The following is a 72089-nucleotide window of genomic DNA, read 5'->3' on the forward strand; positions in this document are numbered from 1 at the left end:
TGAGAGCACAAGCAAACGTGACAGTTAGCATTCCCCACATGCCGGAAATACGTTTTTTTTTTTAAACTGTTAAATCAGTGGGTTTATAGTTCCGCTTTGATAGGCAGTGCCATGACCTGCAGAAAACTAACAATAGTTACATTTTTCTATCTTTTGTAAAATTTACAAATCATCAGGATCTATAGGTAACCATGCATTTAACCCTTTGATAATAAAAAATAGCCCCATTTGTTTTTGAACAAATAATTGCTTCCAGAATAATACAATGTAGGAAATTATACAGTAAAAAAACAACAACCTAGAAAAAAAAAATAGCACGATTACATTACACTAGTTTAACATAATAACTATTTCTTCAAGTACTGCAAAAGTAGAAATTAGTTTCTATAAAATCTTAAAAATCTAAGCCGTTTTTGAATGATTTTAATTGGTTACAAAGCCAGGAAAGTAAATTAAAGCCGCTTCACGGGTAAAGCTCTTAACTGCCCTATCCCGTAGTAATGACTTTCAGCCCTACTTAGCATGAATGTGCTCAAAAAGCCACTGATTACGGAATCAAAGCTGTCATTCTGTAACTTGGCAGATATAAACCAGCTTTTATTAGCATAAATGAAAGATTGCTTTGAACAGCTCTCAATCATATGATTCACCAAATCAAGGTAATGCTTCCAGAGGCTGTAGGGCAGGCGGCATTCAAGCTAATCCGGGGGGAAATGGAATTGGAGCACAATGGCTGTCAACACAATAACTTGCAATGATCTCCCTGGCACATTCAACAAAAAATACCCACTCAATGTTAAAAGTCCTGTCAATAAAGTACAAGGAAAATACCATTACCATTTTTATGGCAGTAGTAGGATAGCAGATCTAGAGGTAGTTATGTACTGGAATAATTTCTGAAGTGAAAAGCGCAAGTGGCAATCAGTAATGTGTCTCAGCACAGAATGCAGGCAGGAAAGAAATTAAAGTGGCATGTACCCATGCCTTATGATAAATGTAACAAATGTTATATTCAACATGCTAGCATTTTTATTACAGCCTACTTTCCTAATATCTGTAGATTAGTGGACAACTCATCCAACTATAGCCATTATATCACTGTCGCTGACTTAGTTTCAGTTTGAAATGCTGTTTTTAGTTTTAGCCGTATTTTAGTCATCTAAATTGTTTTAGTCTGAAGCCTCATACACACGATCGGACTTCCATCTGACTTTTCCGAAGGGGCGTTGGCTGTGAACTTGGTATGCATACACACGGCAGAACATTTTCAGCCAACATTCACCAAATCACGTTGTTTTTCAGCTCTTTACCGCCACCCTTTGGGCAACTTCTGCTATTGTTGTCTGATGTTTAGCATTGGTTCTGAGCATGCGTGTTTGTACTTTGGATTTTAGTCTGATGGACTTGTGTACACACGATCGGATGATCCGACATAACACATTTGTTGTCGGAAAGTTTAAGAGCAGGCACAGGGAACATTTGTCCGTGGACTTTCTGACAATTGTCCGATGGAGCATACAGACGGTCGGATTGTCCGATAAAACCAGTCCGTCGGACCGTTGTTGTTGGAAAGTCCGATCGTGTGTATGAGGCTTTAGTCATATTTTAGTTGACTAAAATCTCCAGTACCCCGCCTGAACTTTCGCTTTAACACTGCCAAATATATTTTTTTTAGGTTACTCTCAAATCATGTGCAGACCAGAGCTAAATATAAGCTTGTTGTGAATAGAACAATGCTCCGTTTCAACGCAACTTTGCAAGAACTTCACTAACTGCAGTAAATCATTTTTTTTTAACCACTTAAGCCCCGGACCATATTGCTGCCTTAAAGACCCAAGGGGTTTTTACAGTTCGGGACTGCGTCGCTTTAACAGACAATTGCGCGGTCGTGCGACGTGGCTCCCAAACAAAATTGGCGTCCTTTTTCCCCCACAAATAGAGCTTTCTTTTGGTGGTATTTGATCACCTCTGCGGTTTTTATTTTTTGCGCTATAAACAAAAATAGAGCGACAATTTTGAAAAAAATGCAATATTTTTTACTTTTTGCTGTAATAAATATCCCCCAAAAACATATATACATTTTTTTTTCCCTCAGTTTAGGCCGATACGTATTCTTCTACCTATTTTTGGTAAAAAAAAAAAAACGCAATAATCGTTTATCGGTTGGTTTGCGCAAAATTTATAGCGTTTACAGAATAGGGGATAGTTTTTTTGCATTTTTATTTTTTTTACTACTAATGGCGGCGATCAGCGATTTTTTTCGTGACTGCGACATTATGGCGGACACTTCGGACAATTTTGACACATTTTTGGGACAATTGTCATTTTCACAGCAAAAAATGCATTTAAATTGCATTCTTTATTGTGAAAATGACAGTTGCAGTTTGGGAGTTAACCACAGGGGGCGCTGTAACATTTAGTGTGACCTGTGTGTGTGTTTACTACTGTAGGGGGGTGTGGCTGTAGGAATGACGTCATCGATCGTGTCTTCCCTATAAAGGGAATGACGCGATCGATGCGCCGACACAGTGAAGCACGCGGAAGCCGCGTGTACACGCGGCTCTCCCCGTTCTTCAGCTCCGGGGAGCGATCGCGACTATAAACAAATAGCCGCGCCGTCGTCCCGTATCGCTCCCCGAGCGGACCCGACCTCCGCATGTACCGGGGGGGTCCCGATCGGACCCCCCACCCACGTCTAGCAGAGGACGTACAGGTACGTGATTGTGCCTGTCCGTGCCATTCTGCTGACGTATATGTACATGAGGAGGTCGGGAAGTGGTTAAACTATTATGATTTAATGTAAGATTCCAACACTTAAATTAAAAACAATAGGGAGGCTTCCATTAGGCTCTTCCATTTGATTTGGATATATACCGTATATTAAAACATTTTTAATTCTATTCAAGACTTTACACTATATCTACAACATCCTCATAATCTGGTTTAATGTAGGCCAGAATGACATAGGAAACACAAGATTTATGAAACTTGGAAAACAAAACAATATAAATGCACAGCAAAAATGTAACATTAAAAATCTGAAAGGCTCAGTTTGTGTTTTAAGGTTGTGCAAAGGTTAAGGTATATAGCTTGGTCAGTGCCCCACCATAGCCATCTAACCCGACAACGAAGGGGCATTACCACAATGATGAGGTCATTATGCTGAAATTTCCTCTAGCCAGCAAGTACCCAGTGTTATACTGACAATGAACAGTGCAACAGAATACATTTCACACTGCTTCCTGAGCAGGGAATTCAAATATGAAGACAGACTTGATGTACTTATACTAGCTGCATCTTCCAACCATCTACAGTTAGATTTGTTTCTAGAACAGAGCAGAGTGTGAATAACAATTTTTTTTATAAAAAAGCAGATTAACAAAGCACACATCCTTACATTTTCTAAATTTTTTCTTTTTTATAAATTCTGTTTTAAAGGAAAAAACACAATCCACAGTGAGAATGAGTGTTTAAAGTACCAGTACATATAGTGAGATGCAGTCATACATACATTCTAGCAATGAAAAGGTCCATTGTGTACCGGTATATACAAGACTTGTGACACCAAGATGAAAATCTTCACAAATCCTTGCATAGAATGTGTCCACTCCAAGCGGAATACTGTTTGTTCTAGTGCAATTCTTCTTTTTTTAGTCATACGGTCGTTCAATTACTTTTATCCTGTATGTGCGCCAAGTTGGCATTTGATTTTAACCTCTTTGCTAAAAACAAAGACAGCACAAATCATTACAGGCTCTTTTGGGAAAGCCAAAGACATACAACGTGTTAGCGAAAAAATTAAGAAACCAGTTAAAAAGGATAATCGTATTAAACATTAATTTCAATTAGTCAATAAATGTATCTAAATGCAATACGTAGAATATGTAGTGCACGGTATACCATGGTCACCAAATATACATCTAGATCAGGAGTGTCCAACCTTTTGACCTACCAGGGCCACATTGGAAGAAGAGAAATGGTCTTTGGCCACACATAAAACACACTAAGGCCTCTTGCACACTGCAGCTTGAAAAAGCTCAGTACAGCTTATTTTTTTTACTGAGCTAAAATAAAGACCATTAATTGTAAAATGCCTATGCACACAGACGTGTAAATAAAAAAGATAGAAAGATCTGCATTTTTGGTCAGTAATGTTTGCCTCATGCACGCATTCGCGCAAATTTTTTGTGCAAATTCGAACAGATTTGTCTATTGACATTGTTAATGTGAGAACAAGCTCTTTTATGCGGACAAATGTGCGCAAAAATACATAGAAATATAATTAAAAAAGCATCTGAAAAAGTAGATGCTCAAACAGCGCCTGCAGAAGAATTCCTATTCAAGGATTATCGTGTTGAGGCTGGTACAAACCAGCTGAATATAAGTCGGTTCAACAGAAACCATCCGAAATTCAGCCAGTGTGTACAGCAGCCTGTCAGACAGAAGCTAGCCTACTGTTTGGATGATGTCAAACGGGCATGCTGGAAAACAAGCAGCCAATTGGCATCCAATTTGTCCTTGCAATGGCTGCGAGTGCTGACCAGTGTATTTTGCCAGGGTCGCCCCCCCCCCCCCTGTCAGAACACAATAGGTCAGCGGGGAGATCACTGTATGTGACTTTTATACTCTGTGGCATTGAAGTTGTATCAAAAACAGACCAAAGTAGTGCAGGAAAAGGTACCTTTTCTAAAATCAGACAGACTTGGTTAGTACAGTGAGTTCCTTGGAGGTCTTAAGTTTTATTTTCCATCCAGCCCGCAGGGTTGAATAAAAAAAAAAAAAAAATACTACTTGTGTGTACCAGACTTTAGGCTAGCCATAGACATTTCACTAGTGACAATTGAACAGCACAACAGCTCTTTGGAGTTGCTTTTAACGTATGGTAAAATCTAACACTAGGCAATCACTAATCAAAAATATATGCTTTGTACTTCCATATGATAAGGATTCAAATCATTATTCCTTTTATATCTTTATCAAGTGCGTATTGGGCTTATTTTTTGCAAACTTTTAAAGCCAACAATTCAGTTTAGTGTCAGCTTTTCAAAAACAAAAATAAAAAAAAAAAGCTTTTCAGCTTTTCCTACTTTTCCAACTATTCCCACTTTAACTTTTTCTTACGGATTTAAGCTACTCATCCAGTTAGCTTTAGCAATTCAGCTATTCAGCATTCCCATGCATTTTCTGCACGTTATTAAAGTGGAGTTCCACCCATAAATATAACATTACATCAGTAGTTTTAAAAAAATGTCATTAGTCCTTTACGAAATTTTTTTTTTTTTTAGATGCCTTCAAAGTGTTGTTGCTAGGCAGAATAGTTAATCTTCCCACTTCCTGCACCCAGGTGCTTAATGCTTCCTGACCTACACCGCACAGACTCCTGGGAATGTAGTGGGTGTAACTTTCCAGGAGTCTGTGCATTCCCCAGTCTCAAAGAATCATGTGACTTGGACAGCACAGGTGCTGAAACCTGATCTGACACTGCTTGTGCAGCACTGAGGATGTGCGAGATCTGCAAGGCTGAAATCCAGGAAGTCATACAGTCTGGCTTCATGATGCACACACTTAAGATGGTCCCAGTCAATTTCTATTTTATAAAGTATCTAAATGCTGTAACAACCTAACAAAACGGACCTTAGTTTACAGACTAACTTTACTAGAATACATTAAGCTTGTGTATTACAGGGGTATTTATATTTAAAAAGTGAAATTGTGGCCGGAACTCCGCTTTAATAAAAAAAACACACAACACATATTTTCAGGTATAATAAATGGAACATAATATTGTATTCCATCAGATATGCTTGTAAGCACGGCATGATGAGCATCCCATGGGGGAGATTTACTAAAACTGGTGCACACAGAATCTGGTGCAATCATCTTCTAACTTCAGCTTGCTCAATTAAGCTTTGACAATAAAACCTGGAAGCTGATCGCTTACTATGCACCAGATTCTGTTTACACCAATTTTAGTAAATCTCCCCTATGGTGTCTAACAAGTCTACTTTCTTTTTATGAAGTAGTAAGCAGAAAATTGGAACAATGTAGTATACGCAAACTGACAGTTCCATCACAAAGTGCCAACGAATGTTAAGGTCAACATATATAGAAATCATATTCTGTAAAGTAGATAAAAAAAAACAAAAAAAAAAAAACAAACACACACACACACACACAGCATAAAAAAGTAGTGACTAAGGATTTATATGATTTTGGCTCGGTTCACACTAATGCGATATAGGACTCCACTTGTGAGACCCCAAGTCATATGACATGTGAAATTCAATGCTTCCCTATGAGAGCCATCTTAACCGATACTACACAAGTCTGTCCAACTTTAGAAAAAGGTTCCTGCACTACTTTTGTCTGACTTTAAGCCCTGGTTCACACTGGGCTGCGGGAGTGAAGCCGTGCGAGTTCAGCTGAACTCGCACGATTTCACTCCCGTCGGCAGTCCCGATTTCGGCCGCGATTTAAGAGACATCTGTGCAGGTTTCTGCACAGATGTCTATGTAAATCGCGGCCCGAAATCGCAAAAAGTAGTACAAGAACTACTTTTTGAAATCGGTGCAGCGCCACAGATGCGGCGTCGCACCGATTAGGACGGCGCCATTGCCGACAATTGGCGGCATTTGAGATGCGATTTCACATGTGAAATCGCATCTCAAATCGAATGAAATCGCACCCAGTGTGAACCTGGGCTGATACGACTTTAAAGCGGAGCTCCACTCACTTTTTATTGCAGCAAACAGTAACAAAATCACACACACTGACACTTGCAAACATATTTTTTTGGAGAATTACCTTGCCCGATGTCCGGTTTCATTGCAAAGATGAGGTTATAAAATAAAAAAAAATAAAAAAACGGGGCGGCCGTTTTCATCTTGCTTGTGAGCACTTGAAGCCCACAAGCATTTACTTCCTGCTCCCTGCGATGCTGAGCTACCAGCATTCCTTGCGTGTTCCCGCGCATGCTCAGTTGTAATGGCGCAGGAATACAGTTGTACTGTTGAACGCAGTTGTAAATCCCACGAGAACTCACGGTGGGCCTCCGCAATGACCTATCATTGTTCCCAGGAGATATTGCGGCAGAGAGGAAATGACGAAATATCCGCAGAATACCCACCCATATCCGCAGAATACAAAGACAGGAAACACAGAGGATGTTGTTCAGCTAATGTTGTAAAATAGGGTGGAGCTCCGCTTTAATGTCACAGAGTATAAAAAGTCACAACTTTTTAACCTATTTATACTTGATATAAGGAGATTTGGAATAAAAAGTACAATTTTTGTATTTGCAAGAGGTACAAAACTATGTAGGGATAAAGTCCCTTAAAAGACACGTCTAATTTTTACAAATTAAATTCACGCCACAGATAAAATAGACAACTACAAATTTGCAGTAGTCAGCAATTACCATAGGGGTTATAGGATTAAGTGAAATGTTTATGTTTTTAATGTTTAAATGTCTATGCGTTAAATTACTTAGTGTCGGGCCTGACACTCAAACAAGTGCAAAGGCTTGCTTTTCAATAAAGATGCCAAACGTTTTAACGCTATCTGGAGTTTTACTTGTACCTTTATGAAGAGAACTGGTATATCCCTGTGAAGTGGAGACACCTAAACTCCATGTATGCTTGAAGGAAGTGATTGATGCGATCACATTGCAGATTGGATTTAATTGTATATGGTGGTGTTTCAGCAGAAAGTGGTTTCATTGACTTTTAGGCCTCATGCACACTGGACGTTAAAATAACATTATAAAAAACGCCAGTAGCTTTGCAGGGAGTTATTCAACTTTTTGCAATAGCGTTTTTTTGCAAGAAATGTTTGATTTTTTTTTTATCCAATGGATCAAAAATGTTAAAAACGCTGGCAAGTGACTTTTTGAGCGTTAGAGCGTTTTTACAGCTGAACCCACTAGGTTTTTTTTTATTTTTTACTGCTCAAAAACGCCACTGCCCAAAACTGCTGATAACAGCCTATGTGTGCATGGACACATAGGATAACATGGAGAGTTTTTGGCAGTAGACATTTTTTTTCTACAGTCAATAAACAGCTGCTGTAAAAACGTCCAGTGTGCATGAGGCCTTAGGGGTGAGTCACTTAACCCTTGAAAGTGATGGACACTGGGTGCGTTTTATTTGCACAGACTTTGCACTTTAATGGTGCACTATGAATTAACCACTGCACCGATTAAAATTTTTGGTAATTTTTTACTTTATTTTTATTAATGAATTTTGGAATGATTATTTTTTTGTGAATATATCACTTATTATTAATTATCACTTTGACGTTTTCGATTTTTTTTTTAATGATTTGAGAATTAGATTGGATAGAATTTTTTCTTTCCATTTAACCCAGCGGGCTGAAAAAACAAAAAAACAAAAAAAAAAAACACAAGATAGATCGTCGTACCAACACAGGCTCTCGCTCAGCTCTCACGTCACACACACACAGTCCCGCCTCCGCCACTGGCATTGGACCAGTGTCCTGTCTATCACAGCAGCTGGTCCAATGCTGATGGCGGAGGCGGGACTGTGTGACTGCCAGTGCGAGAGAGAGAGCCGAACAGAAGATGATGGCTCTGATTTCATGCACTGTCCAGGTTGCATGGAGGCTAAAAAGGGGCATTGATAAGGCTGCATGATTAGATGGGCATTGATAAGGCTGCATAATGAGATGGGCATTGATCAGGCTGCATAATGAGATGGGCATTGATCAGGCTGCATAATGAGATGGGCATTGATCAGGCTGCATAATGAGATGGGCATTGATCAGGCTGCATAATGAGAGGGGCATTGATCAGGCTGCAGATGGGCACTGACCCTTATTTTAATTCAAAGTTGTTTAGTTAAAAACGTTTTTTCCTGAAACCTCCCTCTTAAAATGTAGGTGTGTGTTATACGCCGATAAATACGGTAATTAAAAAGTCGAATATAATACAATTGTATATAAAAATATAAATAATTTTTAAAAACTGTAATTTTTGGCCTAGTGCATCCTTCATTTTTGGAACCAAATTTTCCATTCAGCGCACACACACACACCCCTCTGTGTTTGAACTTTGGTGTGCATACCCTAATGCAATAGGTTGCACACACCTATGGGCAGGATGCAGGTGGACAGGGCTAAACACTGTACCAAGTGGTACTGGCACGGTTCTGCCGGAAGGAATGCACTGTACCTAAAAGTCCCAGTGTGCAAGAGGCCTTTGATTTTGCGACTCACATCTTATCCTCTGTCACTCAAGTTTTATCCTATACTTACCATAATATTAAATTATTTTGTTATTCTAGATTGCATCAAGGTAAAAAAAACTTGAGCCGTTAGAACCACTTTAACTTGCTGAATCGTGGCAGTCAATGATCCCATTAACAATGCTAACTTTCCGCATTCCTTCGTGCATTGAGCCTGCTAAGGTGAACATGATATCATATAGCTGCTCAACATATAACACAACTATTTCTGGACAGTCAGGAGAGGGTGTCACAGAAAGAGGATCTATGTGAAGACCACATTCCTCTACTTTTTTTGCCCTAATAATGCTATTGAACCAGTTTGTCCTCACTAATGACCAACATGGTTGATAGAGGAGATATAAACATGAACAAAATTGGTTATACTATTGCTGACCTCTTTCTGAAAATGCTAAATGCCTGGCTGTATGTAGAGCCACTGGCTTATTACTAAAATCACTAACATAGAATAATAATAAAGTGCTAAATGAAGACAGTACCACTGTAGGGAGAGTGCACAGAGTAAACAGAGATCAGAGGTACATCTTTTGTAAACCTACTCTATGGGAAAAAAAAAGGCATTATTATGCCCTAAATTTATGTGGTCATAGTCTCACTTGTCACAAGTGGCATTCCAGTTTCACAATACTTCGTTCCAACCAAATATTTACTTATGCTTTACATAAGTATTGTTTGGCAAAGAGGTTTCAGTCCAAAAAGATTATATGGGATTTTTTTGAACAATGAAAAGAAAGGGCATTATTTATCTTCCAAATGTACTTGAAGACATGTAGAACTAGCTTATACAAGTGATTTATAGAAAAAGAGCAGATACAAAACTCCTCAAATGATAGCTTTGTTTCTGCTTGCCACACATATTATATAGCTAGATGTGATACTTACGCAATATCAGCTTACGCTTCCTTTGATCAGAATGAAGGTAGGTGCTTAAGTAGAAAATAGCAGGCAGGAATAGGATGAATATTGAAACTGCAACCACTGGAATAGTGTCCGTGCAGGGCAACGTGCAATTGAATACTCTACTCCAAAGATTACGAGTGCTGTTCATCTGGATTAACAACCACAACAACATATTAATCAGTTTTAACAAACTTAAATGAAAACACACGTAAACCAAAAGTGCTGGTAAATAATTAACTTTGAGCACTATTAAATACACATTTGCAACACAAAAAGCAGGATTAATTGTATACGGGAAGTAGGCTGAGGTTTAATCACTTCCACACGCATATTGGTACACCCTCTATTGACCAGAGCAATTTTTACTTTTCTACTATGGACCTCTGTTTATTCGGCAATAATTCTTCGGCCACTTGATTGGCCGGTATGTGGTGATGTCACTCCCCCGCATGCACACAGGAGTCACTTTAGCCACGGCATGCAGTAAATGCGGTCTGAGCTGCGTATGTGAGGCCCAGATCGCATTACTGCTGACAGACGGAGGGAACTTTATGACAGAATAGACTTCTAGGGTCTCTTCCGTCATAAAAACCCTGCACGGTAGTGGATTTTGGCATGCAGGCATTTACCACTTGCCGACCTCAATTCGTTTTTACACATTGCGTTTGCAAGTGGTTTACTGGGATTATGGCTGAATATATCATATATATCTTGGAGGACCGGAGCAACGTCATGATGTCACCTCCAGTCCAGGCTGGAATAAAATAAAAAATGAAAGCAAAAGATCCAAACATTAAGAGATTTGGGATCTTTTTGACCTGAGATCTTTCCATAAAAAAGGACCTGTCACCCTTATTTCTATCGCAAGGGATATTTACATTCTTTGCCATAGGAAAAAAAAAAGGTGATAAAAAAGAAAAAGTTGTAATTCTAAACAAGTAACCTGTAAAGGGTATTTAAAGCGTTGCCTGTAGAGATTTTATAAGAACCATAACTTGTCAATGTTCCACAAGCGTGCGCAATTTAACAAAAAGCGTGACATGCAAGGTATCCATTCATTATTATTATACAGGATTTATATAGCGCCAACAGTTTGCGCAGCATTTTACAACATTGGGGTAGACATTACAATACAATTTGATACAGGAGAAATTGGAGGGCCCTGCACTTGAGAGCTTACAGGAGGGAGGGTCAAGTGATACGAAGGGTAATAACCCGATGAAGAGAAGAAAATAAAAGTGCAGTTAGGTGGAGGCAGGGTAGGCTTCTCCGAGGAGAAAAGTTTTCAGGGATCGCCTAAAAGTAGATAGATTTGCAGATAGTCTGACAGATCGGGGTAGGGTATTCTAGAGGATGGGAGAGGCTTGGAAGAAGTCCTGGAGGCGAATATTGGAGGAGGTGATGAGGGAGCTAAAGAGCAGGAGTTCTTGGGAGGAACGAAGAGGACGATTAGGTTGGTATTAAGAGACTAGGCTAGTGATGTAGCTGGGGGCAGAGTTGTGGATGGCTTTGTAACTTATTGTTAGTATTTTGAATTTAATTAGTTGGGCGAGTGGCAGCCAATTGAGGGATTAGCAGAGAGGGGTAGCAGACGCTAAGCGGTTTGTAAGGTGGATGAGTCTGGCAGCAGCATTCGTGGACTGAAGGGGGGGGTGGGGAATAGTCTATTTAAGCACTTCAGATCCGCGCTATTGATAAAAGACGTCTGCAGTGCCTGAAGTGCTGGGTGGACGTCCGTCTTTGGACGTCATTTAAAGTGCATTACCCGCGCGCGCCTCTGGGGGGCGCGCAGCGGGTAAACACTGTCCCGGCGCATCGCTGGGAAGCCTTCCTCACCCCCTAGTGTTAACCCTTTCCCTGCCAGTCACATTTATACTGTAATCAGTGCATTTTTATAGCACTGATCGCAGTATAAATTTAAATGGTCCCAAATTTGTGTCAAAAGTGTCCGATACGTCCGCCGCAATATCGCAGTCCCAATAAAAATCGCAGATCGCCGCCATTACTAGTAAAAAAAAAAAAAAAAAAATCATAATTTTGTTCCCCATTTTGTAGGCGCTATAACTTTTGCGCAAACCAGTCGTTTATTTCGATTTTTTTTATTTTTTTACAAAAATACGTTGAAAAATACGTATCGACCTTAACTGAGAAGAAAAATCGTTTTTTTAAAAAAAATTGTGATATTTATTATAGCAACAAGTAAAACAAATATATATATATTTTTTTAAATTGTTGCTCTATTTTTGTTTATAGCGCAAAAAATAAAAACCGCAGAGGGGATCAAATACCACCAAAATAAAGCTCTATTTGTGGGGAAAAAAGGGCATCAATTTTGTTCGGCTTTTTCCAGCGGATAGTTACCCCTGCTATATGCGGCGTATCCTATGTTAAGTATGTCCGTCGTTCCCGCGCCGAGTTTTGAATTTTTTACATTGTTTGCGGAAGTCGGTCGCGAATACGGATGGACGTAATTTACGATCCCGTCGAAACCAATGACGTCCTAGCGACGTCATTTGGAGCAATGCACGCTGGGAAATTTAGCCGGCGGCGCATGCGCAGTACGATCGGCGCGGGGACGCGCCTGATTTAAATAGTAAACTCCCCCTAGCCGCGGAATTTGAATTCCGCCGGGGGATTTACGATCCGCCGGCACAATTTTCGAGGCAAGTGCTTTCTGAATACAGCACTTGCCTCAAAAACTTGCGCTGGCGGATCTTAAATAAGATAGATTACGCAGATCTAAAGATCCGCTGATCTATCTGAATCTGCCCCACTGAATGCTCTTTATCTTAATGCATAAAATGCATTAGGATAAAAAAAAAAAAAAAAAAAAAAACTTCTGCCTTTACAAATCATTTAACTCTAAATTGTTAACCTGTAAGCAATTTTAAAATGTTACTTATAGAATATATAGGGTACCAAAATTTGTCACCATTTCATGGGCGCACACACAATTTTAAGGCTTAAAATGCTGGAAATCTGTTTGGTAAAGCTTCATCTTCTATACATTTCATTTGCGTGTGCTAAAATTATCTTTATTGTATTTTTTTTGTGAAATTTTGCACTTCGAAAACTGTTTATGTGACATAAATATAGGTTTCGGGATTTTAGGCCTACAATGAATGTGTGCAAAAAATAAATAAAATACAAAAACAAATTTGGCAGTGAAAGGGTTAAATAATGCTATTTATCATTATGGTGTCTATACTGTAACTGGACACCATACTGATAATCTAACATCAACTACATGCTGTATGTGGTATGTCAGTGTATATATTTACATACTGTAATAATGAATTACAAACTGCTATTACTTACAGCATCTTCTAAATCGATACACAGGTGCTTGCCATGTTCCAAGTTAGTGTACTGATCACTCAGATTCTTGTAGGTGACATTACACATCTGGCAAACATGTGAAAAATTGCCATGTTGATCTGGGGCTGTTGACCCCTGTAATAAAAAAAAACAAGAACTGTTTGCAGTTGTCCCAATAGAATAGTATCCACTATTATCAATCTTATAGGAACAATGTAAACCCAGACATATGACAAAACGTGGAATGATCAGAGAACAGTGATTCCAAGCATACAAATTATTTATTTCTATACAGCAATAACATTTTATAGGATGTACAAAGTTTAGAGTTGGATAACTACATGTGCAGCATGCTTATTTACATTGTCCCCAGCCATCAAGTCACCAAGTAAAAAAAAAAAAAAGGAAATGCCTGGAACACGAATGCAACTACCACATTGAAGGACTGGCAACATACAATATATTCAAATGTTCTCGGGTTTAGATCACTTTAAAGCGGTAGAAAGGCAAAGGCATAACGTGCTAGTATGCATCGCATTCTAGCACATTATGTAAAACGTATCTCAAAACTAAGCCCTCCAGAGACACGCTGTCACCGCTGTCTTCTTTATGGGTTCGCAGTCTCCGGTTGTTTGAATGGCCGAGCCACGATAATGTCACTGTGTACGGCACGGAGCTACAAAGGAATGGCATGGATATGCCGTTGCTTCAGAGCATATACGCTGGTGACGTCACCGGCGGCATCATAAGTAAATATCTCAGGGCACTGTAAGTAAAAACAAACAAAAGGCCTTTACTACCACTTTATGACATGCTGTCTCCTTTGTCATTTAGGGCAGTAACAATGATTTTGGAAAGGGACCATATTAGTAATACTCACCTTACCAGACCTCCCTTGCTGCCAGCAACAATACCCTGTGCTTCTAGGTATGGGGTGACATTTAAACTCCTCACGTGTAATAGTACTCAGGTCCAGCAGCCAATTAGTAGACTGGAGCAAGATCACATGACACAGTGTCATTATTTCCAAAAGCATCTGACGCCAGTGCGGGCTGCATCGGAGACCGGAGCTACAAGGGAGCACAGGTTAGTAAAGTATAACCGGGGAGCCGGGGGCCCTTTATAAAGCCACTGCTTAGGCAAAGTAATGGGATCTTTAACCACTTCGCATCTGTAGGCCTCAGGTTGAAGCGATTATACCAGGAAGCTGATCTTGGGTGTGTATTTTTTCAAAACGGCAATTCTTGTTCTAGTAAAAGATCGGAGCAGCTATACAGCTGCTGGATCACTTTTACAGGCAGTGTTAATGGAAGCTGCCTTTAACGGGCTCTCCTATCCCAACAGGGAGCCCAGTAACTATGCGATTGGCTGTGTTCATTGCTGTACACAGAGTGCAGGGTACCAAAAATTGTTCCTTTTTACTCTGACGTCAAGAAACAGGAAATGCTGAGGATTCCGTCCCTTCCGGTTTTGGTTTGTGAAAGCATCCGGCAAACCGATCTTGGTTTTATGGGATGCTTTGGAGGACAGAGGAGAGTTCTAATAGACCCCAGATCACTCCATAAAGAGAACCTGTCACAGCTCATGCTATCACAAGGAATGTTGTCCATCCCTTGCGATAGCAATAAATTTGATCCAAAAAAAAAAAAAAAGTATGGTGTTAAAATAAAATAATAAAAACATATTTTATGTTAAAAAAAAAAAAAAAAACATATTTTAAAGCGCCCTCATCCCCTTGTGCTCACGTGCAAATGTGAATGCACATGCAAGTCCTGAACAAATGTGTAAATGGCGATTGCACTACACATGAGGTATCACCATGGATGTGAGAGCGAGAGCAATAATTCTAGCCCCAGACAAACGGTTACTCTAAACTGGTAACCTGTAAAGCAGGGGTCTCAAACTCAAATTACCCGAGGGCCACAAGACAAGTTTTCATATGCCATGGGGGGCCGCATGCAAACTTTCAAACTTCAAAAACAACAGTACTGGTGTCAGCGAGCGCATTATTAACCCCCAGCACTGGTGTCAGCGAGCGCATTATTACCACCAGCACTGGTGTAAGTCAGGGTTTGACAAATTTGCTTGGAATCTCGGAGCCAGCTAAAAAAGTTAGGAGCCAGAAAACGCACCCCGTCCCGACGAGCTTGCGCGCAGAAGCGAACACATACGTGAGCAGCACCCGCATATGTAAACGGTGTTCAAACCACACATGTGAGGTATCACCGCGATTGGTAGAGTGAGAGCAATAATTCTAGCCCTAGTCCTCCTCTGTAACTTAAAACATGCAACCTGTAGATTTTTTTAAACGTCGCCTATGAAGATTTTAAAGGGTAAAAAAAGTTTGTCGGCATTCCACGAGCGGACACAATTTTGAAGCGTGACATGTTGGGTATGAATTTACTCGGCGTAACATTATCTTTCATAATATTAAAAAAAATGGGGATAACTTTACTGTTGTCTTATTTTTTAATTAAAAAAAGTGTAATTTTTTCCCAAAAAAGTGCGCTTGTAAGACCGCTGCGCAAATACGGCGAAACAGAAAGTATTGCAACGATCGCTATTTTATTCTCTAGGGTGTTAGGATAAAAAATATATATAATGTTTGGGGGTTCTAATTAGAGGGAAGAAGATGGCAGTGAAAATAGTGTAAAATTACATTAGAATTGCTGTTTAACTTGTAATGCTTAACTTGTAATACCAACGGCCACCACCAGATGGCGCCAGCTCACATCTGGTGGTAATAACTTGTAATACCAACGGCTCACCACCAGATGGGGCCATAATTTTTTTTTTTTTTTTGCTCCCCTCACTTCCACCCTGCCTGGGGGCCATTTATAACTGGTCCGCGGGCCGCAAATGGCCCGCGGGCCGGTACTTTGAGACCACTGCTGTAAAGGCTTTTAAAAGGGTTGCCTGTAGATAATTTAATGTACCAGATGTTTGTCACCATTCCACTGGCGTGCTCCATTTTAAAGTGTGACATGTTTGGTATCCATTTACACGGCCTAATGTCATCTTTTATATTTTACCCCCCCCCCCCCAAAAAAAGGTAATAGATTGCGTTTGTGTGCACTAAATATTATGTATTTTTTTTCCAGGGAAAAAATTGCGCTTGAAAACTGCTGCAAAAATGGTGTCACTTAAAAAAATTGCAACACCTACCATTTTACTCTCTCTGGTCTCTGCCTAAGATAAGGCAAAACTTTTGGGTGGGGGTTTGGATAGAGTGAAGATGGATTAGAGCACTTGTCAGATTTTATTACTGTCTATGCCCCAATTAGGGAGATCTACCCTCTCCATTTGTCCTGTTTACTGTTATCACTGAAAGAGGGGAAATCTTCCAATGGGGACAGTAGTTCTGGTAACCTGGGGGTCCCCAAGGAATTCCCTTAAAGGGACACCAAGGGTTCCCATTTTTTTTTTTTAAATAACACCTCCACTGTGCAGCTCGTTTTGCACACAATGGCCCCGCTCCTGGTCTTCTGGGGTCCCTCGGTGGCTGTCTCGGCTCCTCCCTGCATCAGCTAACATTTGAGGGGTCAGGTAAGTAAACGGGGGGCTGGGGGGCCGCTAATCCTCAGATGTTTTTTCACCTTAATGCATAGAAAACATGTACCTTTACAACCCCTTTAATTTGCAGGGATTTCCTCTCTTCTTGGTTTGGCTGAAGGGAAATCTCCACAAAGTTTTCCCTACAGTTCTACTTTAAAATATACATATAATGTTTGGGGGTTTCCGAGCAATTTTCTAGCCAAAAAAAAAAAAAAGAAAATGATTACATGCATGATAAAAATTTGAGAATTATTCCACTCCTTGCGCACAGGTCAAGGTAAATGTGGAGCTCTCCTCCCGGGTTCCCAATCAGGAATGGCACGAGACAGGGGTGTCCCCTCCCCCCCTCCTTTTCGCCTTGGTACTAGAGCCATTGCTGCGTACTGTAAAAGTGAATGCGAACATAAAGGGCCTGAAGGTTGAAAACGTTGAACACAAGCTGTCAGTCAATGCTGACGATGTGGCCTTCCACCTCTCTGAGCCCCTGATCTCGCTGCAAAACCTGATGGAAGAACTTAAGCGGTTTGGGATGCTTTCCAATTTCAAGATCAACTTCTCAAAGTCGGAAATCCTACCCATTTAATTGTCCGTCTCCCCCCAGCAAATAGCTTGCAGGCAGCTTTTCCATTCACCTGGGCCAAGTTTTCCTTCATATATCTGGGCATACAGTTAACAGACCGTTTCGACACCCTTTATACAGCCAATTATCCCCACCCTTCTTGAAGATGTTAATAGAGATCTTTCCTCAATGGACCAAGACTGCCTTTGCGTGGTTGGGTCGCATAAACATAAAAATTAACATTTTGCCATACATACTTTTCTTCCTACAGATGTTACCGATCCCCCTGCCCAGAGACTTCTTTACCCAGATGTCTAGCATGCTATCCGGGTTTGTGTGGAACGCACGGAAACCCAGACTATGAGGGTGCTGAGGTGCTCGAAACAGGCAGGTGGACTGGGGATCGCAGACATCTTGAAGTATTATAGGGCTGTGGCGCTTCAGAGGATCCTCAACTGGCACCCCAGATGTTTTGGAACTACATTTCCCCATGATGCTCCACTACACTGCAGCATGCATGAGCATCATGGGAAATGTAGTTCCAAAACATCGGGGTGCCAAGGTTCGCCATCACTGGCATAGGGGTTTGTCCGACACTGCCTCCCCGCTGACGGTGCATGCTCTTTCAATCTGGGACCGACTTAATCCGACCCTGAACCTGACCCCTCCAGTGTCCCTGCTGTGTTGGTTTCTGTGGTTCCCTCCGGGGGAACAAATGGCCTTTTTTGGCTGGATGGTGGCAATGCCAAGTTGTGGGAAGCTCATGGGTAACGGCAAGTTATTGAGTTTTGAGACCTTGCAGGCCAGACATAACGTCTCTCAGATAAATATTTGGAGGTACAGGCAGCTTCACCATTTCTTCGAGGTCCACGGCCATTCTATAAGAGACATCTCCTCTCTCACACCCTTTGAGGGCCTTTTTGTGGAGAAGGATCGGCTTCCACATATGGTCTCGGAAATGTACCGCCTGCTAGGCTCTGCCACCCTAGATTCTAAACCTGCACACGTGCGGGTCTGGGAGAGAGACCTTAAACTAACTGCGACTCAGCTGACTCACCTCTACCAGCTCACCCACTCCAGCTCTATTGAGTCTAAAACCCAAGAAACAAATTACAAAATTCTGTTGCGCTGGTAAAGGGGGTCAGCTGATTTGGCACATTTCTACCCTTCTGTGTTGGACCAATGCTGGCTAGCATGTAGCCACAGAGGCACACGTCTGCACAATCTGGTGGGAATGCACCCCCGGATTAAGCCCTTTTGGGAAGACAATAAATCCCAAATAAAAGAGATCCTAGGCCTGGATGTCCCTCTATCCCCAGTCCACTTCCTCCTACACATCCCTCAGACCCCAATTAGAAGATATAAGAAAAGCGCATTACCACATTTACTAAATACGGCTAGACGTTTAATCCCAATATAATGGAAACAGCCCCGAATTCCAACAAGGGTGGAATGGGTTGGCAAAGTAAATGACATTAGAGAAGCTGAGCATTGGATAGCGACTTGCAGGGGTACCCTGGAACGCTTCAACATTGTATGGACACCTTGGATGGCCTATGTGGCTGACCCAGGGCATGTATCTGCGAGTCTAGACTTGGCATTGTTGGAGCTGGCAGAACCATCCCTTAGATCCCGCGTGGGCGGCGGCACTCTGGCATCATAAAAACCCCCCTCTGCTCCCTCTGGAGGTGACCCGGCACCAGTGAGGCTCGTTCGGTGAAGACTTGAACACTCCATCTTAAACCGCAGGTATGCTCTGACCCCTCTTCTCCCCTTTCTTTTTCCAAACTCTCCGCTACTCTAACCTTTTCTCTCTCTCCCCCTAGTTTCTTCTCAACTATTCGCAGCCGCTTGGCCACACGGTTTTGGATTGTTAATTTGTCTTGCACTAACTGGACCTAGGGCCACAATGTCTTGTTGCTGCGGGGGGAGCCTCCCTTACCAGGGATGGCGACTTTTCCCCTCCTGGCACCGACTGTTTGCCTTAGGCGCTCCCGTATTGGGTGGTGTGCCAGAGGAGGTTTGATGGAGGCCATCTTGGCGCAGCAGGCAGCAGTTTGCCTGGTATCCTTTTAAAGGGCATTGACTACAGATATGATTACCATATAATGTCCAGTACTGATTAGAAGAGACAGCCATGTACCACTGCTAATTTGTAACTTGTATTGTTGTTTGTCTTTTAAATAAAGATTACGATACTAGAGGTAGTATCGTAAGGATGGACATATCTCTGTACCCGCACAATTGTTTTTTGTAATGTTGTAATATGTAGTTTGTATATGTCAATGTTATATGTATGAAGAACTTGTGAATTTTATAATGATTGGTGATTTTAAAAATGTCCTTAAAAGAAAGTATGTAAAGTGTTTCTATTTTATGTGAAAACAATAAAAATAATTTAAAACATAAATAAAGATTAAAAAAAAAAAAAAGTGAGAATTAGCCCGGGGCTCAAATGGTTAAGCCCCAAGCCTTACGCATTATGAATGGGTAATGTGGCATATTATTCTAGTACTGCTAGGAGGGGAAATTCTGGAAATCCTGCCCCAAATAAAAACTTTTAGCTAAAGTTCCTGAAACAGTTGCACACAGATAGTGGGGGAAGATTGGAGCACCCAGAGAAAATCCATAACAAAGATAGATCAAACATTTTATGATTATAGTGCCCCCGGTAGAAATAGGACAGCAGGGTAGAAGTGATAACCACTGGACAAACATGCAAACCGTATCAAACCTCCCAAGTACCGTAATTTGTTTCCAAGTTGATCAAGAACAAAACGGTCTGAAGGAAAACTGGCAAGACCAACGGTACCTATGTTTTTTTTGTCACTTCCTAATCCTTACTATCTCTAATCTTATAGTCCATAAGCGCAAGGCACTCTCCGATCAATTTTAATATGAAGAAGTAGAAAATGCAAAAAAAATAAATAAAATACTGGAAAAACTCAATAGCTTTTTTAAACCAGTCTATATATACTTCCCTAAAATAAGTCTGAAAATCTAAATAGAGGATTTACCTTGGTGCTGTTGAAACAATGCATCAACTCGTCAAATAACTTCATAAATGCAGCTGTGCTGTCCAGTACATTTGTTTTGTTCTTATTTATGCAGTCTTGGGAAATAAAAGCAACATACAGCAACATTACTCATGTTATTTTAACACATTTTTAGGTTTTATATTTAGAAAATGGAATCAAATAACAAAAATAACCTGCATTATAGCCACAACCTTGAAATGAGGAATACACTAGAACAGGGGTGCCCAACCAGTGGTCCGGGGGCCACATGTGGCCCACGGAGCCCTCCTGCTCTGAAATGGCGGGTTGACAAGCTCAGATTGCAGGTTGCCTACCCGCCATGCCAGAGCATCAGTATTGTGATTGAAGCCAGCAGTAGAGAAGGCAAGCAGCTGCAGAGCAGAGACACATAAGCCAATGCTTCCTGTATAGCACCAGCTCCTGTCATAGGTGGAGTGATAACAAATGCACTCTGCCTGGGACAGCAAGTTAATTACAAAAATCACAGTGTATATATGGACATATCTGTTCTGCAGTGGTTACTGGGCTGCTTTCAAACTGATACGCAGGTGTAGTGCAGTGCACCTGCGGCTTACCTGCACTGAGCCATAGACTTTTGGTTAAACCTGCAGGATATAATAGAATTCTATGGCAAAGTACAGATAACCTGCAGGAAAGCCACATGTGCTCGGTGCTGCACCCACGGTGTGGATAGACCGCAGGCCATCAGTGTAAAAAGCCTTAGGCCCCTTTAACATGATCGGAAAGAAAAAGAACCAGGACGTAACTGGACCAGCAGAATCTAAAGTGTGAAGGGGGGGGGGGGGGGGGGGTGTTTGAGGCTGCATGACAGGTGAAGCATGCACAAAAGCTGGAGACGGGCTTAAAAAAAAAAAAAAAATACATTGTAATTAGTTGTTCCTGATAACTGCAACTAAGTACAATGTATTGTATTTTATCACAAAAAAAGTTCATTTTTATATGTTTACATCTTAACAAGCATTGACACAAACACCTGTTTTTGTGTATCAGTACATACAGAGCTGCACAGATTGAGAGCCAAATGTCCAACTGGTAGCAGGTCCTGGGCAGCTACAATCATGACTCAGTGGGGCAGGACCATAAGTCTTGTGTACATTATGGGTCAGACCTGGGCAAACTGTGGCCCCAGGGCCCTTTGGCGACCTCTATCTGGCCCCTGATGTCTCCACTGTTATCATAGCATGCCTCCCAAAGCCTGTCAGCTTTTTCACTGAGGAAGCTGACAGGTTTAGAGGCATACTGACAGACGTCTGTGTGGAGAGTTACAAGAACTGGAAGGAAAGAGCCTGAGGAGCTGATCGGTACCAGTGGGGTGGCTCAGTTCTGGTGGGAGCGAGTTGCCTAGAAGACATCCCGATGCTCTCCCACCACTCTGCTACCCCGCCTAGTTCTGTACAAGGCCTTAGTGTTCTATATGTTTATGTACTTGCAGATCCTTCCCAGGTCCAAAATCAATATTGAGAAGAATTAAGTTCGGCCCACTACAACAGTCCCAGCCTCTGGAAAAATTAATCGCCCACCTCTGTCCTAGGTCCTTGCAATCTCACAAGGCTAATTAATTCTAGCCTAAATAGTTGTAAAATTAAAAAGTGATCTCGTCTCAGATTTGTTTTATAGACAGGGCAAGGCTTAGAACTTCAGTCGGGATCTTATAGCTTATACTATTTTCCCCTGTTACTGGTAAAGACAATATGAAAGCAGCTCTCCAATGGGAGCACAGACAACAATATATAAAATTGGGTTAATATGAGGGTTAGAACCTTCATTTGGTCTTTTAAACTGTTTATTATCCCTGATGGGAAGATTCCCACTTCAGGCAGGAAGTAAAAATCTCCCCAATATGGACAGAGACAGCAATTAAAAAACCCAGATATAATTTCCTTATCCTCTCAATGCAATAGGTCCTGCGTGTTAATAAGTAGGTCAATACCAAAAGAAAAAGTTGGAACGTTGATAATGGCATGAAAAAAACTAAAAACTAAAATAAAAAACACACTGATTATGCAATACTCACTTGAACACTTTGAATCAGTCCACAAATCATCATAGAAATTATTAAGTGCAACAATGACTTGAACCCTATCAGAGCGAAGCAATGTGGTCTCACAGCTTAATGTGCTGCTGTTCTGCAAATAGAAATATTAGGAATGAGAACGGAAAGCCACGATCTTACAAAACAATATAGCAAAAAATAAATGAAGAAAAAAAGCAAACTTTTCATTGGATAAGGAACTAAACATTATCATGGCAGCAGACTGTACTTAAGGGTTAAAAAGACACTTCTATACAGAAATAGTCACTGAACAGAGTCACATGCACCAGAGAGGAAGACTGCAATGATTCACATGATCTACTGGGAAACATAAATCGTTTGCTTTGTAACTTCCTCTATTGATCCTTATTCACAGAAAAAACGTGTAATATTTGGAAACAAACTGTGTGTACATTAAGTTGCCACTTTTTTCCCCACAGGGCTCATGCACACAAAAAACTGCTTTTACAGGCACTTGAGCTTTTATTTCAGCTTGAAGAAGCTTGAACCTTTTTGGGCTCTTTCACACATCTTTATTGAGCTTTTTTGAGCATAAGCATCCCCCCCCCCCCCCCAAAAAAAAAAAAAAAAAAACTTTCCCTCAGGCAGGATATTGGATTTTTTTGATTTTTATTAAATGTATTTTAATAAAATGCTTTGGAGTGAAAATCTATCTAAAAGGATAGTTTTCTATTTAAGTTTATTCAGCATGAAATGGAGCTTAGTTATGTAGCATGAGGCTGTATATTTTGCAATAATAATATTTATGGAAAATTCAATTTATCCAAGCTCTGCAAGCTGAGATAACATGCACTGCATTGATGTATTCACCCAATTTCACACTAACAATGAGATAAAACATAGTTCAGGAATATTCCTTTATCCCATTGTTTTACAAATCTATGTACACAACAAACTGTATGATTGGATCGGTTCTGATATGCTAACCTGACAGCTTATTATTCTAAATAGGAAACCTTCATTTTGTTTGCAAATATTAAAGATTCTGCCAGAAAGAAAAAGTGCTTACATTTAAAGAGAACCTGTCGTTTCAGATCCATCATGGCAGCGCCTGTTAGAGGGCATCCACTCACCTGCTGCCACCACATCCCTCACCTTGTTCTGTCACTGCCACCACATCCCTCACCTTGTTCTGTCACTGCCGCCACATCCCTCACCTTGTTCTGTCACTGCCGCCACATCCCTCACCATGTTCTGTCACTGCCGCCACATCCCTCACCTTGTTCTGTCACTGCCGCCACATCCCTCACCTTGTTCTGTCACTGCCGCCACATCCCTCACCTTGTTCTGTCACTGCCGCCACATCCCTCACCTTGTTCTGTCACTGCCGCCACATCCCTCACCATGTTCTGTCACATCCCTCACCTTGTTCTGTCACTGCCGCCACATCCCTCACCATGTTCTGTCACTGCCGCCACATCCCTCACCTTGTTCTGTCACTGCCGCCACATCCCTCACCTTGTTCTGTCACTGCCGCCACATCCCTCACCTTGTTCTGTCACTGCCGCCACATCCCTCACCTTGTTCTGTCACTGCCGCCACATCCCTCACCTTGTTCTGTCACTGCCGCCACATCCCTCACCTTGTTCTGTCACTGCCGCCACATCCCTCACCTTGTTCTGTCACTGCCGCCACATCCCTCACCTTGTTCTGTCACTGCCGCCACATCCCTCACCTTGTTCTGTCACTGCCGCCACATCCCTCACCTTGTTCTGTCACTGCCGCCACATCCCTCACCTTGTTCTGTCACTGCCGCCACATCCCTCACCTTGTTCTGTCACTGCCGCCACATCCCTCACCTTGTTCTGTCACTGCCGCCACATCCCTCACCTTGTTCTGTCACTGCTGCATCACCAGCCACCCCATTAAAGTGAACTGGACTGTCTCGGAGTCAAATAGAAAGGAGAGCTGGGTACACACCGCTCCCAGGCTATCTGCACAATCCCCAAAAACTGCTGTGAAAAGACTCTGGATGCCTGCCAAGGTCTGCAACCTATAAAGTCCATAAGAACGAAGAAAAAAGGGCGACATCCAGAAATTAAGATGCCGCCCTTTCTCCTTCGCTCATATGGACTGTCGGCCAACAGCGGGTCAGAGGAGGAGCCGCTGTGGGACAGAGATGACAGTTGCTCTTTAAAAATTATGATTTAAATCAAGCCTTTTTACTAGCAATTTAAAATCGACTTGATTTAAATCAAATCCACTCTGCCCCAAGTTCATTTATTTATTTAAATTTTTTTGCCTTTACACACGTTTTTGGGAAGTCATGCGTCTTTTAGCTGTAGCATGAGTTTTTCAGCGTTTTTGCAGTAGCAATTTTTTAACCAAATTTTACTCCCACAAAAGCTTATGGCTCAAAAAATGCAGATAAATGCAGAATAGCCTCATAGCAGAGAGGACATGGACACAGACCTGTCACCCCCCTGCTCAGTGGGGATCAGCAGACAAATCCCATGCTGAACAGGTGGATCTTCTTGGATGGCTTTCGCCCCATGTGAAAAGAGCCTTATTGGATGCAGCCCCTTTTTAGTAGACTATTTAACCTAGAATATCACGACCCAGTTCTAGGGATGAGCTCCGGGCTAAAAACTTGCCTGGTCATTAAGGGGGTAAACCTACCGGGCTAAAGTGGTTAAAGCTGTACTCTGGGAAAAACAAACAAAAAATACATCCTTGCAGCAGGAGAGTCAGGACACCCACTAACACACAGCTCCTTTCTCTATATGCAACGTAGAGCGCGTCCTGACTCTCCTGTAGTCCAAGGGAGGGGGCGAGCACGACACTCCACACCAGGGAGAAAGCCTTGCATTACTGTGTGTAGTTACAGACAGAAGAACAGGAAGTGAGGATTTCTCAGAAGAAATAAGAACATTTAAAAGCAAAATCAAAGGATGAGGTAAGTAAAGGAGGACTGCACTAAGGTAAAGGAAGCTATTTAGGGAAAACAAATTGTACCTTTACAACCCCTTTAAAGCAGTATTGAACCCAAAAGCAAACATATTGCAGCTTGCCAATTCTTAGATGTGATAGCTGTATTTGTTTCCTTTTTTTAGGCTTTCTCTATTTTCATCTGGTGATCCGGCCAGAAAGCCTGTTTTTCAACAGAAAAGCTCTCTTGCAGTTATAGGGATGAGACAAACCATTTACCACTGACAGGGTTGCTCACAATGATCAGCTTTTTATTTATCTAGAACCTCGCCCTCAAAAAGAAAAAACTGTTTAATGTAACGAATTATAAAGTCTTAGCTTGCGTTTAGCTTCAATTTGATACTGTATGTAAATCTGCTAGTACATCCAACACTCCCCTACCGCCAGACTGACAATGTTGATGTCCAAATGTGCCCCTTCATCCAGAGTGGAGGCACTCTAATACAGGAGGTGTGTTACTGGCCAGACTACCTGGTGAAAACAGGGGGAAAGTCTATAAAAAAAAAAAAACAAATACAGCTACCACATCTAATGAGATGCAATACATTACATTTTTGGTTTTGCGTTGAACCACTTGAGACCCGCGCTATTGACAAAAGACAACAGCGCGGCTCTCAGGTGCCAAGTGGACGTCTTTGGACGTCTTTTAAAGTGCATTACCCGCGCGCGCCTCTGGGGGGCGCGCATCGGGTAAACACTGTCCTGGCGCATCGCTGGGAAGCCGATGTGTGTACCTGGCGGCCACGATGTCCCCCGGGTACACGCGATCGTCGGTAACACAGCAGGGACGTGGAGCTCTGTGTGTAAACACAGAGCTCCACGTGCTGTCAGAGGAGAGGAGACCGATGCTGTGTCTCTTGTACATAGGGACACAGCATCGGTCACCTCCCCCAGTCAGTCCCCTCCCCCACACAGATAGAACACACCCAGGATACACATTTAACCCCTTCCTCACCCCCTAGTGTTAACCCCTTCACTGCCAGTCACATTTATACAGTAATTAGTGCATTTTTATAGCACTGATCGCAGTATAAATGTGAATGGTCCCAAATTTGTGTCAAAAGTGTCCGATACGTCCGCCGCAATATCGCAGTCCCAATAAAAATCACAGATCGCCGCCATTACTAGTAAAAAAAAAAAAAATAATAAAAAAATCATAATTCTGTTCCCCATTTTGTAGGCGCTATAACTTTTGCGCAAACCAGTCGCTTATTGCGTTTTTTTTTTTTTTTACAAAAATACGTCGAAAAATACGTATCGGCCTAAACTGAGAAAAAAACAATTTTTTTTAAAAAAAATTGGGATATTTATTATAGCAACAAGTAAAAAATAAATATATATTTTTTAAATTGTCGCTCTTTTTTTGTTTATAGCGCAAAAAATAAAAACCGCAGAGGTGATCAAATACCACCAAAATAAAGCTCTATTTGTGGGGAAAAAAGGACGTCAATTTTGTTTGGGAGCCACGTCGCATGACCGCGCAAATGTCAGTTAAAGCGACGCAGTGCCGGAAGCTGAAATTTCGCCTGGGAATGAAGGGGGTTTATGTGCCCAGTAAGCAAGTGGTTAATACCACTTTAAATGCTCGCTTAGGTCTGGAGTACTGGTAAAAGCATTTTTACCTACCTGATTACCGCTCTCTGCTCTACCCCCCCCCCCCACACACACACTCACTGGAGCACTGGGCTGTAGGAGAGGCGGGAGCAGGCCAGCTCAGCCTCTCAGTGGCTTACTGAGAGGTTGAGCAGAGTGCCAGTCCAAGCATGTGGGCAGCTCCTGAACCCAGTGTCGTAATCTTGCCCCAGCCTGGACCGGTTCCGTTGCGTCAGCAGACAGCGCATTTCTGGGTCACATGAGTGCAGAACGAACTGCACTTCTTTGATCCACAGGAGAAGTACAGCCAAACAAGCTTTGGATGTACTTTTCCTTTAATTCTTCCTTAAAATACTTGGAAGTGTTACAACATATTCTGCATGCTAAGTAATATGGAACTGTGTAAGTGAAACAGAAATTAAATGATTACAAACCTGCAGAGGACTTGTGATCTTTGTCATTGTAGCTTTGAGTTGTTGGTATTCCTTGTAGCAATACTGGCACACTCGCACGGGCCATGCCATACCTGCCAAACAGCTGCTGAGATCGGCACTATTGTTGGCAAATTCACGTAGGAGCTGGACACACATATTGGGGTCCATTTGGTGATCGGGGGAGGAGTAGGATGGGAGCAGAGACAGAGAAAGCTGCTCTGCCCAAACTGATCTTGCCATCAAATCTGAAGTGTCAGAGCTCTGGAGATCATCAACAAGCGACCCCCTACCCATAGAGAACTCACAGAGGAGCAGGAAGCTAATGATCAGTGCACTCACACTCATCATACTGTCCTAGGGTGTGAACACACACACACACACACACAGCACTCCCTCTAATGTATATTACTGCAAGCAGTCTTTTCTCTTCTAACTGAGATCTACAGAAGAAAAACAACTTACTACACACAGCCTGGACCCTTCTAACTGAGATCTACAGGTGAGAAAGATACTACACACAGCCTGGACCCTTCTAACTGAGATCTACAGGTGAGAAAGATACTACACACAGCCTGGACCCTTCTAACTGAGATCTACAGGTGAGAAAGATACTACACACAGCCTGGACCCTTCTAACTGAGATCTACAGGTGAGAAAGATACTACACACAGCCTGGACCCTTCTAACTGAGATCTACAGGTGAGAAAGATACTACACACAGCCTGGACCCTTCTAACAGAGATCTACACAAGAAAAACAACTTACTACACACAGCCTGGACCCTTCTTACTGAGATCTACACAAGAACAACTTACTACACACAGCCTGGACCCTTCTTACTGAGATCTACACAAGAACAACTTACTACACACAGCCTGGACCCTTCTAACTGAGATCTACAGGTGAGAAATATACTACACACAGCCTGGCTGTACAGGGAGCTGGGTGTTATATGTGGTGGCATGAGCTATCCCTTACTGCTCACGTATAAGAATATAATCCAGCACACAGCATCACCTAATACACAACACACCTCCCCTACACAACACAACAATCGTACTCACTACAAAACAGCGATACAACAACATGCACCATTAGCAGCTGACTAGTTTCTGAGCCCAGCACTTCCGTGTGCAGCAGAGGAGGAGGAAGGGGCGGGGCCTCTGCACATAACCCTTTCTCACCCACAGCACACTGCATGCTTGCTAGTCGTGTGTCCCAACCCACACTCACTCAGCTGCACTTATTTCACACACTGCATAGCTCCCAAATGTCCCAGATTTCGAGGGACTGTCCCTGATTTAGAGCAAAGTCCCTCTTTCCTCCTATTTGTCCCTCATTTTGATATGAATTGTACAGTTATATATATATAATGCACTTTTTATCTTTCAAAAAGTGTTTCCCAGTGCTAAACCTTTCATCTAAATTCAAAATTTCTGTATTTGTTCATTTTGAAAGCCAATATAAAGGAATAATAGTGGTAAATAAAGCCCTTGAGGATTTATTTGACCTTTTTTTGGTTATTTCTCCTTTTAGGGGTGTGACAGGAGGTGTGTCCTATGCATGCATACGTTTGCTAGTAGTTGTCCCTCATTCCCATCTCAAAATGTTGGGAGATATAATACTGTACATTGCCGTAATAGTATAGTACTGAACAGAGCACAGTTATGGAATCCTCCTGTGTTTGGTCGTAGTACATGTAAGGCTGCATTCACACCTGAGCGTTTTGTCGCCTGAAGCGCGACGCCCCAAAACGCTAGAGGGGAAAAAATACATTATTACCTATGGAGATGGTTCACATCTCCACTACAAAACGCCTGACGCCGAACGCCTGACGCCCAAACAAGTTCTGGACCCTTTTTTGTCGCTCGAATTGAGCGTATTTGGGCGTTTTACATTGGTGACCCTAGACCTGTACAAAATCGCGGTAAAAAACACTGCGTTTTGTCGCCGCAAATCGCGGTAAAAAACGCTGCAAAACGCTACGCTCAGGTGTGAATGCAGCCTAACACTAGGCTACTTTCACACTGAAGGTGATTTTCAGGTGTTTTCGCGCAAAAAATACCGCCTAAAAAACACCTCATGTGCCTCCCCAGTGTGAAAGCCTGAGGGCTTTCACACTGGGGCGGTGCGCTTGCTGGATGTTACAAAAAGTCCTGCGAGCAGCATATTTGGGACGCTCATAAATCGCCCCTGCCCATTGGAATGCATGGAAGCACTGCAACACGGCATGGCAAAAAAAATGTCTCTGAGTTGTTCTTTAACCACTTGACCACTGGGCACTTAGCCCCCTTCCTAACCAGACCAATTTTCAGCTTTCAGTGCTCTCACATTTTGAATGACATGTACCCATATGAATTGTTTGTCCTTTTTTCCCCACAAATAGAGCTTTCTTTTGGTGGTATTTAATCACCTCTATGTTTTTTTTTTGCGCTATAAAAAAAAAGCCTGAAAATTCTGTATAAAAATGCATTTTTCTTTGGTTCTGTTATACAATTTTACAAATTAGTTATTTTTCTTCATACATTTATGCCAAAATTTATACTGCTACATATCTTTGGTAAAAATAACCCAAATTGGTGTATATTATTTGGTCTTTGTGAAAGTTATAGGGGCAGATCCACATACATACGCTGCGCCCGGGGCAGATGTAAGATACGCTACGCCGCTGTAACTTACTTGGCTTTGGTTTGAATCCTCAACGAATTTGCGCCGTAAGTTACGGCGGCTTAGTGTATCTCTCGCGGCGTAAGGGCGCGGAATTCAAATTGGGCGGGTAGGGGGCGTGTTTCATTTAAATGAAGCGCGTCCCCGCGCCGAACGAATTGCGCATGCGCCGTCCCTAAAAACTCCCAGGGTGCATTGCTCCAAATGACGTCGCAAGGACGTCATTGTTTTCAACGTGAACGTAAATGGCGTCCAGCCCCATTCACGGACGACTTACGCAAACAACGTAAAATTTTCAAAATTGGATGCAGGAACGATGGCCATACTTAACATTGAGTACACCACCGTATAGCAGCTTTAACTATACGCCGGAAAAAGCCGAATGGAAACGACGTAAAAAAATGCGACAGCTGGTCGTACGTTCATGGATCGTCGGAAATAGCTAATTTGCATACTCAACGCGGATTACGACAGGAACGCCACCTAGCGGACGCCGAAAAATTGCATCTAAGATCTGAAGGCGTACAAAGACGTACGCCTGTCGGATCTAACACAGATGCCGTCGTATCTTGTTTTGTGGATACCAAAACAAAGATACGACGCGCAAAATTTTTAATTACGCGTCGTATCAAGAGATACGCCGGCGTAATTTCTTTGAGGATCTACCCCATAGAGTCTACAAACCATGGTGCCAATCTCTGAAACCAAGTGATCAAACACTGCTGATCGCTCGGTTCTCACAGCTCCCTGAGCAGAGAGCTGGTGACTGTCAGTTACCGACTCTCTGCTCTGCCGCCACCTCGCTCGCTGGAGCGCTGTGCTGTAAAGAGGGTGGGAGCTACCAGCTCAGGCTCTCAGTGGCTCCCTGAAAGGCTGAGCCGGGTGCTGGTCCAGGCATGTGGGCGATCTTTCCTATCTTTTTTTGGGAGGTGTCTGTTGTCTTGCACAATAAACCAGCAAAAATGCAACAGAAATGCATAAAAAATGCAAGCACTTTGTTTTTGATGCATTTTATAATTATTATACAAGATTTATATAGCGCCAACCAGTGGCGGAATTATCATGGTCGCGGCAGTCGCGATTGCGACTGGGCCCCGCAGTTCCGCTACTTTAGGGGGGCCCGCAAACCCCCCTTCATCTGTCTGCCAGTGTGAGGTGCCGCGGAACCCTGCCCGTCTATCTGCCAGTGTGAATGGCCCGCCTGTTAGCTTCGCCGGGGGAGGAGGGGGGGGTTCGTCCGTTGATACTGTTGGAGGATGAGGGGAGAGAAGGCAGAGCTGAGACAGTGGACGTGGACCGCCCTGCCCCGCCCCGCCCCTATCCAGAGAGAATGTGGGGAGGCGAGGGAAAGTCAGCTGACCAGATGACACCAATCACCTGAAGAGGGAGGAGCTGGCAATCCATGAGGAAAAGGCATCCCTAGGCTCACGTGTGACAGAGTTCTGAGTAGGAATCAATTGCCTGAACTAAGTAAGTGACAAATTGCCAGTGCAATCGATTCCAACCTCCACCACCTCTGCCTCTTACTGATCATCCCATCCCCCACCACTGCTGCCACCCCCCATAACACCACCGCTGCCACCCCCCATAACACCACCGCTGCCACCCCCTATAACACCACCGCTGCCACCCCCCATAACACCACCGCTGCCACCCCTATAACACCACCGCTGCCACCCCCTATAACACCACCGCTGCCACCCCCCATAACACCACCGCTGCCACCCCTATAACACCACCGCTGCCACCCCCCATAACACCACCGCTGCCACCCCTATAGCACCACCGCTGCCACCCCCTATAACACCACCGCTGCCACCCCCCATAACACCACCGCTGCCACCCCCCATAACACCACCGCTGCCACCCCCTATAACACCACCGCTGCCACCCCCTATAACACCACCGCTGCCACCCCCCATAACATCACCGCTGCCACCCCCTATAACACCACCGCTGCCACCCCCTATAACACCACCGCTGCCACCCCCTATAACACCACCGCTGCCACCCCTATAACACCACCGCTGCCACCCCTCCTCAACACTATCATCTCTGACACCTCCCCTCAATACCACCACCACTGTCACCCCCTCTCAACACTACCACTGCCACCCCCTCTCAACACCACCACTGCCATCCCCTTTCAACACCACCACTGTCATCTCCCATCAACACAGCCGCTGCCACACCCCCCCAACACCACTGATGCCACCCCCAATAACACCACCGCTGCCACCCCCTAAAACACCACCGCTGCCACCCCCTAAAACACCACCGCTGCCACCCCCTAAAACACCACCGCTGCCACCCCCTATAACACCACCGCTGCCACCCCCTATAACACCACCGCTGCCACCCCCCATAACACCACCGCTGCCACCCCCTATAACGCCACCGCTGCCACCCCTATAACACCACCGCTGCCACCCCTCCTCAACACTATCACCTCCCCTCAATACCACCACCACTGTCACCCCCTCTCAACACTACCACTGCCACCCCCTCTCAACACCACCACTGCCACCCCCCATCAACATAGCCGCTGCCACACCCCCCCAACACCACCGATGCCACCCCCTATAACACCACCGCTGCCACCCCCTATAACACCACCGCTGCCACCCCCTATAACACCACCGCTGCCACCCCCTATAACACCACCGCTGCCACCCCCTATAACACCACCGCTGCCACCCCCTATAACGCCACCGCTGCCACCCCCTATAACGCCACCGCTGCCACCCCCTATAACGCCACCGCTGCCACCCCCTATAACACCACCGCTGCCACCCCCTATAACACCACCGCTGCCACCCCCCATAACACCACCGCTGCCACCCCTCCTCAACACTATCACCTCTGACACCTCCCCTCAATACCACCACCACTGTCACTCCCTCTCAACACTACCACTGCCACCCCCTCTCAACACTACCACTGCCACCCCCTCTCAACACCACCACTGCCATCCCCTTTCAACACTATCACTACCACCCCCCATCAACACAGCCGCTGCCCCCCCCCCCCCAACACCACCGCTGCCCCCCCCCCCAACACCACCGCTGCCACCCCCTTCAACACCACCACAACTGATGCCACCCCCCCAAAAAATTATAAAAATTATGCTTTTTCGTGGGGGGGGGGGGCCTTCATGATTTCTTGCACCGGGGCCCTGAAGTTTCTAGTTACGCCTCTGGCGCCAACAGTTTATGCAGGGGACAGTACAAATGCAAATACAATACAGAAGGAATAGGAGGGCCCTGCTCATGGAGCTTACAATCTAAAGGGAGGGAGAGATGAAATAAAAGGTATTAGCTGCAGGGGATGATCTGGTGGAGATGCATTTCTGCTGCATTTCCAATGAAGTCTATGGAACCAAAAAAGCAACCTGCTGCGGGAAGAAAAGTCCCTGACCCTTTCCAAAAAACACACCGATATCAACATGACCCATAGGAAATCATTTTAAATGGACTGTAGTGCATTTCTGGAAAACTGAAAACGCACAGGAAAAAACGCACAGGTGTGAACCAGGCCCTAACTAGTACTCAAGCATGAATTCTGAACTTCTGTTGCTCTCAGCCTCCTCCAAATTCTCTTTTTTTTTTTAGCTGCTGTGATCTGACTATCTGATTAGAAAGTGGCTACATGTCCCACCATATGTAGAAACGTAGACACCCTCTCTTGCTCACTCCCAAGATGGACTATGGACCATGCACTATAGGATTTGTAGTGTACACAGAGCAGTAAACATGATCGACCACAACTAATGTGCACTGCCTGTGGGGGAAAAGGAGGGATTCAGGAGCTTACAAAGGTTGTTACAAGGATGCATAAAAACACTATGATTACAGTGCATTAGTGCATTTAAAAAAGAACTCAATGAGAAACATTTATTCGCCCATGCAGTGGGGCAGTGCCTGCACTGCATGGGTTAAAACGGAGGTCCACCCATTTTTTTTTTAAAAGGCAGCAGCTACAAATACTCCAGCACGCCCGCGATGTCGGCAGCCAAGGCCGAGTAATCGCTCATCTCTCTGCTGCCCCCGCCACTATCCTCGTTGAGGGAATCAGGAAGTGAAATGTTGTGGCTTCACTGCCCCGTTCCCTACTGCGCATGCTCGAGCCGCGTGGCGTGGCGCGCCCTCACTGGTTCCCGCTGTCTCCTGGGACCAGTGTGTTTCCCAGAAGCCAGCGGGGGGTAACGCGAAGGGGCGTGACTCCCGCGGCAGTCTATTCCCGGTAATGGGTGCAAATACCGTACCTGTATTGCACCCCTCTGGGGGGGGGGGGTCCAAAAATCGGAGGTTCGCTTTTTGTGTGAACCTCCGCTTTAACTGCTTGTTTTGTCTAGGAGCGCAAGGAAAAGCTATACTTACCTGATCCTTCGATCCTCCAGAAAACTGCACTCCCCCACGTCCAACAGCGGGCTGTTCCTATCATCCTCACATGGGCATGATGACGTCAGGAACAGTCCATTCACAAGACTGCGTGCAGGGGGGGGGGGGGATCAGCGCATTAGGTAAGTATATCAGCAATCAGCTAGACAAAAAAGAGCAGTTAATCTATGCAGTGTGGGCATAGCTTTAACCACTTGACCACTTAAACCCCCTTCCTAACCAGACCAATTTTCAGCTTTCGGCGCTCTCACATTTTGAATGACAATTACTCAGTCATGCAACACTGTATCTATATGACATTTTGTCCCTTTTTTCCACACAAATAGAGCTTTATTTTGGTGGTATTTAATCACTGCTAAGTTTTTTTAATTTTTTGCGCTATAAAATTTTTTCTTTGTTTCTGTTATAAAATTTTACAAATTAGTTATTTTTCTTCATACATTTTTGCCAAAATGTATACGTATATTATTTGGTCTTTGCGAAAGTTATAGAGTACACAAGCTATGGTGCCAATCTCTGAAAATTGATCACACCTGAAGTACTGATGGCCTATCTCATTTCTTGAGACCCTAACATGCCAGAAAAGTACAAATACCCCCCAAATGACACATTTTTGGAAAGTAGAGATTCCAAGGTATTTAGTAAGAGGCATTTTGAGTATTTTTAAGTTGTAATTTTTTCCCACAATTCTTTGCAAAATCAAGATTTTGTTTCCTTTTTTTTTTTTTTTTACAAAATTGTCACATTAGCAGGTAATTTCTCTCACACAGCATATGCATACCACAAATTACACCCCGAAACACATTATGGTATTCCTCCTGAGTATGGCGATACCACATGTGTGAGACCTTTAGGCCGTGTACACACGATCGCATAGCTCCCAACTGTCCCTGATTTCAAGGGACTGTCCCTGATTTGGAGCAATGTCCCTCTTACCCTCATTCCTCCTCATTTGTCCCTCATTTTGGCCTGATCAATATAGATGTATATAAAATGCACTTTTTATCTATCAAAAAGTGTTTTCCAACACTAAACCTTTCATCTGATTTCTAAATGACTGCATTTGTAAATTCCAAAAGCCAAAATAAAGGAATAGTAGTGGTAAAAAAAAAAGCACTTGTGGGTTTAACTAAATCTTTTTTTTGTACAATTCTCCTTTAAGTGGGCGTGGGAAGGGGTGTGTCCTATTCAGGGCCGGTGCTACCACTAGGCGAATTAGGCAGCCGCCTAGAGCGCACTGCCGTCTAGGGCGCCCGGCCGCTGGTGTCCATTGCTCAGCAAGCGCTGCCCCCCCCAGGACGTTCTGCTGCCCGTGTCACACACTCACACCGCTGGAGCGGAGCAAATCATGGTTGGACAACACAGTGCCTGTGGCAGCTCTCAGGGCTTGGGGACTGGTGGAGGCGGAGCCTGGAAGAGGCACTCGACACAGACGCAGGTACAGCAGAATTTTAGACCAGGCAGCAAACAGCACAGGGTCACATCAATACAAGTTTGTACAAGGCCATCACCTCACATGGTAAAAACTGTTGCTGTCTTTCTTGGATAATGAGACTGTATATTATATATTGACAATGATGTGCAATTTGCAAATGTGTGTGTGTGTATATGTATATTCACTGATCTGCCAAATACCAAGTATGTATCACGCCCCCCCTCCCCCTGCGAGGCTGCATTAATTGGCAGTGGTGAAGCGGCATTGATGGGCACAGCTGAGATTATTTGATGGGCACAGGTGGGGCTGAATGGATGGGCACAGCTGAGACTGTATTTGATGGGCACAAGTGAGGCAAAATGGATGGGCACAGGTGAGACTGTATTTGATGGGCACAGGTGAGGCTGTATTTGATGGGCACAGCTGAGACTGTATTTGATGGGTACAGCTGAGACTGTATTTGATAGGCACAGCTGAGACTGTATTTGATGGGCACAGCTGAGACTGTATTTGATGGGCACAGCTGAGGCGGAATAGATGGGCACATGTGAGGCTGTATTTGATGGGCACAGCTGAGACTGTATTTGATGGGCACAGCTGAGACTGTATTTGATGGGCACAGCTGAGACTGTATATGCTGGGCACAGGTGAGGCAGAATGGATGGGCACATGTGAGACTGTATTTAATGGGCACAGGTGAGGCTGTATTTGATGGGCACAGGTGAGGCTGAGTGGATGGGCACAGCTGAGACTATATTTGATGGGCACAAGTGAGACAGAATGGATGGGCACAGGTGAGACTGTATTTGATGGGCACAGGTGAGGCTGTATTTGATGGGCACAGCTGAAACTGTATTTAATGGGCACAGCTGAGACTGTATTTGAAGGGCACAGCTGAGGCGGAATAGATGGGCACATGTGAGGCTGTATTTGATGGGCACAGATGAGGCTGTATTTGATGGGCACAGCTGAGACTATATTTGATGGGCACAGCTGAGGCGGAATAGATGGGCACATGTGAGGCTGTATTTGATGGGCACAGGTGAGACTGTATTTGGGCACAGCTGAGACTGTATTTGATGGGCACAGCTGAGACTGTATTTGATGGGCACAGCTGAGACTGTATTTGATGGGCACAGCTGAGATTGTATTTGATGGGCACAGCTGAGGCAGAATGGATGGGCACAGCTGAGACTGTATTTGATGGGCACAGGTGAGGCTGTATTTGATGGGCACAGGTGAGGCAGAATGGATGGGCTCAGCTGAGACTAATTTATGGGCACAGGAGAGGTGAAATGGATGGGCACAGGTGAGACTGTATTTGATGGGCACAGGTGAGAATGTATTTGATGGGCACAGGTGAGACTTTATTTGATGGGCACAGGTGAGGCAGAATGGATGGGCACAGCTGAGACTGTATTTGATGGGCACAGGTGAGGTGAAATGGATGGGCACAGCTGAGACTATTTGATGGGCACAGCTGAGACTATTTGATGGGCGCTGGTGAGGCTGCATTTGATGGACGCTGGTAAGGCGGTATTTGATGGGCGCTTCATTAAAAAGTAAGGGTATACATAAGCAGGGCAAAGGGGGTGGAGTCCGGGGTGGAGCCAGGGGGGGGCGGCAAAATTAGGTTTCGCCTAGGGTGTCAAAAATTCTTGCACCAGCCCTAGTCCTATTCCTAAATACTTTTGGTGATAGATGTCCCTCATTCCAATCTTAAAAAGTTGGGAGGTATGCGATCGGTCTATCCGATGAGAACGGTCCGCCCTGATTGAGAAAAAAAAAAGAGAACGATCCGAAGGACCGTTCTCATTGGTTAACCGATGAACCTGACTGATGGTCCGTCGAGCCTACACACCATGGGTTAAAAAACGATTGTGTCAGAACGCGGTGACGTAAAACACAACGACGTGCTGAAAAAAACGAAGTTCAATGCTTCCAAGCATGCGTCGACTTGATTCTGAACATGCGCAGGTTTTTAACCAATGCTTTTGCATACTACGATTGGTTTTGACCTATCGGTTAGGCGTCCATCGGTTAAATTTTAAAGCAAGTTCTCATTTTTTGGATCGAAGGTTAACTGACCGATGGGGCCCACACACGATTGGTTTGGACTGATGAAAAGGTCCTTCATTTCGTTTTCATCGGTTTTGACCGATCGTGTGTACGCGGCCTTACACGGCGTGGCCACATACAGAGGCCCAACATGCAGGGAGCACCATCAGGTGTTCTAGGAGCATAAATTACACATCTAATTTCCTGACTACCCCTTGCTCTTTTGATGGCCCTGGAGCACCAGGACAATGGAAACTCTCCAAAAACCCCATTTTGGAAAGAAAACACCCCAACGTATAATCTATGAGGCATAATGAGTCTTTTAAACTTTTTTTTCTACAAGTTTGTGGTAGACGTGGAAAGAAAATTAAAACATATTTTTTTTTTACACAAAGTGGTCCATTTAGGCCCCGTACACACGGTCGGTTTGGTCTGATGAGAATGAACCGAAGTTCATTTTCATCGGACCAAACCGACCGTGTGTATAGGCTATCAGTCTGGTTTCCTTCGGTCCAAAATTTCTAAAAATGCTTCAAAACCGAACCGATGGACCGCTGCCCCATCGGACCAAACCGATGGTTAGTACAGAAAAGCATTGGTTCAAAACCCGCGCATGCTCAGAATCAAGTCGACGCATGCTTGGAAGCATTGAACTTCGTTTTATTCAGCACGTCGTGTGTTTGACGTCACCGCATTCTGACTCGATCGGATTTTGGACTGATTTGTACACATATCAGGTCGTACGGCCACTTCAGAGGTGAACCGATGAAAACGCTCCGACGGGCCAGTCTCATCGGTTTGGTCCAACCGTGTGTACGGGGCCTTACACAATATTTTTAACACATTGCATGTACATAACAAAACTGACACTCCAAAATAGATTCTCCTACTCCTCCTGAGTATGCTGATACCACATGTGGGAGACTTTTCCACAGCCTGGCCACATACAGAGACCCAACATGCAGGGAGCATAATCAGGTGTTCTAGGGACATACATTTCTCAAATCTAATTTGACTACCGAATTACACTTTTGTGAGTCACTATAGTGGCATGGATGAGAGCTGTTGTTGCATGGTTAAGCATGAATGGGGATGGATGAGCCATAGATCGAGATGGCTGAGCATGATTGAGCCATAAATGTGGATGGCTGAGTATGGATGGGATGGCTGGGTATTGCCGAGTATGGCTGGGTACTGCTGAGCATGGCTGGGGGTGGATGGGAAGCCTGAGCATGGATGGATGGATGAGTATTGCTGAGTATGTATGGCTGAGCAGTGAGCATGGATGAATGGATGAGTATTGCTGAGTGTGGATGGCTGAGCATGGATGGATGGATGAGTATGACAGAGGGATGGCTGAGCATGGATGGATGGATGAGTATGACAGAGGGATGGCTGAGCATGGATGGATGGATGAGTATGACAGAGGGATGGCTAAGCATGGATAGAGTATGGATGGCTAACTATGGTTTGCTGAGTCTGAATGGCTGGGTATGGATGGCTGGGTATGGATGTATGAATATGGATGGCTGGGTATGGATGGCTGAGTATGGATGGCTGGGTATGGATGGCTGAGTATGGATGACTCGCAGCCGCTTTCCAGCTCTGATGGATTGCTTCTGTGGGAGGGGCCGTGATCTCCCTCTGATGTCAGCCACGGAGATCACGTGACCTCCGCAGAAGACATCCATCGGAGCTGTAAAGCGGCCGCGAGTCACGTGACCGGCCTGAAGACAGCTGAAATTCAGTATTTACAACACTCATTTTTAAAAACAACTTACACAGTGTGCTATGCCAGCCTCTAATAGAGGGTCTGGCAGTGACAAATGTTAGTTTTAATTTTAGAATAATAGCAGCGCAGGGGCCAGGCCGGAGACAGGCAGAGAGTGAGATGATGGGGTGAGGAGGGAGAGAGAGGAGAGCAGAGAGCGAGCAGTCAGCGCATGATGGAGGGACTCACTTTGACCACGGTGATCATGGCGGAGCAGTTCTGGTTATCGTGGTCTGTTTAGAGAGGGGATACAGGAAGTGCCATATTCAGGTTTTTTTTACAGTTTAGAGGGAGCAGATTACACAGCACAAGTGCTGTGCTGTGTAATCTTCTTTAAGGGACCAGGATCTATATATTTTTTGGGGTTTAATGAACACCTTTTTTTTTTTTGATAGACTGGAGAGGGATTAGAATATGAATCGGTTTTTATTGCTGTCTGTGTCCTTGTTAGAGTGATTCACCCTCTCTATTTTTCTGTTATTACGGAAAGTGAAAATAAAAATAAAATTCCAACATTTTGGCTGTCCCCAGAACAGTAACAGAGGGGAAATCTAATGGAGACACTAGATTGGGTGACAAGGGACTCCCTTACTTTACAGGAATTTTTTCTCACTGCCTGCTGTGACTATGGGACAGGAAGTGACGGCAAATTTCCCCAATAGGAGACAGATGGCAAAAATAAATCTTACAAGGGTTATAATCTAGGGCAGTGTTTCTCAACTCCAGCCCTCAAGGCGCTCCAACAGGTCATGTTTTCAGGATTTCCCTCCGATGAAACGGCTGTGGTAATTTACTAAGGCAGTGAAACTGATCATATCACCTGTGCAAAATAATGGAGAGCCTGAAAACATGACCTGTTGGGGCGCCTTGAGGACTGGAGTTGAGAAACACTGATCTGGGGAGTAGATCACAGAAGTAGAATTCATGTTCTACCACATTGGAACACTATTTTGCACTATCAATACATATTATTGATGTGTTTGAGATTCACTGGACACATATTGCATTTTTATTTATGTTTTATTGTTTATGTAGCGCCCTGTTCCCAATGATTGGGCGCTATATGTTGAAATTATAGTTGCCTGGGCAGTAGTTCGGCCCAGAGAAATTTGTTCAAATTCATGGCTCTGTTCCATGTGTCGCTGGTTGCATGATTTTCCCTCTGACGGTGGGTGTCGCTGTCACCGATGGTCAGAGTTGTAAAGGCAACGGGCTGGATGCTTTGGGTGCCTCTTTCCCAGAATCAGCCCAGAGGGCGTGGTCAACCCGCTGTGCATTCTGGGAGGGGGTACTTGAGGGGCAGACACCATTCTGTGGGGTTCGTCTTCCGATCCCACCCTGAGGGCCCTCCTGGCCTCAGGCATGTGTTGGCAGTTACCGCCTCGGGGGCCACATTGGCCTGAGGCCTTGCAACTGAGATGTAGGCCCAGGAGCTACTGGGGCCTACTGATCCAGGGATGATCCTGTGTCACCTTACTTGCTGGAAGGGACCAAGCAATTGAGGACTCATTGGAGTATATGTCCGGATCTCAAAGTTTATCTCACAGTGCTGCCAGAACGGCTGAAAGATCCTGGCACTGAGAGCTGAGTTCTACATTCACTTAGTCTGTGGGAGAGACTATCGAACAAGTTCTACAATTCATCTAGTCTGTGACAGAGACTATCCTTTGATCGAGCTTCGCACCGGCTGCTAGACCAGTGAGAGTGGGCCTATCTGGTGGTTCCTGAGTCCAGCGTGGAAATGTCTGTTTCTCTGGACCTAAAAGAATATCTGTGGTTTGCAAGTCAGATGCCTGAATCTCCCCTAAACCTCCATCTCTCTTTTCTGAAGTTGTCTTTAACCTCCCTGGCGGTATGATTATTTCAGATTTTAGGTGCTGAAAGCGGTACCATTATTTGCAAAGAAATTTGGCGTTTTATACCGTAGGCCTGTAATTTTTAGGAATAACTCAATTAAATCTTACCAAACAAGAGTCTAGTAGGCATCCCGGGTATGATTTTTTTTTTAAAAACTAAATGATAAATTATATTATAATAAATAATTATAACAAATAGTAATATAATTATAATAAAAAATATTCAATAATGTAATCAACTCAAAATCACTGAAATTTGCTCAGTTGCAGAATTGTCGCTGTCATTACTTTTATTTTTTTATGACGAATTTCCGCACAAATCACTATCGCTCAATTCTGCAAGTGATTATAATTTATTATCGCTGTTTTATAGCTGCTCTAAAACCATTTTTGACATAAAGGGACACTTTTTGGTTGCTATGGACAATCTACAGTTTGCAGGCAGAAAGAACAGTTTTTATTATATAGAAGAACACGTAGGGCACTGGGCAGACCACCAGGGACAAGGGGGGTGTGTATTTTTTACATACAGTACTGTAATCTATAAAATTACAGTATACTGTATGTAAGGTGTTTGTTTACCTTTTTGAATTTGGCGCCGTTCTCCGTCCCTGTGCGTCGTAACGTTGCAGGGAACGGAGACACAGAGGCACACAGAGGCACTCACACAGGTCCAGGGACAAGGTAAGTAAACCATGCCTGTGGATTCAGCGAGGCTGTGATACTGTGATACTTGCCAAAGGGGGCAGTACAAGATATTAACTCTGCAGGGTGCCCAAACTTTTGCAGACGCCATTTTTTTGTTTTCTGTAATTTTGAAAGTGTAAATGATGGGAATAAAATCTAACTTTTTTTGACATATTATAAGAATATCTAATCTGTAATTTGATGCCTTTGAGATTTGTCCATCTTTCCTTGGCTTTGTTATGCACATTAAAGTGGAGTTCCACCCATAAATATAACATTACATCAGTAGTTTTAAAAAAAATGTCATTAGTCCTTTAAGAAAAAAAAAAAAATTTTTAGATGCTTTCAAAGTGTTGTTGCTAGGCAGAATAGTTAATCTTCCCACTTCCTGCACCTAGGTGCTTAAGCTTCCTAACCTACACCGCACAGACTCTTGGGAATGTAGTGGGTGTAACTTTCCAGGAGTCTGTGCACTCCCCAGTCTTGAAGAATCATGTGACTTGGACAGTACAGGTGCTGAAACCTGATCTGAAACCTAATACACTGCTTGTGCAGCACTGAGCATGTCTGGAGATCTGCAAGGCTGAAATCCAGGAAGTCATACAGTCTGGCTTCATGATGCCCACACTTAAGATGGCCCCAGTCAATTTCTATTTTATAAAGTGTCTAAATGCTGTAACAACCTAACAAAACGGACCTTAGTTTACAGACTAACTTTACTAGAATACATTAAGCTTGTGTATTACAGGGGTATTTATATTTAAAAAGTGAAATTGTGGCCGGAACTCCGCTTTAATACAAATTTTTACTTGGGGTGCCCAAACTTTCGATCCCCACTGTATTTAACACTCTGAAGTACGTTGTGGTAATGCTACTGGTAACATTTGGAACTTGTACAATATTTTCGGTAAGAAAACCATCTTCAGAATGTTAATTTGTCCTATCCATTAAATAGGTCTATTTGTTATTTTTTTGATTTCCCTTTTAATCTCATCTAGTAGAGGGATGTAGATTATTTTATATATATTCTTTACTGAATTAGCTAATCTGCCTGGGGAAATTGAACTCATCCTTCAAGATCCGTTCTTCTACTTTACTAATATTGACATTTAAAATCTCGGTCTTAGTTACATTGATTTTAAAGTTTGATATCTCACCATACTGTTTCAGAATTTTAAGTAAATTTGGTATTGTGGTCCTGGGATTAATGATATAAAACAGTACATCATCCGCAAAGGCTGAGAGTTTGTGTTCTTCTTCTTCCACCTTAATACCCTTAATGTCCGGGTTGTTTCGGACCATAGCAAGAAGAGGTTCTAGGGACAGCACAAACAGGAGAGGAGACAGGGGACACCCCTGTCTTGTCCCGTTCTTCATCTCAAAAGAAGAAGATAACGTGCCATTTATTTTAATCCTAGTGGAAGGGTGATGATATAATGTTTTAATCCACCGGATTATCCTGGACCCAATTCCCATAGTTTCCAGTGTTTGTATCATGAGTCCCCAGTCTACCCTGTCAAATGCTTTTTCCGCATCTACTGACAGGAATAGACCTGGGGACCCATTCTCTTTTATCTTCTGGAGGAGGAGTAGGGCTCTCACCTCATTATCCAACAGAGAAAGTTTCCCCGGGTGGGTTTTTTCGGCAGCTCAAATTGACGAGTTAGATGCAATTTGTGAAAAAAGTTTTTATTAACATGTATCAAAAAAGGGGGGTTGGGAAATATAAATAGGATATGAGTTGCGGCAATACAAAAGACATAAAAAATCATATAATATTTACAGTACACAACAGATCATTTATACAGCTGAATAGAATAAACATAGCGTGTATAAACAGTATTCTAACGCGTTTCGACCAAAATGGTCTTCTTCAGAGGTTTAATTGGTTGTAACTAAAAGAGAATGTGCAAAAAATTATTTTTTTATTAAATTAAACATATCGCATATGTGTTTTGTCCCTTCACCCCATTATCCTTCCCCTCCCTTCCTGGGATGAATCCTACCTGATCCGGATGGACCAATGTAGTCATTACCCCTTTCAATCGCTCAGCTAGGACTTTCGCAAACAACTTTATGTCTGCGTTAAGAAATGATATAGGCCTATATCCAGAGCAGAGTGTGCCATCTTTCCCCTCCTTGGAAATTACCGTTATAGTAGCTGCTCATTTCATATTCGGATCCCAGCCCATTCACATATTGACGCAGTCTAGGGATCAAAATATTACTAAATATTTTTTAAATAGAATGCTGTAAACCCATCGGGGCCTGGGCTTTTCCCTGCTGCTGAATTCTTCAGAGCTCTACTTATTTCTTCTTTCGTTATTGGCTTGTCTATAATTGATCTTTCAATATCCTCAATCTTTGGTAATCTAGCTTTTGCTAAGAATTTGCTTATTTTAGCCTCTTTCTCTCCTATCCGCCATCTCTTCTGCTCTACTGCATACAGCCCCTCATAATAGTTTTTAAAAGTTTCTGCTATGTCCTTTGTTGCATATACCAAATCCCCATTCTTTTTTTTTTTTTTCTCTCAATGTAATTTCTAGTTTTCTAATTTTGGACCATTTTTGCTAGGTGTTTACTAGATTTGTTTCCCCAAATGTATCTTTATTTTGCAATACTATTTAATGTTTTTTTTAGTCTCTTGCTCCATCAGTTCTTTAAGCTCATCTCTTTTTAAGACTAGTTTGTGGTATAGTTCTTGTTGTCCCTGTTTTTTATGCTCTTGTTCCGCTTTAAATATTTCCCCGGTTAGTGTATTAAGCTTCCTACATCTCTCTTTTTTCTTCCTTGCTCCCTCAGAAATCAAGATTCCTCTGATATATGCTTTATGTGCCTCCCATAAGGTGGCCCCCGATATCCCTTTGGTGTCATTTATCAGGAAGTATTGTTCTAATTCCTTTTTCACCCTTTCTAATCCTTCCTCATCAAGGAGCAAGCCATTTGGTTAGCAATTTTGATAAAATAAAACAAAATGAAAGTGCAAAAGAAAACCACAAATGATGCAATACCGTTGCAGAGACGATATAAGCAAATAAACCATGAGCAAGTCTCTTGTTTTAGTGGAGTCTGAGGTGGTTTTTAAAAAAAGAGAAAAAAAATGTCCCAGTACTGTATCACCCCCCCTCACCCCCATGTATACGCATGTGAGCCCTCACTTTATCCAGGGCTGTACCCATCTTTAGCAACTCTCCTCAATCTCAAAGGCTTTGCTGCAGTCAGCCAAATACTGTTACAAAGGAGAGAGAGAGGGGACCGAGCTGCACTGTCTGTGTCAATGGACACAGGCAGCACAGCTCAGGATCGAGCCTGCAGGTGTGCCACAATAGAAAGCAGCTTCCTATGGTGGGACACTGAGAAGAGGCGGAGTGTCATCGGGGGAACCAGAGAAGAAGAGGAATGGGGGCTACTCAGTGAAATTTTATTGCACAGAGCAAGTAAGTTTACAAGTTTATTATTTAAAAGAAAAAAAAGGGGGCTGCAGGAGGTAGACAGTATTGATGTGCAAAAAACAAGGTGAAAACTTGCCAATAGTGAAGGGCTCAGGTGTGTTTGGATTGTAGTCCCAACCCACCTGAGCAATCCCGCCAGGAAGCCTTTACTGCACACCGTCAATCATAGGCATTGTGTTTATGTGCAGCTGCGGGTCGGGAAATGCCTCACTGCCTATGATTGGTGGTGTGCAGTGGGATATTCCTGACAGGATTGCTCAGGTGGGTAAGGATTACGACTGTCATTTCCTGAAAAATTTTAATTGTCAAATTCGGTCATCTTTATACTGGCTTCTTACTTACAGGTTGTTGACCTGGAACAAGCATGCACACAGTTAAGTGTTGAACATGGGACTCTCCTGGAGGCTACAGCTCTAAAACACATCAGTGATGGCAGCTCTCATATCCCTGATAGATTTCCTTTAAGAGATTGTTGATAGCACATCCTGTGTTACAGAAGGAACATGTAATGACAACTACCCACTTTCCGATGCACACAATGAAGAGCAGAGCACACCTGCAGCCTTGTCAAGTCTTATTTAGTCTGATGTTGTTGTATTGAATACACAAATCAATAGCTTCATGCGCTTCAGAAAGGTGATATATTGCAGGAGGGATACAGCATTATGTTGGCTAAATTCTCTTGTTTAAATACATGCGGTGGATTGTTATGACCTGGCACCTGCATGAAACTAATAAGCCACTGAAAAGAATACTGCAGATAACTACCATTTTCATGAAGTCTGAACCCAACCCCACATTTACTAGACTAAGTAGTTTGGCGTTTCCATTCAGTGTTTTCTTTTGGCTTCAAACAGACTCAAAAAAAGTTTAATGATACCGCTGCAGTGCAAGGTGGTAGGATGATACTGACTAATTAAGTTTCCAATCCAACAAACAAGAATGATGCTGATTCATTAAATTCAATTTGGGTCAATAGCTTTTCCGTCCATTTCCAAAGCAGCAGTATGGTGAAACCGCTGCTTAAAGGCTTCATTCACAAAGAAATATGCATATTTTCTGCATAGAACACAGGTTATTTGCTGGCAGAGCTAGTAGACTAGTAGAAGATACTGAATAAAATATGCACCTAAAATACTTTCATTTAGCGGTGTACAAATCTTCTAATGACTTTACACATACACGTGTAAAATCTTCAGATATTTGCAGCCCCAACTGTCCTACCATTTTTGTACGCTGCTAATTTGCAGAAGACATTTTCTTTTGTAGACACAGCTGTGTGTATTGATTTCTATTAGGCTGCATTTAAATGTGTATTAAACTATATGCTATACCATCTTGTAGGCAGGTGCAGCTAGCTAATCTGCCACTAGGTGGATCTGTTCCAGAACAGTGTCATCAGGTGCTAGGTCCCTTTTATTTAGAGCTCTCCTGCAGTAATGTAATGGGTGAGTCCATGTCTAGTTATAAACCAGGTTGGGAGGAGCCCTAGGCAGTTGGGGCATGGGAGCCAAACACTCCACATCAGTACAGATGTAACCAGCAAGTGGAGGCCCTGTACAGGGCTGGAGGCCAAGGAGAAGTAGGCCTGCACCCAGGAGAGCTGGCTGTATACTGGCTGTACACTTCCTGGCCCTTATGGTGGTGTAGGCTAAGGGGAAGGTTGCAAGAGGCCTTTCATGCCAGGCCAAGAGTCCCCTAAGTGAGGCTATTCCCTACGTGAGGTGTACCTATGAAGGAGGTGCTAGGAGGTGCCTACAGAGAACCTTGTCCTGTGAGTAGAATGACCCCAAGTGGAAGGAGAGACTGCTTGTGGGAGATGGCTGTTTAAAGTGCTGCATATGCTTTCACATGTGAATGATGCTTGCTATCCACTTGATTTGATTGACTATGTATTGTCAATTTTAAATAATATGTCAATGTGGTAGGTTGTGAGGGGGAGTTATATGAGGCTGGGGTGACATCACTGGCTGGAAGCGGAAGAAGAGGGAAAAGATTGGAATGTGGTGACTGTCAGTGAGAGTGACAAAGTTCTACCTCACACACGTGAGGAGGAGGAGGCAGGTAATTCTTCTTCATTCGAATGAGTAGCAGGAACCCGTGTGTCCTGTGACAGAAATTAGCCTTTGTGAAAAGTATCAGTCTTCAGCAGCTTTCTCACACATCTTCCTTCTCTGTACATAAGAGCATCCCTGAAGAAGATATATAATACCATATTATTAGAAACGCGTTGGATGTCTCTGTAGTCCTCTTTGTTATATGAAGGTTATGTTCATACACTCATGCTGTAATCATTGTACTCTGTTTCTAGCCGCAATGTTTTTAAACATTTTTGGGCAGTTTCACGTACCTCGGCGTGTATCTAAGATACACTACGCCGTCGTGATTTTTTTTTTTCGAATCCTCAAAGAATTTGCGCCGTAAGTTACGGCGGCGTAGTGTATCTTTGGCGGCGTAAGGGCCGTGGAATTCAAATGGATGTGATGGGGGCGTATTTTATGTAAATACGTCGTGACCCGACCTAAACAACGTTTTTTTTAACGGCGCATGCTCGAAATTAAACCGGAACAAGCCAATGCTTATGACGGTGACGTCATTCTACGCAAATCCCTATTTGCGAACGACTTACGCAAAAAACGTAAAAAATTCAAAAGGCGACGCGGGAACGACGGCCATACTTAACATTGAGTACGCCTCATAATAGCAGGGGTAACTATACGCCGGAAAAACCCGAACGCAAACGACGTAAAAAAATGCGTCGGCCAGACGTACGTTCGTGGATCGCCGTAACAAGCTAATTTGCATACTCGACGCGGAATTCGACGGAAACGCCACCTAGCGGCCGCCAAAAAGATGCACCTAAGATCCGACGGCGTACTAAGACGTACGCCTGTCGGATCGATTCGAGATGCAGTCGTATCTTGTTTTGTAGATACAAATTTGAAATTACGCGGGGTATCAAGAGATACGCCGGCGTAATTCTTTTGTGGATCTGCCCCTTTTTATTCATGTTTGATGTAATAAATTTGTAAATATTTTCTATATCGGTTTGAAGCTTACTGGTCTTTACTGCCATTTCCAATAGTCCTTTAATAAGGAGGGTATCCTTTCTCTATAATTTACGGACAAAGGTATTCCCACTCTTCCACCATACCCCCATATCTATCTTTCCAAAGGTAAAACAACAAGGGCAGAGGATTTAATAGATGGAAAGTTGAAATAAATTACTGAAGGTCCGCTTTAAGTGGTCAACCACTTGCCGACCTGCTCATGCAGATATAATGCGGCAGGTCGGCTCTCCTGTGCGAACCAACGTACCGCTGCGGGAGCATTCCTGCGGACTCGATGTCTGCCGGCGCCCCGTGATCACGGTGAGGAGAGACAGAAATTGGAACTGCCTATGTAAACAAGGCAATTCCCCATTCTGCCTAGTGACATGACAGAGATCTAATGTTCCCAGTGATCTGGAACAGTGATCTCTGTCATGTTCCAGTTAGCACACCCCCCACAGTTAGAACACACTGAGAAAAGACACTCTTCCCTGCCAGTTTCATTTTTACATTGATCAGTGCATTTTTTATAGCACTGATCAATGTAATAATGTCACTGGTCTCCAAAAAGTGCAATTTGGGGGCAGATTTGTCTGCCGCAATGTCGCCGTCCCACTAAAAATCCCAGATCACCGACATTACTAGTAAAAACAATAAAAAAAATAGTAAAAGTCATTAAATCTATCACATAGTTTGTAGATGCGATAACCTTTGCGCAAATCAATATATGCCTATTGCAATTTTGTTTTTGTGAACCCAGCCTCAATGGAAGAATTCGATTCTGTGGACAGGTTTTTTCTATACAAATAACAAGTTGTCATTAGGAGCACCTTCTTAAATTGACAGGCCTAATCTGTGTACCACATGAACACATATTGTAGCCAGTTTGTTGGAGCCAGAATTATTGATAGTTGGTAGGGGTTCAAATACTTATTTTACTCACTAAACTGCAACTCAATTCATAACATTTGTATCATCTGTTTTTTTTGGTTGATATTCTGTCTCTATCATTTAAAATACACCTATGATAAAAATGATAAATCCTCTTTATTTCTTTGTAAGTGGGCAAACTTACAAAATCTGCTGGGGATCAAATAATTTTTTTCCCCACTGTATGTATGTGAATGCCTGAGTATTGTACCCCTGTGTGCATGAGACCTTAACCACTTCCATACAGGGCATTTTCACCCCCTTCCTGCACAGACCAATTTTTAGTTTTCAGCGCTGTCGCAATTTGAATGACAATTGCGCGGTCGTGGGACGTGGCTCTCAAACAAAATTGACACCCTTTTCCCCCCACAAATAGGGCTTTCTTTTGGTGGTATTTGATCACCTCTGCGGCTTTTATTTTTTGCGCTATAAGCAAAAGAAGAGCGACAATTTTGAAAAAAACACAATGGGGTAGATTCAAGAAGCAATTGCGCCTGTGTAACCATAGGTTACACAGCGCAATTGCTTACTTGCCCCGGCGTAACGAGTGCTCCTGATTCAGGAACCTCGTTACGCCGACTGCAGCCTAAGATCTGCGCGGCATAAGGCTCTTGCGCTGTATTCTTGCGGTGGCCGCTAGGTGGCGTTCCCGTTGTGCTCAGTGTATAGTATGCAAATTGCATACTAACACCAATTCACAACGTTACGCGAGCCCTGCGTACGCAATTTACGTTGTTTACGTACGGCGGTTTTCGCGCAAGGCTGCCCCTGCTATTAGCAGGGGCAGCCCATGTTACGTATACGCGTCGTTCCCGCTTCGCGAAATTTGAATTTTACGTACTTTGCGTAAGTGAATGGCGCTGGACGCCATTCACGTTCACTTTGAAGCAAATGACGTCCTTGCGACGTCATTTGCCGAAATGCACGTCGGGAAAGTTTCCCGACGGAGCATGCGCTCTACGATCGGCGCGGGAACGCGCCTAATTTAAATGATTCCCGCCCCCTACGGGATCATTTAAATTGCGTGCTCTTGCGCCGGGCATTTTGCCGGCGCGCCCGCGCAATTTACGGAGCTTCTGCTCCATGAATCAAGGGCAGCAGAGCAAATTTGCAGGGGGCGCAGGGCAAATTATGCGCAATTCTACCTGAATCCGGGCCAATATTTTTTTTACTTTTTGATTTAATCAATATAATTTTTTTTTTAAAAAAAACGATACATAGACCGATACATATTCTTCTACATATTTTTGGTGAAAAAAAAACGCAATAAGGTCACTGGTTAAGACCGATCTGTGGGGCACAGTGCGAGAGCGCACTTCCGTTTCCGGGGACGGTAGCGTGAGCATGGAGGGGGGAGAGCGCGCTGATTCAGCAGAGGTCCGTGGTGCACTTCGATAGGAGAGCGGAGGATTTGAAACCCTGACCAGCATTGGAGATGGCAGGCAGGGAGAGCGGCTACCGCAGCAACATCCGAGAGCGGCTTCAGAAGCGTCACCAGAACAGCTGATGCCGCGGCGGGGAAGGAGAGCTGGAAGCTCGGGAGGCATACAAACGCCCAGTCACACGTACATAACGAGGTATATGACGGTGAGGAGGGAGAGCACAGAGCAGGCAGACGCTGGTGGACACAGTACCCTAAAAAGGAAATCCCTCATAGAAAGCTCCTACCAAGCCGCCGCTGTAACACTAGGAGTAGCGGCAGAGGTGAGAGCTGAAGGAAAGAGGCCGGACGCCGGAGCGGGGGGGGTCATAACATCCATAGCCCCAACTACAGCTCCAGGGGTTACAGCGCAGAGCCGGGAGACGCTGAAAGAGACAGCCGCAACAGGAAGCTTTATAGTACCCCCTGAGGTGGAGACAGAGACAGAGACGGAGGAGCAGCTCAGAGGGACCCCACACCCCTCTGCAGAGGTACAGATAGTATCAATAATTAAGGCATTAATTGTACAAGATACACGAGACCTGGCAGGGGACTATATTGTAATGCCTACGGAAACACGTCCTGTAACAAATACATCTGAAACCAAGAGTGGGGGTATGGATAATAAAGTGGACAAATTAAAGCAGGATTATGGTCCGGTGGGGGGGAACATACAGCCAGATCCCCAGAGTGCAGGGGAGATGACGGATGTATTTGAGCAAGGGCTACCCCCTGATATGAAACAATTAAGTAGGCTTATCCAGGCCCTCCCGTCAAAAGAGGACATTCAAAAAATGCTGATGGCTATAACTGGCATGTTGAAGGAGGAGATGGAGGAGGTGCGGGTAAGAGTATCCGCCGGTGAACAAAAAATATCTGTCTTAGAGAGCCAGCAAGCCACAGGGGACTGTAGATTGGAAGCACTGGAAAGAAAAGTTCAAATACAGCAACAGCAGCTGATTAGATTACAATTAAAGACAGAAGAAGCTGACAATAGAAGCAGGAGAAACAATGTTCGCATAAGAGGCATACCGGAAAGCTGCGAGGGGCCGGCGTTGAGGGAGGCCGTCCCAGCAATTTTTAATAAAATCCTAAAAAAAAGCCCAGGATCACCAATAGAGCTGGATAGAGTACATAGGATTCCCGCAGCAAGGAATCGGGATCACAGTAACCCTCGAGATGTACTGTGTCGGATACACTTTTTTGGTATAAAGGAGGATATTCTGAGGGAGACCTGGAAAGTTGGAGAGGTGGAATGGGAGGGGTCGAATATACAGCTGTTCCCAGATTTATGCTGGCAAACAAAGGCAAGACGCCGCTTGTTACGGCCGTTGCTTGAGCACATACGCTCCCAAGAGGCCACATATAGATGGGGGTACCCGTTGGCTATTAATATTAAAAGGGGTGGTAGAAATTTTAATCTAAGAGAACCATCACAGCTCCCAGCACTTTTCGAATTCCTTGGTACAACGCCCATAGAGGTACCAAACTGGTTGGATCTGACGCCAGCCGAGAGTGGCTTGGAAAGGATATGAGATGAGAATAACAGTGCAAATTCCCCCTTCCTCGCCTCGCGGACTCTGGACCTCTCTTCTCTTTTCTCTAATGGAAGGGTCCTTTTTCTTTTTTTTTTTAGGGCTCTCTTCCTTATATAATTTTTTTTTTTTGAGAGAGATATCTCGTATTTTGAACAGAGAGGGGTAAAACCTGAAAGCTGGAAGTCGCTGGTCTTTGATTAGGAAGCCCTTTTTTTGTTTTTTTTCACCCTTTAACCCGGAAAGGGCATAATTTTGTGATTCTTGCATAGACATTGGATAAGAAAGTTCCACTGATGGCGTAATAATGATATGTAATAATGCTATGCATATGTTTTTGGTTTAAGAGATGCAGGATATGATTAGTCTTCTTGCCCACCGTAGGGAGGGAAGGGAAGGGGGGGGATGGGTGGGACGGAGGTGAGGGACGGGTGCATGTTGGGGTTTGAGGGGGGAGGGGGAGGGATATCTATGGGTTTCTTTTTGGGGTTTTTTTTTTTAATTAGGATTTTCTTTTCTGGGCGTTTTTCATGTTTTTTTTTTTTTTTGGGGGGGGGGCCCACGTGTGGTATTTCTTACGCAGGGGGGTGAGGATAAGGGGGGGGTGGGCGGGTGGGTTAGGGCGGGTTGGACTAGGGGAGTTCACTATCTCACTATGACATTAACTAGAATTTATAAGGGGGGCCAACACTATATGATTAAGGTAGAAGGGAGGGGGGGGGGATAAGAGTTAGTTGCTTGGAATCTAGGGGGGGAGGGGTAAAGGAGGGATCCAGGGGTGCACGAGAGTAACCCCTCATAAGGGTACTAATTAGAGGGAAACAGGGAATGTCCAGTATTATCTAGAGACACTAAAGACACTAAAGGTAAGGGGTACATAAGGCCCTTACAGGGTCAATTCACAATTCACTGAAGTAACACGGGGGGGGGGATGGGGAAGGTTAAACCTGGGGGGAGGGAGAGGATAGGGGACTGGGATGGGAGGGTAGGGGGGGGTGTCTGGGGGGGGAGGGGGCGGGCAAGGAAGGGGTATTAAGCAATCACCAAAGCAAATGAAAGGAGAGGTCGGGATTAAGGGTGAAATTTGAAATTACTGGGAGCTAAAGAGTGGAGGGAGGAGAGAGAGGGGGAAGAAAGGGGGGGAGGGGAACGTTATGTATATAAAATGTATGTATAATATTGTGATTATGGAGAAGCGTAGGTTGCTGTGGGTGGATGAGCGGGGGGGGGGGGTCAATTGGGGGGGGTATTTTCCCTCCAGCACCCGGCGCCTCCCCATTCCCTGCATGGGCCCTATTCCTTCTCCACCTGATAGATTGGAGGGGGGGGGGGTTTACAAGAGATAATTAGATGAGGTGCACCCGGACCTATGCGAAGGCGTGACTCGCCTCGGTGCTCATATACTGATCCCCATTTTTAGCGCCTCTCCTCCGTGTGGAGGGAAGTCAGAGACGCTAGGGGGGGGGAAATTTTTTTTTTTTTTTTTGCTTTGATTAGTTGTCCGTCCGAGATCCTAGGGGATTAACCGGTGCGGGCCTTTGTTGTTGTGTTTTTTTTTTCTCTTGCTCTCTCTCTCTCTTCGCGCGCACGGCACTCTCCTCCTCTCCCCGCCCCCTATCCCCCTTGCGTGTCGAGCGTTCTCACGGCCGAGGGGAGCCTCCTTTCCCTCGATCCCCAGTCTAGGGGGAACACGGTAAAATTTAAAGGAAAAAAAAAAAAAAAAAATGTCAATCACAGTAATGTCCTATAATGTAAAAGGATTGAATAGTCCGGAGAAACGATCTAAACTAAGGGCAGAATTATGGAGAGCGAAGGCACAAATAGTATTTCTCCAAGAGACTCACTTTAAAAAAAAAAAAAACACCAAAGCTAGAAAATTATAGATTCCCAAAGGTGTATCATAGTTCCTCATCTTTAACAAAAACAAAGGGAGTATCAATCTTGCTCTCTAAAAATATCTCATGGAAAGAATTAAGCGCAATACAGGAAGAGGAAGGAAGGCTCCTTATTGTGAAAGGATACATTGACGACCAGAAGGTGACCTTGGTAAATGTATACTTGCCCAATGAGGGTCAAGTTGGGGCATTAGAGAGATACATAAACAGGATACAACAGAATATGGAGGGGATTTTAATAATGGCAGGAGACCTAAATATTGCCTTGGATCCAATTTTAGATACATCGAGGGGATCCTCACACATGGCATATAGTAAACTAAGCAAAGCTAATAGACTCCTGCAAGAGATACAGGTAGCAGATTGTTGGAGAACCAACCATCCCTATGAGAAAGATTACACCTTCTTTTCAGCTAAATATAGAAGCTATTCTAGAATAGACTATATATTTATATCACAAAATTCCTTACAAAGTATAGAAGAGGCTTCCATTGGGTCATTTTCAATATCAGATCACGCACCGACAAAATGTACATTAAAATGGGGGAGCGCGGAAGCACGGGAATGGCAATGGAAAATTAATGAGTCCCTTATAAAAGACCCAGAATATGAAGGAAAGATAATTCAGGAAATGAAGATGTTCTTCTCCAACAATGTTGCAGGAGAGGTGTCCCCAATGTGTATTTGGGAAACACATAAGTGTTTTGTTAGAGGAATCCTGATATCTTTGGGGTCCCATAGGAAACGTAAGACAGAAGCACAGATGGAAACCTTGCTAGGAGAAATTCGAAGATTGGAAAAAATGCATAAAAAATCATTAGCTATACAGGTAGAGAAGAAGTTGAGGAAGACACGAGAGGAACTGAACTTATTGCTAACGGATAAAGCAAAAGCATCGCTGAGAAGGTGTAGACAAGCTTTTTACGAATTTGGCAACAAACCAAGTAAAATGTTAGCAAGAGCTTTAGGAGAGGTAAGAGCGCAAAACCATATAGAGGGTATAAAATCAACAGGAGATAAGATAACAAAATCCCCACAGGAAATGGCGGAAGTATTTAGGAACTATTATGTGGGTCTGTACCAGTTGAAGGGGGAGCAGGAGTCAGAAAAAACTGGGGAGAGAAAAATAAAAGAGTATATAGAGAAGTCGGAAATGCCGAAGCTATCAGAAGAAATAGGAAGAAGTCTAGAAAACCCAATAACAGCGGAAGAAGTTAAAAATATGCTAAAACAGTTAAAACCAGGTAAAGCACCAGGACCAGACGGTTTTAACCTCCTGTACTATAAGACATATTTAGAAGAACTGTTGCCGAGATTTTTAGATGCATTTAACTCGATACGGGAGGGACAGGAGATGCCAGAGGAAACCCTAATGGCACACATAGCGGTCATAAAGAAAGAGGGGAAAGACCCAGCGCAATGTGCCAACTATCGCCCAATTTCATTGCTGAATGTCGATCTAAAAATCTTTGCAAAGATCCTTGTTAATAGAATAATACCATACATTCCTGGGCTGGTACACCTAGATCAGGTGGGCTTCACGCCAGGAAGAGAAGGCAGGGAAAACACCCAACGAGTAATAAATGCTATCCACCTCTCGCAGACATATAAAATGCCACTAGTACTAGTATCCACCGATGCTGAAAAAGCATTCGATAGGGTAGATTGGAAATTCTTAAAAGCAATTATTCAACATATAGGCCTGCGAGAGGGGATGCAAAGATGGATCATGAGCCTTTATTCCAGACGCAAAGCGAAAATCAAGATAAACAGCATGATGTCCAAACCCTTCGAAATACGAAACGGGACGCGGCAGGGATGTCCCTTGTCACCATTGATTTTTATTTTGACGTTAGAGCCTTTCCTGAGGACAATAAGAGTAAGTACAGATATTAGAGGTATAAAAGCGAAGGGGGAGAACAGAAACTAGCGGCATTTGCTGATGACTTAATGTTTTTTGTCTCGGAACCAGTGTTATCTCTACCCCCACTGCTAGCTGAGATAGATAAGTATGGCAAACTTTCAAATTTCAGGGTGAACTATAACAAATCGGAAGCAATGGGGGTAGAGATGAGCATTATACAACAACAACAACTGACTAACTTCTTTCCATTTAGATGGACAAACTCGCATATAGGTTACCTGGGGACTAATATTCCAAAGAAACTAAGCAGAATGCATGAGTTAAACCTAGCACCTTTGGCAAGACAATTGAAAAAAGACCTACAGAAATGGGACAAGGAGGTGTTTACCTGGTTTGGTAGGATAAATATTATTAAGATGAATGCAATGCCGAGAGTGCTGTATTTATTACAGACACTACCAACAAAAATATCTCAGGGAGTCCTCAAAGAAATCAGAGGGAAGTTTGTAGGATTTATATGGGCAGGGAAACCAGCTAGAGTAAGAAGAGATATCCTTACATTACCTAAGGAAAAGGGGGGAGTAGGATTTCCGGACCCGCTAGCCTATTACGAGGCAGTACATTTATCGAGAGCGCTAGACTGGTGTGTAAGGCCAAAAAATAAACCTTGGATCCTATTAGAACAAGCAGTGACAGAGATTCCACTGGAGGGACTAATATGGCTCTCGAAATCGGTGATACCTCAGACAGTGAAAAGACATCCGATGATAGGGACGACAATTAACACTGTGAAAAAAATATTTAAAAATTTAACAGATGAAAACGGAGCGAACCCGATGACACCAATCCTGGGGAACCCAGCGTTCGTACCGGGCATGAAGGACTTAGGGTTCGCGAATTTAAAAAATAGCGGACAAACCAGACTGATACATTTCCAGAGAGAGAATCGGATAATGACAAAGGAAGAAATAGAAAGGGATTTATCAGAGTACTTAGATCCCTACAGGAGGAGACAGTTAGGGGGATTTCTTCGATCTATACGGGGACATATTAGGATGAGAGAAACACCATCAGAGTTCGAGAAAATGTGTCTTAGGGGAGAGTCGGTGAGACACTCACTTTCCATATTCTACTCCTTGATAAATGAAATGAAAGCACCGCGGGAGATAGGCTTTATCCAGAAGTGGGAAACAGACTTAGGGGTTAGATTTACGGAAATTCAGAAAAAAAAAATCTTCCAATTTAACCATAAAGCATCAATAGCTTCCAAATTTCAAGAAGGAGGATATAAGATACTGAGCCGATGGTATAGGACACCAGAGGTATTAAACCAGATTTACCCTCAGGTGTCAAACACCTGTTGGCGATGTCAAAAAGAAGAGGGAACACTCTTACATATTTTTTGGAATTGTGAGGGGGTTAAAGATTTCTGGAAAATGGTATCTGAAGTGATAGAAGAAATAACAGAGACAGCACTAGGAGAGGAACCGTCGACTTATCTGCTACTAGACATACCTATGTCAATGGAGAAATACAAAAGATCCCTTGTGAGACATTTAGTGGTTACAGCTAGATCGTGTATCCCGGTACTTTGGAAGAGCACATGCTATCCAAGTAAAGCACAATGGTTAGCTAAAATCAAGGAAATGCAATGCATGGAGAACCTTACGGCATTTCTGGGGGAGAGGGAGGAGATAGTGAGGGAGACATGGGAGCCCTATGTGAGATGGGAGATGCGGGGGAGGGAGGACCGGGGGGAGGACTAGGGAGGGATGACGAGGTGTGGGAGGAGAGGGGAAGGAGAGAGAGAGGGGATTTTCCCCTTTTTTTTTTTTTTTTTGTTGTTTTTTGTTTTTTCTCTAAGCCCGGAAGAAGGGCTTGGGGGCAAGGGGGAGGGGGGGCTGTGGTGTCTTGAACCAGGGGAGAACACGAGTAAGGGGACGATATGATAGGATGAAGTGGGATAGAAAGGAATAACAGTTTTTGGAAATGCAAGAAACACAGCAATAGAAAACTGTTTATATTGTGTGTATTGATACTAAACTGAGTTCAAGACAATGTAAAAGGTGAAAAATGTAAAATAAAGAATGTATAAAAAAAAAAAAAAAAAAACGCAATAAGCGTATTTGATCGGTTTGCGCAAAAGTTCTAGCATCTACAAAATAGAGAATAGAATTATGGCATTTTTATTTATTTTAATTTTTTTACTAGTAATGGCGGCGATCTGTGATTTTTATTGTGACCGTGACATTGTGGTGGACATATCGGACACTTTTGACACATTTTTGGGACCATTTACATTTATACAGCGATTAGTGCTATAAAACTGCACTGATTACTGTGTAAATGTGACTGGCAGGGAAGGGGGCGAGGAAGGGGTTAATATGTTCCCTAAAGTGTGTTCTAACTGTAGGGGGAGGGGACTCACAAGGGGAGGAGACCAATGTGTGTTCCTCTGTACTGGGAACATACATCGGTCTCCTCAACGCTGACAGGACATGGAGCCAAAGGTCAGGACTGGAGATAGCAGCAAGGTCAGGAAGCCGGGTCAGGGTAGCAACATGTGCAGGTTCAGGTCACAGGAGAAGCTGCAGATCAGACAGCAAGGGTCTGGACAGTAGAAGCCCCTTTTAAAGACCGCTGGCCCCATAGCAGCGTCACCGTGCGAGCATGATCGCTGCACGCACGTGCGCAATGGTGCATGTCTGTTTACAGTTTGAAGTCTGCCAGCGGGGATGCGCCTGAGCCTTGTTGTGGGTCTAAGAGGCATACGTCCATGATAGGATCTGACAGGCACAGTCAGATTTAGCAATAGCCCTTTGCAGGCAGGAACTCAGAGCGCCTTTTTGTGTAGCAGGACAAATATATTGTTAGTTCACATATATTGCAATACATGTTTAATCTGACCAACTGAATCAAAGTAATCCCTTTGCTGGCTAGTCTTACACTGCCTTGCCGCTGGAAATGCTACAGTGGACTCCATGCCAACATTAGGCCTAAAAGCAAAATGCTATGTGTGGTGCAAAACTAAGGCCTCGTACAGACGACCGGATCTATCCGCTGGAATTGATCCGCGGATCAGTTCCAGCAGATAGATCCGGTCGTGTGTACGGCCTAGCGGACATTTCCCTGCGGATTAAAATCCGGCCGATCGATTTCAAGCGGATAAAAATTTCTTAGCATGCTAAGAAATCTATCCGCTTGAATCGTGTCCAGCGGATTGATCCGGTCGTCTGTACAGACTCACCGGATCAATCCATCCGCTCCCATCCCTCGCATGCGTCGTAATGATTCGACGCATGCGTGGAAGTAGTTGCCTTCCAGCGTCGCGCACGTCGCCGCGACACGTCACCGCGGATATATTCCGCACGGATTTCGATCTGATGGTGTGTACAGCCATCAGATCCAAATCCGCCAGAGGATTTATCTGCTGGAAAAGGTCCGGCGGACCGTTTCCAGCGGATATCCTCTGGTGTGTACGAGGCCTTACACTGCACATCACCCTGAACACACCACCCCCCTCCGTGAAACATGGTAATGGCAGCATGGTCAGAGTTGATAGGAAGATGGATGGAGCCAAATACAGGGCCAACTTGGAAGAATTCCGATGTGAATTTGGTCGGACAAAGGTCCGATCGTGTGTACAGGGCTTCAGAGTTAGCAGCATTAAGGTTTAAAGAACACATTGTCACGTTATTCTGGGAAAGGGTGCTCAGGTTTGTAAAACAAAAGGTAAGCTAATTACACACTCATATCACAACATCAGTGAATAAAGGATTAATTGCATGAATATGGATGCTGGAACCATATATTTGGCTTCCTCAAAAAAGATCCAGGGATAATAATCTATAAGTAAATATGAGGCAGAACTCCAAATAGCTAACGTTTTTATTTTTATACATTTATGAAAGAAAGCAACATATACAGACAAAACAGTACAACAGAGTACATGCACAGGACAAATACAAACTCAATATACATTTTCATTAGAACCGTGAAGATATACAGGCTAATATTACAGCAATTATCAAACATCAATCCACATAGATACCAGAAAAAAACTTCAGTTGCAGACACTAATGCCACGTACACACGACCATTTTTCATGACGTGAAAAATTTCTTTTTTTTTTAATTTCATTAAAAACTATTGTGTGTGGGCTCCAGAGCACTTTTTTAATGATGTGAAAAATGGGCATTAAAAATTTAGAACATGCTCTATTTTTTCACGTTGTCGTTTTTCACGTCGTGAAAAACCGTCATGTGTAGGCTTTAATGACGTGAAAAAACGTGCATGCTCAGAAGCAAGTTATGAGGCGGGAGTGCTCGTTCTGGTAAAACTAGCGTTCATAATGGAGATATCACATTCGTCACACTGTAATGCCGCATACAGACGGTCGTTTTTTGTGATGAAAAAAAAATGACGTTTGAAGTGATGAAAAAAAACGACATTTTTGAAACTTCATTTTCAAAAACGATGTAGCATACACACCATCATTTTGAAAAATGATGAACAAAGTGACGGCACTCTAAAGGGGAAGTTCTATTCGCCTTGAGGCTGCTTTTAGCTGGTTACTTGTTAGTAAAAGATGATTCGTGCTTTTTTGTCTGTTACAGCGTGATGAATGTGCTTACTCCATTATGAATGGTAGTTTTACCTCCCGTCTCAAAACTTGCTTCTGGGCATGTGCGGGTTTAAAAACGTTGTTTTGCCCACACACTATCATTTTCATTGACACAAAAAACGACATTTTGAAAAACGACACAAAAAATTCGAGCATGTTCGAATTTTTTTTTGGTCGTTTTTCTGAAGACATAAAACGACATTTTCCCCACACACTATCATTTTAAATGACGTTTTCAAAAACTTCATTTTTTTTCATCACAAAAAACGATCGTCTGTATGCGGCATTACAGACTGAAAAGCACGAAGACAGAAAAGGGCGAATCGTCTCTCACCAAACTTTTACTAACACGAAATCAGCAAAAGCAGCCCAAAGGGTGGCGCCATTCGAATGGAACTTCCCCTATAGTACCGTCGTACGCGTTGTACGTCACCGCGCTTTGCTCGAGCATTTTTTTTTTCACGATCGTTTGTAGGCAAGGCAGGCTTGACAAGAATTGGGTTGAAAAAAAACATAGTTTTTTCTAGACCATTAAAAATGGTCGTGTGTACGCGGCATCAGGATCGGTTGGAGGTGGGAATCACAACGATTTGGAAGATCACTTTAACCACCTCACAAGGGAAGCAAATAAGGAGCGCATAAATCATATGAATACCGATAAATCATTTTCTTCATTCATCCCAGGGAGAGTGCGTCCAATTTATAGATCTAGAATAATTGTTGCTGTAACGTTAGGTGAACCAAACCGCCACCTTGCTTGGGAGTATTAACCACTTCAATAACTGTAAAGCGTAGCTGGGAAGATCGATACCCCGTCATCCGAAAATGTTTTGCCACAGATGATGTAGAGAGATCTTGTGCATGTACTTTGTTGTACTGTTGTCTGTATCGATGCTCAGGTTTGTGCCTAAAGTGGCCTCCAGATTTCACACCATACAATAGATTGTCCTTTCTATGTTCCTGTCCATAAGTACCCAAGGGGCTAGCCCGCTGGATGTGGTCCAAGCTTTGAGATCCTATATCGATGTGACGGCTGATATCAGGAAGGTGAAGTACCTGTTTGTCATTATGCGTGGAACAGGTAAAGGCTTTCGGCATGGTTAAAGCCTCTTGGTTGGTGAAGCTAATTTTCTTGGCCTCCAAGTCGAAAGGGTTGCCTGTGCCAGAGGGGGTTGACAGAGCAGTCCACTAGAAGTATATCTACCTCGTAGGTGGCAGCAGGCTAAGTGTACTTAGAGACAATCTGCAAGATACTGTAGCTACGTGGACCTCAATATATACTTTTATGACTTATTACTGTATAGTGCCGGAAGCTTTGACGACAGACAAATTTGGCAGATGCTTCCTGGCTTCAGCCTCTGGCCAAAATAAAAAAGAGTATGCAGAATTATCACTCCCTTGTATGGCTAGTTATTTCCCAGATGTACTGACATGGAGCAGGGAAAGTAAAAAAATTGAACACAACTTACCACAATTTTCCTTTCCTTAAAAGCAGAGTTCCACCCAAAAGTGGGACTTCCGCTCACCGGATTCCTCTCCCCCTTCGGTGGCACAATTTCCACCTTTCCAGGGGGAGGGGGGACAGGATACCTCATTCATTCCATATCCATGCCACATCAGTCCTCATCCGTGCCTTATCCATGCCACATCAGTGCTTATAAATGCCATATCAGTGCTTATCCATGCCACATCAGTGCTTATAAATGCCATATCAGTGCTTATCCATGCCACATCAGTGCTGATCCGTGCCTCATCAATACCACATCAGTGCTCATCCATGCCCCATCCATGCCTCATCCATGCCACATCAGTGATTATCCTTGCCACATCAGTGCTCATCTGTGCCACATCCATGCCACATCAGTTCTCATCCATGCCTCATCCATGCCACATCAGTCCTCATCCGTACCACATCCATGCCACATCAGTGCTCATCTGTGCCTCATCCATGCCACATCAGTGCTCATCCGTGCCACACCAGTGCTCATCTGTGCCACATCCATGCCACATCAGTGCTCATCCGTGCCATATCAGTGCTCATTCATGCCACATCAGTGCTCATCCATGCCACATCAGTGCTCATCCGTGCCACATCCATGTCATATCCATACCACATCAGTGCTCATTCATGCCACATCAGTGCTCACCCATGCCACATCAGTGCTCATCTGTGCCACATGCATGCCATATCCATGCCACATCAGTGCTCATCCATGCCACATCAGTGCTCATTCATGCCATATCAGTGCTCATCCATGCCTCATCCATGCCACATCAGTGCTCCTCCATGCCAGATCAGTGCTCATCCATGCCACATCAGTGCTCCTCCTTTCCAGATCAGTGCTCATCCATGCCACATCAGTGCTTATCCATGCCACATCCGTGCTTATCTGTGCTCCATCTGTGCCACATCAGTGCTCATTTGTGCTCATCAGTGCTCATCCATGCCACATCAGTGCTCATCCATGCCTCATCAGTGATTATCTGTGCCACATCCATGCCAATCAGTGCTCACCCATGCCTCATCCATGCCACATCAGTGCTCATCCATGCCACATAAGTGCTCATACCTGCCACATCCATGCCACATCGGTGCTCATCAGTGTCAAATCCATGCCACATCAGAGCTCATCCATGCCACATCCATGCCACATCAGTGCTCATCCATGCCACATCAGTGATTATCTGTGCCACAATCAGTGCTCACCCATGCCTCATCCATGCCACATAAGTGCTCATATCTGCCACATCCATGCCACATCGGTGCTCATCAGTGTCAAATCCATGCCCCATCAGTGCTCATCCGTGCCTCACCCATGCCACATCTTTTGTCATCAGTGCCTCATCCATGCCATGTCAGTGTTCATCTCTGCCACATCATTGCTCATCTGTGCTTCATCCATGCCACATCATTGCTCATCTGTGCCTCATCCATGCCACCTCATTGCTCATCTGTGCCTCATCCATGCCACATCAGTGCTCACCTGTGCCTCATCCATGCCACATCAGTGCTCATCTGTGCCTCATCCATGCTACATCAGTGCTCCACGTGTAAAAATCTGTGATTATCCATGCCTTATCCATGCCACATCAGTACTCATCCGTGCATCATCCATGCCCCATCAATGCTCATTCATGCCTCATCCATGCCACATCATTGCTCATCCATGCCACATTCATGCCATCACAGTGTTCATTAGGGCCATCAGTACTCCACAGCGCCTCACAAAAGTGTAATAGGTAGTCACAAAATTAGATGTGTAATTTATGTTCCTAGAACACCTAATGGTGCTCCCTGCAAGTTGGGCCTCTGTATGTGGCCAGGCTATGATGAAGTCTAATGCCGCGTACACACGATCATTTTTCGGCTTGTAAAAAACAACGTTTTTCAGCCTCTAGAAAAAAACGCAGTTTTTTCCAACTTCATTATTAAAACGACGTTGCCCACACACGATCGTTAAAAAAAATGCTCTATCAAAGCGCTGTGACGCACAACACGTACAACGGCACTATAAAGGGGAAGTTCCATGTGCATGGCGCCACCCTTTGGGCTGCTTTAGCTGATTTTGTGTTAGTAAAAGACGATTCACGCTTTTCTGTCTGTTACAGCGTGATGAATGTGCTTACTCCATTCCGAACGCTAGTTTTACCAGAACGAGCACTCCCATCTCATAAATTGCTTCTGAGCATGCGCGGGTTTTTCACGTCGTTTTAGCCCACACACGATCTTTTTTTACCACCCCGAAAAAACGACATAGTTTAAAACGTCGTTAAAAAATGTTTGAATTTTTTTTTTACGTTTTTCAGAACCCGAAAAATTACGTGAACCCCACACACGATCATTTTCAATGATGTTGTTTTTTACAAGCCAAAAAATAATCGTGTACGTGGCATTACACATGTGCTATCGCCATACTCAGTAGGAGTAGCAGAATGTGGTTTGGGATGCAGTTGCAAGTATGCATATGTGAGAGAAATAATCTGTTAATATGACAATTTTGTCATAAAAACAAATAAAAAAAATAAAATAAAAATTCACCGGGCAGCATCCTTGTTTGATTCCCCACCACCCACCCCTCATTCTCAGCACTGGGGCCACATTGGAAAAACTGAAGGAGAAGAGAAACGCTGGAATACTACCCAGTACCAGTGTGCAAAGTTGTATTTGCTTTGTAAGAATTAATCACCTCTAATGTTGGGTGTTCTACGTGTGTGGATGCTGTTGCTTTGTGTAAAACTATTGGTTTAATTTTTTACATTTTAGAATGGAGTGCCTCGAGATTGTGCATCATTTTAGGGGAGCCTTGACTTGAAAAAGGTTGAGAAAATCTGCTTTAGTAAATCATCCTCAGAGAAAATGTTGTACACACTATTACCTCTTTTCCCCATTAGAGGGCAGCGCTCTCTTTGCAGTCCCAGCCCTTGCTCTAAAGATGGATTCAGATCTCAGGAGGCAGATTGAGGCAGCGATCACCGTACCGCTCACCTGTTTCGGGCCTATTGTCCGATGGAATGCTGCATTGTTTGCTCTGCCCATTTACAACACTCTTTACAATGCCCCAGTCAATTTCTCCATGACCTGCCTGCATTGTATTAGCAGGTGGATGGTAATGTCTATAACAGAATACCTCCGGAACACAAGCAGCAAGAACATAATAATAAAGAATGAGTTAAAGAGACTACACGTATGGTGTCGGTGATGGAATTAACATGGTGTCATGGCTCAAAGACTGACTCCCATTCACTGCACTCTGCAAAGAAAAGCATATCTTTTCCTGATTGCTCAACCAGCACTTTGCGACAATTTATAGAGCCAATCATTTTACAATCACACATTCTTTTACTTTATTATCCGATCAATATGCAATACAATAAAAATTATGGAAATGGGAAAACAATCGAATAGACATAATTTCCCCTTCTGATGAATTTAAATTTGATTTATGGTGGGCATCATTCGTTCAATTGTTCAATCAGACCACCAGGTGTATGGACACCATTAGTTTGCTTAGTTTGCCAAAACGATGTTAGTATAAGAACAAACCTAAACGATCCATTCAAATGGTATCAAATCAGATAGGCCTTTATACTACTACACAATTGATTGTAGACCATACACGCTTGGATAAATTATCAATTTATTTTCAATCATCCTCCCCCAATTGGAATGATTGGTCTAAAATTAATAACACATTTTGATCAAAACATCTTGTGTGCCACTAATGCCGCGTACACACGACCGTTTTTCGGGTTCTAAAAAATGACGTTTTAAGGGTCTAGGAAAAAACGTGCCTACACATGATCGTGAAAAAAATGCTCTAGCAAAGCGCAGTGACATACAACACGTACGACAGCACTATAAAGGGGAAGTTCCATTCGGATGGCGCCACCCTTTGGGCTGCTTTAGCTGATTTTGTGTTAGTAAAAGACGATTCACGCTTTTCAGTCTGTTAAAGCGTGATGAATGTGCTTACTCCATTACGAACGGTAGTTTTACCAGAACGAGCGCTCCCGTCTCATAACTTGTTCCTGAGCATGCACGTTTTTTCACGTCGTTAAAGCCCACACACAACTATTTTTTACAACGTTAAAAACGTTGTGAAAAAAATAGAGCATGTTCGAAAAAATTTTGGCCCAATTTTTTAGATCATGAAAAATGTTCTGAAGCCCACACACGATCATTTTTAATGACATAAAAAAAACGTAATTTTTTAGAACCCGAAAAACGGTTGTGTGTACGCGGCATTAGGCTTGGAAAGGGATGCTAATCCTGGTACACTGCTGTAAGTGCTGGCTAGGGTGGGTGCTCGTCCTGGCTCTAAACATCAATGTGTAGAAATGTAGATATCCCTAATAGCCACACATCAATGCAAACCCTCTTGTGGTGGTGTATGGCAAGCTCTGCCTGGGCTCCCACCAGGCCATGCCCCCAATGTGTTTCACTCCGCCCCTCCTAGCTTAATTATGGGGAACACATTTGATCACTATGACGTATGGGGAGGCAGATTTGAATTGATAGTTTGGAAATAACTTGGATCATAAGTTATTGTTATTACCGTATTTATAGGCGTATACCGCGCACTTTTTTGCGAAAATCGTGGGTGCGCGATATACGCCGATACCCACTTCCCGCACCGAGTTTGAATTACTGCGCCGGCATATACCGAGCGCAGTACACTCATGTATAGTCGGGCAGGCTCGGCTTCTCTCGCAGTCACGTCCTGAACATACAGGACGCACAGGACTGACCGCGAGAGGAGCCGAGCCTGCCCGATTATACACGAGTGTACTGCGCTCGGTATATGCCGGCGCAGTAGTTCAAACTCAGCGCGGGAAGCGGGGATCGAGCAGGGAGGACACCACAGAACAACACCGGACCCGACGAGGAGGACACCACCAAAGCCGCAGACGGACGCCGGACCCGACGAGGCTGCCGATGGACGCCGCGCAAGACACCAAAACTGTAAGTACTAAAATCTTTTTTTTACAGGAATTGCGGGTTCACTTTAGGGGTGCGCTCTATACGGCGGAGCGCACAATACCCCGATAAATACGGTAATCACATCTCTGCTTTTCCAGTCTCATAATCTGATCAAAGTCAAAGTCAAAAGTCTCGGGGTCATCTTTGACTCTCACATGACATTGGACGCACAAATAGGGTCAGTAGTCAGCGGATCTCACCATCTGCTGCGCCTACTACGCAGACTTACTCCTTTTATTCCCAAGGAAGACATAGCGGTCGTGGTTGGAGCTATTGTAAACTCAAGATTGGACTATGCAAATGCCCTTTACCTCGGACTCCCCAAGTACCAAATCGCTCGTCTACAAGTCGTTCAAAATACGGCCGCCAGACTGGTGACTGGGAAAAAACCTTGGGAATCAATCTCGCCTTCACTGAGAGCCCTTCACTGGTTACCAGTAAAAGACAGAATCACTTTTAAAGCACTCTGTCTAACGCATAGATGTATCTATGGGAATGCTCCCCATTATCTATGCGAAAAAATAAAAGCTCATAAACCCAATCGCGTTCTGCGTTCCACCAATCAAAATTTCCTCCAGATACCCAAAGCCAGATACAAGTCCAAAGGAGAAAGGAGATTCGCGGTCCAAGGGCCTAGACTATGGAACGCTTTACCAACCAGCATTCGGTTGGAGGAGAATCACTTAGCATTCAGGAGAAAGATCAAGACTCATCTCTTTTGATACCAAAGGAGACAGGAACAACAAGCGCCCAGAGGCGATTAAATTCGCATGTGCTGCGCTATATAAGTTTTCATTCATTCATTCATTCAAATACGATCATCTTCATGAACAAATGCAGCACGATCAATAATTTTGCCAATTTGGTCATTTTGGTTAATTTGTACATCCGACTAGATAATTTAAATTGTGCGTATTGTCACTCATAGGTGTACGCAGCCTAATACATTAGGGTGTGCACCCTTAAGCTCAAACACACGTGCATGTGTATGTATCTACATATATATGACCCCGGCTCATTGTTCTCCCTGCTGGCACAGTGAAAAAGAAGAGCATAGACACTTCCCTTATGGCAGAACCTTTAAGAGGGATATCTTTCCCATGATCCTGCTGCTACACAGAGCGATAACACTAAGGCTCATGGCACACCCGGCACACCCTGTGCGCACACCTATTCTGCCACTATTAGAGAGCAGTGAAAACAAACAGAGCAGATTAACCGCAATGTAAAACATTTAATTTGCAAATTGTAATGTTCTTAGGCTGACCATACACAAGGGGTACCCAACCTTTTGAAGAGCAAGGGCCACTTTAGCAACTTGGTAACCGGTCGAGGCCCACAATGAGCGTAGCGGGTGGATGACAGGTTCGTGTCCACTCTGCATATGGACGAGGACTGGCTGTCCTCCAGGGCTGGTACTGCTGGTGGGTCCTGCTGGTGGTTACTGCTGGCTGGTACTGCTAGCTAGACATGTGCAATTAGTTTAGTTCCAAATTCGTTTTTTACTTAATTCCGTAATTTCCGAATTTTATCATTTCTGTTTTTTGAAATTTCGGTTTCCGAATTGTCAAACTTCGAGTTTTCGAATCAGAAATTGGAAATTTCGGAAATTTTGCATGCCAATATGATCAAAATTATTAAAATGGGCAAACAATCAAATAGGCATAATTTTGCTTTCTGATGAATTTAGATTAAATTTATGTTGGTCATACATGCTTTGATTTTATTATCCAATTGATGTGTGATTCAGTGGAAACAATGGAATTGGAAACTGATTGAATAGCTCCAACTTTCCTTCTGATCTATTTAGATTTAATTTTAATCAGTTTCTATAAAAACTGAATTGATCATCCAGGGCGGAATATTATAAACCATTTTGCATCAATCCACAGCACAGAGATACTTTGTTCCTGAATACAATCATATTTGGATCAATCATGTTATTAGATTACATTATGAAAACAGAGATGTGATCATTAACTTAAGAGCATAAGTTAAATGTGTATCTTAACTATTGGTCAAAATCCTTTTCCCTTTGTGTGACATATCATTTGAATAGTGTGTTGGCTGTGAATCGATTATTCCAAAAATAATGGATCTTTTATCGAAGTGTGTATGGACACCATTAAAGTGTTACCAAAGTCAAACAAATGTTTTTAATTTAAAAAAAAAACATGTTATACTCACCTACTCTGTGCAGTGGTATTGCACAGAGCAGCCCCGTTCCTGCTCTTCTCGAGTTTCTGGCTCCTCATCTTCTTCGTGTGTGCCCATAGCAAGTCGCTTGCTATGGAGGCACACGGGTTGATTTACCAAAAATGGAGAGTGCAAAATCTGGTGCAGCTGTGCATGGTAGCCAATCAGCTTCTAACTTCAGCTTGTTCAATTAAATTGTTTCATTGTTAAATTGTTAAATAAATTAATTGTTCAATTGAACAATTAAACTAGACCCAGCCCCCTGCATGCACTGTATTTGGTCTCCCACAGTACACAGAACATGGAAATGCAATTATTCTAGTAAATATATATTTTTTTACCTTAAAGTGATACTAAAGTCTTGCATTTTTGTGTTTAAAAATATTAAACATTTTATATTTGCCACCTCTGTGCAGTTGTTTTGCACAGAGCAGCCCAGATCCTCCTCTTCTTGGGTCCCTCTTTGGCGCACCTGGCCCCTCCCTCCTCCCGAGTGCCCCCACAGCAAGCAGTGGCTGCTCAGTGTGTCCATTTAGACATGTAGCTGCGGCTAGGCCCTGCCCCCTCTCTCTCCTCATTGGCTCACTGACTTTGACAGCAGCAGGATCCAATGGCGCTCCACTGCTGTCTCAGCCAATTAGGAGGGAGAGTCCCGGGCAGCTGAGTCTCTCCTGCATAATCGCTGGACAGAGATGGGCTCAGGTAAATATTAGAGGGGGCTGCTGCATACAGAAGGCTTTTTATCAATGTTGAGCATGCATTAAGATAAAAAAACTTCTGACTTTACAACCACTTTAATGCTAAGAATGCATTAAGGTGAAAAATTGGATTAGCTTTAGTATCACATTAACTTGGATTTAATGAAACATTGATCGGCCAGGGTGAAAAATTATTGATCGCTTTGCATGATTTGAACATTAATTCAATAGTTTTTCGATTAATCTATAAGGTTGCATGTTGAGAACAGAAATATGATCCATAACTTATGCCGCGTACACACGACCGTTATTCATGTCATGGAAAAAAACAACAACGTGATTCCTCTTAAGCCTGCCTTGCCTACACACGATAGTGAAAAGAAATGCTCGCGCAAAGCGCGGTGACGTACAACACATACGACGACACTATAAAGGGGAAGTTCCATTCGAATGGCGCCACCCTTTGGGCTGCTTTTGCTGATTTCGCGTTAGTAACAGTTTGGTGAGAGACGATTCGCGTTTTTCAGTCTTCGTGCTTTTCAGTCCGTTACAGCGTGACGAATGTGCTATCTCCATTACGAACGGTAGTTTTACCAGAACGAGCGCTCCCGTCTCATAACTTGCTTCTGAGCATGCACGTTTTTTCTCCCTCGTTAAAGCGTACACACGACCGGCTTTCACGACATGAGATAGAACGACGTGAAAAACGATGATAAAAAATAGAGCAGGTTCTAAATTTTTAACGGCCATTTTTCTCGTCGAGAAAAATGCTCTGGAGCCTACACACGATCGTTTTTTCATGACCAATTAAAAAAATTGCATTTTTCTCATCATGAAAAATGGTCGTGTGTACGCGGCATAAGAATTGTATCTTCCAACTATCGATCAAAATCCACTTTCCCAAGTGTATCTTATCGATTAATGGTGTTGTCCACTATAGATCAATTATTCTTATCATGAGAGATTGATTGGAAATTATTAATTTAAGCGTGTGGCAACCATTAAATTGGTTAAGATCAAACTAAGTTGATCAACCAGGGCAGAAATGTATCAATCATCTTACATCAATTGGCAGCACTGAGATGCTTTGTTCATGAAGTCTATTGTATTTCAATTGATCGGATTATAAGCTTGCATGGTAAAAACAGAGATGTGATCAATAATTTAAAGCATAACCACTTTTGTTGAGAAAAAAACATTCCCCTCTGGGTGATCTATGTACATTACAAGGATGTTAACAAGCTTTGTTGCAGATTCCTACCTTTTGTTATTCTGAAGAAATCTCTGTTTGTTCCTCTGTGCCCATGTGAGTCTAATAGAAGTGTTTTCATAATTATCAATCAGTTGCTGCAGCTGCAGGGCTCTAATGGAGAAAGCTGATGGGCCTGCATCCCTTTAGACATGTTCCTAT

The 72089-nt window shown here is 43.5% G+C and overlaps 1 protein-coding gene across 1 annotated transcript; it reads right to left on the reverse strand.

Moving 5' to 3' along the window:
* Window positions 1-2779: 2779 nt before the first annotated feature.
* On the reverse strand, window positions 2780-28837 carry OSTM1 (osteoclastogenesis associated transmembrane protein 1). Its single transcript, XM_040350202.1, has 6 exons — window positions 27660-28837; window positions 22666-22777; window positions 20610-20704; window positions 13479-13613; window positions 10143-10308; window positions 2780-3722 (listed from the first exon to the last, which is right to left on the reverse strand). The coding sequence occupies exons 1-6, from the start codon at window positions 28005-28007 to the stop codon at window positions 3667-3669; spliced, it is 912 nt and encodes a 303-aa protein (XP_040206136.1). The 5' UTR covers window positions 28008-28837; the 3' UTR covers window positions 2780-3666.
* Between the last annotated feature and the right edge of the window lie 43252 nt (window positions 28838-72089).

The sequence above is a fragment of the Rana temporaria genome, chromosome 4 (assembly GCF_905171775.1).
Source record: "Rana temporaria chromosome 4, aRanTem1.1, whole genome shotgun sequence".
NCBI classification, from domain to species: domain Eukaryota; kingdom Metazoa; phylum Chordata; class Amphibia; order Anura; family Ranidae; genus Rana; species Rana temporaria.

Excerpts from the sequence above, each read along its gene's own strand:
- OSTM1 (XM_040350202.1), bottom strand. The coding sequence starts at position 28,007 with ATGATGAGTGTGAGTGCACTGATCATTAGCTTCCTGCTCCTCTGTGAG. Across the intron at positions 20,705-22,665 it reads GACTGATTCAAAGTGTTCAA|ACTGCATAAATAAGAACAAA; the intron begins GTGAGTATTGCA and ends TTATTTCCCAAG. Across the intron at positions 3,723-10,142 it reads GAAGCGTAAGCTGATATTGC|CAAAGAGGTTAAAATCAAAT; the intron begins GTAAGTATCACA and ends CTTTGTTTTTAG.